A 72,089-nucleotide genomic window follows, 5' to 3' on the forward strand; every position below is an offset into this window, starting at 1 on the left:
ACAGCTGAATAAAACTCTTCTGGTGGTACTGAAGACTGCTAACAGGCTGCTCTTTATAACATGCATATTTAATTACTCAGACATGACAGGCAAGGTATCATGAAGACATGCTAAACAATAATGTCTTCAAAGAAGATGGAGTGATAACATTGTAACTTATTTCTACTAAATAACGAAACATTTATCACAGGAGTTAACAAGTGTATTGTATAATTAGGCTAATGTTTAGATAAATGAGTAGATTCAAAAGCTTGAGCTTGTCATTAACAAGCAACTGTTCAGAATACATCAGGTCTTGCACAACACTGTCATACTCTCACAGCGGGAAGGAAGGTTATATTGTACACCTGTTGTATTACTGCCCCCTACAGTCCTGGCAGACACCTTTGAGTGACCTGTTGTTACCATGCCTGCTAGACATGTGACCCATACTGTAAAAGCCCCCCACATCTTCAGGCATATAATTTGGTCTTGATTGGGGGGGTGGGGGGGTTGATCACTGTTGATCACTGCTAAACTGAAGAATAAAATATGAAAATTATTGCAACACTTTTGTTTTTTGAATTTATCTTGAATGCATTAAGATGTTCATGGAGCCAAAGTCAACAAAGTATTTTCTTTCTTTTTATTTTAGCAAGTTTGTAAGAAGGCATATTTCTAAGCATACCTTAACAAAAAGGCAGTTCTCTTAAAATAGAATCACCAACAAAACCAATTCACATTCACCTTCAATGCATCGGCTCAAAATAATTAAAAAATTAGCATGTTCACACACACAGTATATAATACATTTAACAACAGTTGTAACTTGATTCTTGTCCTGCCCTTCACCCAGAGCACTGAGGAGTTGGTCTCCATAAGATACATACTTGTACAGATGGCACTTCTTAATTTGGCTGCTTGACACGACTGGCGTCTTGAGACGAGCTCCTGTGCAACATGGCAACGTCCCCATGTATGACAACAATGGATGTGATAATAAAACCACAACAATGCGCTTTTTAAATGACTTCAATAACATTCAGAAATGCAAACATCTTAATGAAACTAGAATCCAGTAGCAACATATACACTAATCCAGCAGAACATTTTCAGACAAATCCTGATGGTTTTGACTCATTTGAAAAGGAAATCACAAGTATGCTTTAGGCAAAACGAAAACAAAACCTGTAAAAGGTAAAGTCATGTATGTTACATATGTATTGTACCTGTTTTCACAGAATGATAGTAAGATCCATGACTTTTCAGCAAGTAGATCAAATGGCGACATTTTTCATTCTTTTGTGGGGAACCCAAAATAATATGAGTGTCACATCAGAATCACCTGAGTGACATTTCATAGATAAACTAAATGCTTTAGGAACAGAAACTGAAATTTGGCAAAATTATCTTGTCATACCAAAGCAATAACTTTATTTGACATATCACCATTTTCAGCAAACTAAACTCATTGTTAATGCTGGAACAGTGTTTAATAATGCAACACTCAAGTATACTTAGTTACAATGCAAATAGTGCTTATGCTGAAATATCACTCACAGTGGCTATGGTTTAGTTAACAGGCAACATCATTCACATAAGCCCGTATCTGAATGATCCTGATTTTAATCGAAACAAACAGAAATGCTTTGCCAAATTTTGTGGTGTTGCAGGGAAACACAAAGACAACACACTTTCTGGGGGGTGGGGGATACATGGAAATATGGAAATCAATGTACTGCAAGATTTTCTTCAAGCATGGGGAGGAGAGCAGGAGGACTGAAGCTGGATCACACATCTGCTCATGCATTTAGTGTGACCTGCTGTGCGTTGTGAGCTCAGGCCTGGAAGCGCGGGGGTGACATATACATGAAGAGACCCGGGCCTTTAATGCCAGGGCTCAAACACTGTGACGAGCATCGCAGAAATGGCCGCCAGCATAACTGATATAATACATTACTGTCTAAGCATGAATGCACCACCTCTTCAACACTCAAGCAGGCAGTCCGTCTGTTCAGTCCTCTGAGAGCACAGCGAAGCATATTGAGAGAGAGAGAATATGACATTCCCTTTTCATTACGTCATTACACCAGCAAATCACCAAAAGAAGCATCCAGCTTATAAAAGGCCAGGTAGCATTGGAGTGAAATGCATGGCCATTTCACATTTTTAGCAATAGTACATTTTTACAAAGAAACAAAAAGGATCTTCATGATAGTTATTTCACTGAAAGCGCATACAAGCTTGAAACACAGTAATACACCAAAGGAACACCTAGAATATCAGTGAAGTATCATCCATAGGTAACGTGAGTTAAATTATGCAGGTCACCTGCTCTCTCTCTGGAAGGTCTTGCATCAAAATGAACATGTTCACAGTGAAGAGATGCGTATTACCTATAACCCAATCTCATACTGAACGTCATATTGAATTATTCCAACTGAAAGTTTAAATCATTTAACCCACAATTTTGTGACTCCTCACAGTCGAATAGTGTGGGAAGACAGAACAACATCACCAGGCCTTGAGCAGACTGGTATTAAAAATGTCAGAAAACAAAAAACCCTTTAATTTAGGACAGTTTGACCTTGTTGGAAACGTCCATTCGATGCCAGGGGACTGAAAAAAGCAATCATTCTCTGCTCTTTGATGTACGTGTGTAGATATTGCAATAGGATCATACCAATTTATTGCAATGGCAAATTTGGCAGATATTTGCATTGAAACTAAAACTTTTTAACTGCACATATTAAATAAATCACAAGCACAGAGGACTTGAGAATGAACAGCTGGTAAGTGTGAAGATAAAGTCACAGTTCTAGTCTGAGGGGTCTTCAGTTCGTCATGTGATCCTCCTTCTGGAGCCCTATGCTGGTGCCCTGTCTCAGGTCGTTGCCACGGAGACCATTTTGGGCTTCCATTCTGTGGGGCCCTAAAAGGATTGTCTCACTCCACCGTTGTATCCCAGGGAGTCCTGTCAAAGGAACTCCTTGGATTTGGGTCTGTGAAAAGGGAAAAAAAAGAATTCAGAGCAGGCAGTACTTCTGTGATGTTTGTTAAAGATCACTTTTTAGCGTTAAGGAATGTTGGTTCTGTTTATTTACATTTTCGGATTAGATAACCTCTCACTCAACTCTAACTGTTAAAGAAATTTATTCAAATATTAAGTAACCTACATTTAATTAGTTAAAATTTTAATTTAGTTTAAAGGGGATTAAAATGACACATTTGCAAAGAAGAAACGCCTCCAGAATTTAGTGTTTCCAGGGCTGTGTGATTTTTACCCACAGTGAAGTAGGTTAGACAGCTTCCCCAGTGAAATCTCAGAGAATGAAAAGCACAAACAAAGTGTTCAAGTCCATGTGGGACCGTTTGGTGCCATATAACCAGCTGATCAAAGGCAGATCAGATTAGCCTGTGCAAAATTCTGGCCTTTTCACACATCGTGCTCTGAGAAATAGTCTTAAATGCTGATACTCTAAATCCTGGCCTGTCAAACTTGTGTACACGTAAGCCTTACTTCAGATGCTTCCTTTAATGATGCTTACATATCATGAAAACCACGAGATACGTGTCTGACCATTAAAGGAGCCAAGATGAATGTGACATTTCTGACCCTCCGCCCACTGATGGGCATAACAGTTCATTAGAGGGCAGACAGGCCCAGAAGGATCAATTACTGTGCATATTCACAGTCTTGGAACAAGCTCAGAAAGACCACGCTTGTGCTGAACACAGAACCCTGATATTTTAACTTCACCTGAAACCCTGAATGACATCGACGCATCAACGGGCTGCTTTGCTTCCTGAATAAAATCGATGACATGAATTAAAGATCACAGTAGGAGCTGCCGTGTGGGTATATGCACACAAATCAACTGCGAAAGGATTCCACAGTGCCAATCTGCCAGGAAACCTGTGCTCTCTGCCTTTGTTAATTCCCTGTTTTTTATTGCCATGCTTATTCTTTCAAACTGTACAAGATCAATCACATATGTAGTTCAATTCTTGGTTCATATGTTCAGTTCTTGTTTACTGTCCAGTATGGACAAAAACTGTAGAAAATTAAAACATCAAACTAGGTGACTGATACTGGAAATGTACCGACTGCTCATGACATATTTTTTTATCATTAATTAGGCACTTGAGGCACTGTATTCGTTAACGATACTTGTCTGCAGGTTTTGTAATGTTGCAGCAAGAGAGTGATGACTGTTTTCTGTTTGACTTGATGGGAGTAAACATACTCAGTCCCCTGAAGAAGCATAATAAACGAGATAATTATGACAAACAAAACATGAATGTCAGGTAACCACGAGAGAAAATATGCGGTCTATCATTTTAGCATGACTGGAACTTTCAGTCTATAATTATCTTGGTCACTAAATGCGGATTGCCAAGTGTAGCATATTTCCAAAGAATGAAATTCCTCAAAAACCATTTTAGTAAAAAAAATTAAGTAAACAGCTCATGTGTTTCTTGTCGTTCACATCTCTATGCATAAGTGTCAGAGTGAATAGCTGCCCTGAATGTGACATTCGCATGGCCTGGACTTGGCCTGTGATGTGTCTAGATTACACCCACAATGCAGCTGGAGGCAGTGCTGGAGCAGGTGCTGCGTGAAGGGGTCGGGGTGAGGTGGGTGCAGAGGAATCCCCAGGGAACGTCAGTCACTTGGAGCAGACAGCATGAACGGACAGGTCGTCACTCTAGCGGCAGTCACAGCTGCACCCTGTGACACTAAAGTTACACCCTCCATGATACAGCTGTCTGAAGCCCGCAGAACTGCACGGTGCATGAACGTCCATGGCAATGCTCATGTTCTTCAGATGACACCAAAATGAGGAGAGGCAATGGTCATATTAAGGAAATGATTAAAGGTATAAGAAGCTGGCAAGAAGTGTGGGAGTGATGGTTAGACTACTTAGTCCTGTCATTTATCCACCCACCACTCCCAGTACAGGGTTGCAAGTTGAATATACATTCCAATCATATGTATAGATATCTCAGTATTAATTAAAAACTAAATTAGCCAAAAGAAGGAAATAGGTGACAGAACGTGGGAAAAAGTCTTTGCTAAATTTTGCTCAAAACCACCAGGTTTAACTAGAAAAGGCAAGATTTTTCGAGCAATCAAATTAATAAACACAAAAACAATTATTTAAAAAATCCTACTTAATTTGAATATGTGCAACATTTAAATAAACTTTTCCATGGTGGTAATAAATATTCACATAACCATTTGCAGTTTTCCTTTGTAGAAAACCAAATTATTATTATTATTATTATTATTATTATTATTATTATTATATAGGTCAACAAACATGAAAGCCATGAGATAATTATTGTTGAAAGATTCCCTGTAAGTTGCATGCAGGGTTGATGCTTCCAGGCATCATGCTTGTCACTGATTCAAATAATAGATTATGTATATAAAGCTATTCCAGGTAAGGTTTTCTTTGCTGAACGGAGAAATTCATACCCAGGTATGAACCACCATTTTCTACACAGTCTAAAACTACAAGATGCTTTCCAGGAGACAGAATAAAAATGCTGGTGTTCTGGAAATATTGCACTGTTTACAAGTTTGTTTGCACTCATTGCTATTCCTTGTGGTGTTGTCATCATTCCACTAATGAATTTCTTCCATTTGGGAAATCATTTTTTGTTAGGGGAAAATCATCAGCAGGCACCATGACCACACTGCAGCTTCACACTGTCACTTTCCAGAATGTTTATCTAACTTAAAAAAAAAACACTATTACGGGATCAGATATTTTGCTGGATGTTAAAAATAAGTAATAAACTAGATGCTGTGAACAACAACAATGTATTCCCCAGACAGCCCTGTCACCCCACCCTCCATCTAACCCCCAGCCTCTAGTCTCCATACACACTTTCCCCATCTCTTCAAAAAAATCTTTATTAAAAACTCAACTTTGTGTGACTCACCGTAATCAGGATCACTGGATCTGTGGGTGTCCTGTTCCACCACTATGTTGTGCTGCTTCAGTTTTGGTGTAGCTCAAAATGACCATCAACTATTCAATGTTTTCGGGAAGTTTGAAAAAAATCCATCTAATACTTTTCCAGTTATCATGCTAACAGTATCAAGTGTCTGAGGCTGCCCTTCTCTTTGCTTTTACTATATTGTGTTGCTTCAATCTTAATGTGTTTTATCGCAAACATTTGACAGCTTCAGATCTTTACCCATACAATGTGTCTTGAAAATGATCCATGAAATACTTTTTGAATCATCATGCTAAAGAGATCAGTGTCCTCGGTAGTAGACTGGCCTAAAACCATATGTAACACATTCCCCATCTGAGAAACACAAAAAACCCATGCATAAATGGAAGACAGCTATGATTTCTGATTTTACATGTGTGTTCAGATAGTTATAATGCAAACGTAAAGATCCAAATCACAGGGACATGATGCCAGGTCTTAACTGGTTTGGGTTCCTCTCTGTTTCAGCATGGCCAAGCACTTTAAGCTTTCTGTCTATATGCCAATTGTGATTGTTTCCCTAACTGCTGTCACTTCAGCCAGACGTACTCCTTCAAATCCCATCACTTGGGATGCAGAGACTTTTAAAGCTGATGGAAATTGCTCCGTTTAGTGGAGGAACAACTTAGTTCAGACACTTCTCTATTCCAATTAATCTGAACATTTCATTTTTAAAACAAACTTTTAATACTGAAACTGAATTTGCTACTCCTTTGTAGGAAAAATGAGAGCCAATTCTTTTCAATTTCCATAGACTCTTGAAATAAAGGCACACAGCAAATGGATCAGCAAACCTGATCCCAGTGCCTGAGATTTCACCCTGTTTTAAATGGACACTGCATCATCACATGACATAAGACATGTGCCAGCCCACTGCCCTTACAGCTGTCAGGAGGAAAGGTAGCATCACCTGATTTACTGTTAATGAATCTGATAGGCAGCATGTTCATGTCTGCATGTCTGGCTTTTGCCTGTTACTGCCATTAAAAAACAGGTATTTCTATGTAAACATAAATTTATGGTGCATGCCTGGGGGCTGCATGTGACTCGATGGATTATGGCTCTGTGTCTGTAATCAGAATTTTGTTGGTTTGAATCCCTGCCCCCATAAATACTCATGATACTCCAACAATACTGGTAGGGACGTGACCCTGCTGTCCATACCCAAATCTATGCCCTTGGCTAGCATAACACATGCATTTGTTGGCACTGTGAAGTATTTCTGCACACATGCACTCAATCACCTTTTGCCTGTGTGCACACAGCAGCACACGTGTTCAGGAGCGCTTGTGCGAGGCTGCCACCACAGTGTGGAGTGGCTGGTGACGCTGCTCACGGCGGAGGCGCGGCCGTGGGTCTGCCTCCCAGGTGCGCCTGCCTTCTGCTAACAGGTGTCATCCCAAATGCTGCATCGCAGCGTCCCTGCAGAACTTCACAGAGCCGTGTCATTAGCGCAGATTAACAGAGGAGACGCTGCCCTCTGGGCCGCGGCTTCGCGCTCAGAGCTTGTCACCATGTCGTGCTTTGCCGCCCCCTTCAGCTGGGAAGGTGGTTATTAAAACTGAAGTGCCATTCGTACTCTGTAACAGTTATATGCAGCCAAATGAGAAATGTGTCAGTAACACATCCACCTCCTATCAGCAGTAGTAATTAACACTAAATGTACATGCACACCGTCCACAGTCCCATCTGCTGTCACTCACTGGTGTCTTACATATATGCAACCTTTGTTTGAAGTCGAATATTAAAACACACATGACATTTTTGTAGTGCAATCTTATGGAAAATGAGCCTGACCCTCAAAAATAATCTCTTTCTTTCATTCCTGCTCTATTTTAGGAGAAGTACCGGTAAGAACTTAAACGATGCATTCATATGACATCAAATCACACGCTGAGTAACTTTGAATGAAAGGATTCAAATGCAGACACTGTTGATTGGCATGATTTAAATAAAATACCCCGAGGACATTGATGAAATAAAGCTCCATTCACATCATCAAACTTCAATCATATAATCATTTGCAGATGACACTATGGTGGTTAGAAATGACCTTATGGAAATCAGCTAATAGGAAGGAGATGGAGCAGCTGGCAGTATGGTGCAAAAACCAAAACCTGGCCCTCACTGTGGGAGACTCCCCAGATGATCACAAAATTCAGGAATGTCCACCTAGGATATACCTCACTATACATCAGCAGATCCACAGTGGAGGTCATCAAGAACACCAGGCTCCTTAGAGTGCACGTTACCAAAGACCTCAAAGGAACTTAAACATCACCTCAACTTACATGGACTTAAACATCACCTGCCTGGCAAAAACAAGAACATGAGCACCTCCACTTTCTCTATCGTCTGAGAATAGCAAGCCTTTCTCCAATAGTCTTCATGAGATTCTACAGGGGGGAAGCATTATAATGCAGTACCATGCAGAAGTACTGAGGATAGCCAAGAACCTCAATGGGACCACTCTACCATCCTTCCAAGACATCTTTAATAAGCAAGTGCCACATCCATACTCAGTGACCCTTACACGGCCTCTTTAACGCCCTCCCATCTGGAAGGAGATCCCCGAGCATTCAGACCAACTGCATTAGTTTCTGCAATGGCGTCTTTCCTCATACCATCACACTTCTAACTTAGCACTCCTGTTTGGAATTCCACTGGGGTAGTGAGTGGCTCAGCAGACTAAGGGCTCTATTTTCCACCTGCAAAAAGCCTGACGCAAGTGGTTTTACTTGTTTTGTACTAGCGCATTGCTCATTTTCATGCCCTGCGTGTGCATGGTCAAAATAGTAAATGATTTTGCGCCCGCTTTCCTCGGGTGGTAGCAGTGTTTTTTAAAAGAGGCGTGGGGCAGCGCGATGCCATTGCGCTTTTGACAAACAAAAACCATGTCTATAGTTAGTGGCGCATTATTAAAAGGTATTTATTAAAATGAGTTTCAGATATTTAGATAAGTCAGGTGGAACATTACAATGCAGCCCTCAGAAGGGCATGGCATTCTTTGTGGCATGTTGTATGTTGCGTAACATTGCCATGCGTGACTGATGTCTGTTTGACATAAATGAGGTCACATACTGTACATACAGAGTTTCCCCGTCTGCTGACATCATTATACCACTATCGGCACTGCACGGGTGATCTAATGATGCCAGAAAACGAGAACATATACCTGCTGCTTTTCTGCCATAAAAATAGCTAAATGGATTTGGACACGCCCATACTGTAACTGTTCGTTCCACTTTGCGTTTTGATTGTCGGTGCATGTTACTGGAAGATCACTGGTTCAAGTCCCGGCTTCAGCTGAAAAGTCACATGTCCATGGGTGCATGTGTGAGGCCCTCAACCCTCAACTCCAGCGTTACTGCACATCGTCTGACCCTGCCCTGTGACACCCCCACAAGCAGTGGAGAACAAGCTGGGGTAGGTGAAGAGAAGAATTTCACTGCACTTGTGCAAGTGGCAAATAGAGGATTATGTTATACAATTCATAACTGACTATCAACCAACTGTCACTTTGCATCAGCTGCACATTCCAATGGAAGAACTGCCTTACACTGTGTACTTTATACATTAACTACTTTTTTTATTTCTGTGTAGAATACATGTGATGTGCAATCAAACCTACTGCATAGCCTTTATCAATGTAGAAAGATGCACTGGTTATCTTGTTAGCCACCCACCACAGTACATACAGCATATTTATTAATTTATCCTTTCATTGTTGTATTGTTTGTTTACTTCATATTGCAGTGCCGGCGGTGGTCTGCATATCCCAGCATGCTCGCGGGCAATGTAAATAGCTCCTGTCTGTAACCGTAAAAAGGCCTTGTATTGTTGTTGTTGTTATGGTTATACTGTACTTGCTTGACCGATCGTGACGTGTTTGTTTACCCGTGTCTTGTGTGTAACCCGTCCGATCCTTGCGTGTTCTTAGCTTGTAGAACAATCCCACCGTGTACGCAACTTACAGTTTGGTGTCTAACCACCTTGTGTTTCCGCTGTGTGTAGTTGGGTTCTGTGTTCGTTGGCTGCTTGTTACAGTCCTGTTCAGGATTGTGATTAAAGAGCGTGTTCTGTCCAAGCAAGTCTCCTAGTCCTTTGCTCCGCTCGCAATACCTCGGTCCGTACGGTGCTACAATATTTTGTGCAAAGACATTTTAAGGTTTTGGATAAACGCTGTTTTGTTTCACTATATGCCTATTTTCAGATGACAATAAACTTTGACTTGACTAGACTTGACCAGTGAGAATAACTCCAAAATCCAATGCAAAAACACTCCCTCCCTCCATTGCAACAAGAGTACTGGTAGAAGCAAGGTAGTAGGCTACATCCTCAATGAACTTTCAAGCAAGCATTAACTTCCATCAGAATGCAGGGAAATGGTTTGCTTATTTGTAAAGTCATGCAGAAAAAATGAAAACGCTTTATCAGTCTAATGAAAGAACCTTGTGTACTTATAATCAAAATGCAAAATGCTCATAGCTCAAAGCTATCCTGTAATTCCTTTCTCTCAAAAATGAACATGATGCCTGCTGAGTCAATGATGTGTCAGTTGAACTCATAATTGGCTTGAAGGACACCCCCTGAGATGGAACTCAGTCATTAAACCCGCGGGTGGTTTCAGAGCCAACAAATAGGTCATAGACGTGATACGATGCGTGTTTGTCAGCGTTATCACCTCTGTTAATTTACATTATAAGTATGGAGGTAGTATGGTCTCTCACCATCCCCACAATTTTAAAATGAATAAAGACCCTCATTAGTGTATGCAAACTTGGCCATTGATGAACCGTATTAAAAGAATCATATTCCTGGCCAGACATAATTAACAAGACACTGGCATTATTCATCATTTTTCAAAGCAAATTATAGGATACTGGGATTTTGTTATGATCGCTGGTCGGCGAACAAGCAGGAAGCGGGGAAGGACGAGGCAGGCAGTCGAGGATGCAGGAAAGCGGGGTTTTATTAGGGGATTGACAGGGCAGACGGCGACGAACATTAATGACGGATCTCCTCTCCGTTCACTGCACCAGCCGCTGGAGATTTTCGTGCACCTCGGCTATGAGGTGCGCGTTCCCGGTCGGTGACAGTTCTTGAAGGAGAGTCCCCCTCCGACTGGCTAACTCCAACGCCACGGGGTCCTCCCGGACCTCGGGCTGGTTGAGCCAGTATATCACCTCTTGCAGCAGACCGATGCGCTGGATCTCGGTCTGCTGCGGTGTCTTCTCGGAGACCCGTTATTCTGGGGGAAACGGTCTCAGACGCGGACTAAATACACAAGACAAGCCGAAATAGCAGGAAACAGGTGATCACAATCGGGGTAGTACGCGTAGGTAATGAGGGCGCGTGGCACACATGAGGATCGGACGAGCAGGTCATGACAGATTTCAGTAGATTTAACTAATAATGCATTAAAGTTTTTGATAATTTGTGAAACACATCAAAAAGCAGGGAAATATTTTCAAAATATGTGTAATTTCCCCATGACCCTGTGAAGGATAAGTGGCTGGAAGCTATATAATGGAGGGATATCATATAGTCTTAACGAAATTGTCCTCTGAATGTTCAGAATGTTCAATAATAATAATAATATTTATTTATTTAGCATATTTCATATATGAAATGCAGCTCAAAGTGCTTTACATATACATAAAAATCAAGAATGGAAGAAAAGAATTTATAAGCAATTAGAGATATGGATGATATTAAAAAGTAAAATAATAATATAATAAAAGGAGAAAACAGTTATACAAGATAAACTATACTGACTATAAATCGAATTTGTAGGTATGTTGGAAAAAATACAGTGGTACCTCAGAACTCGAACTTAATCCGTTTAGAACTCTGGATCGAATCCTAAAAAGTTAGACTTCTGATCGAATTTTCCCCATAAGAAATAATGGAAAACCAATTAATTGGTTCCAGGCCCCCCAAAAATTACACCTAAATATGTTTTTTTTAGCATTTAAACACAAAATGAACAGGATAAAACAAGAAGAGCATGTACTGTACTAAACACATCTAGACACATTTATCAAAACAGTAATTTGTAAAGAAAGAAAATAAATGTATCTAAACAATGTGTAAAGTTAAAAAAAAAAAACAATGTGTCCTGCCACCGATAGTCCGCTCCTTCCGTGAGCCACGCCCCCTCGTTAATCTCGTGTGGAATCCCCATATTCTGCTTGTTGTCATTAGTCCTCTGTATTTCGTCCGCGTTTCAGTTTTTCCCCAGTCCAGTCATTGCATTGTTCGTCTGCGTTTTGCCTGCCTTACCTGTATTTAAACCCTGTATTCAGTGGCGTGCACAGACATTTTGGGGGGCAAGTGCTCCAGGGGGAAAAAAGGGCACTTTTTGCATATGTGGAAAACCTTTTCTTTTTATAATAAAAAAAACGCACAGGTTAAATGCAATTTGACTTTTATTTCAAAACATTCTCTAAAAATAGACCAAAATGTATGAGAACGAATAAGACTGACTGTGGTCATTACAAGAACAGGGCAGAATGGTCGTTTTCACAGGCAATTGGGAACTGCCTATTTTTCCTTTAGCAAATTAATGTGTTAATGTTGCCAATATGTTACACCAAAAAAAATTAACATGTCTAACCAGTGCTTCTCAAAACTTTTAACATGCACCCCCAACACCGTACCCTTCAAACTACCAATAACAACGTCACTGTTCTGTCACAATCAGGTCACAACACAGTGCGTAAATGTCTGCGAGCATCGCTGAGTCAGTAACAACCAGTTAGGCTAAAGACTGCATCTTTAGACAGTTGGACGGTGTTCTAACTTTCTCACAGGAGACACCTACTAAAGACAGTCAAAGACATTAATTTCAATCTTACCAAAGTAGGACAGTAGTTGACGTTAGTTATGGAAAGGCTAATCCACAAAAACGGAGAAACGTCCATAATTCTATTATTCATAATCATGTCAAGGTTTTAGGTTTTTCTGCAGTTCCATCTCTAAAAAGTGTGATGTCTTCCCGTCACTGACTTCAGTTTGAAAACTTTGTATTTATTCACAGATTTCCGTGAGATCATCCTAAAATTTGTAACGAAAAATGGGCTCAAAAGAGCCCTCTGCCTAACGGCATGTAGCCTATTGCATAACGTGATATTTTCAATAGTGTATGCAAAAAGGTCGGAATTGATGGAGAGTGGGGTTGCCTAAATGGTTTAGGTTACATTTTAAATGTGTCGTTTTTTTGTTTATCCATATGGATGGATGGAGGGGGCAAGCTGGCAAAGTTTGTCATGTGCAGTTTCTGACAGGCTACTTCACAACAAAACAATTGCAGGTTGGTCTTAGAGGGCAAACAGAATAATTTCACTCGATTCATGGGTTACCTGACTGGTTGGGAAGGGAAAGAGCTGCCGTGTTGTCCGCCGTGGCTCCCAGTCGCTATAGTTAGCCTACTATGCCTACTCCAAGTAGTCCTATGTCATGCCGCTGCTACACGCCTCACAACAAATGAACTGCAAGCGTGTTCACGTGACACGGTGACAGTGAAAAAGCGACAGGGTTCGGGTGTCTTTGAAGAAGGGGCACAAATCAAGCCATTATTTTCACACCTTTTTAAATCGCGCAGCTTTAAAAAAAAAAAAAAAATCACGTCTTTCAAAAGGGCACTTTTTTGGACTGAGGGCAAAAGGGCAAGTGCTTCAGCACCACCTCGTCTCTATCTGTGCACGCCAGTGCCTGTATTCCACGATACCCTGACGTCTGTGCCTTTGTCTCCGTTCCATCCCCGTTCAGCAGGACAATATTATTATAATTAAATGTATTAATGATTCAGAGCATGTGAGCGGAGCGTGAGCGAGGAGCGGAGCGGGCGGAATTTGGTCAGAGCGCGGAGCGGGTTTTCTAATTAAGGCTGGAGCGGTCGCTTTGTCTCGCTCCAATTTCGCTCCGATACCGCTCACACTACAATTCTGAGGCGTGCCCAAATGTACCCAGAATTCATCTGTACAATTATCAAGACTGTTACACAAATTGGCCGAGATGGAATTCGCAAAGTATTTCACAAAGGAAACTGATAAATCATACAAGTGTAGGCTACTATTCTTATCAAACGTATAGATGACAAGAATGTACAGCAAGAACAACAATGTGGTGAAACTGTTTCAGTGAGTAAAGATTCACTTTGGAATCACTTTTCTCAGAAACATGAGTGTGCTACGCGAACAAGCGGAAGCCAGAGCAAAACGCGTGCAAGTTTTATATGGTTGTAGCATATCAAGTCTATAAAGTAAATTAAAGTATAAAAGCCTATAAAGTAAATATTGGTAATCAAATAAATTCGTTTTGTCATTCAAAGTAGGTCTAATAAGATTTTTTTTTTATTTCACGTAACGTAAAATTTTATTTTAGAGACGTGCTGCATCAACAGAAAAAAATTGAGGAATTTAAAACGTGTCTGTATATTCTTTAGGCTATTAAACCCACTGATTCCTTTATTTTTAAGCCTATTTTTGTGTGGAATGCCATTTCCAAACCTGTCCGTTGTTGCCGATAGGTTGCTTAAAAATAAATATTTTCTGTTCTGACTGGCAATGTTGCCGTTGCTCATATTTTTTTATGACATAAGGCTTCGGTTTAAGGTGACATTTGTTAGGCATGCAGATTATTTGTTCCTCTTTTAAATTGGAGCGAGCGTGGAGCGATTTGACTGGAGCGGGAGGACATTTTAGTGGAGCGAGGAGCGGTGTTGAGCGGAGCGGCTTAGTGCGAATTAGAGCGGAGGAGCGGGCGGAGCCAACAGCCTCGTGAGCGAGGAGCGGAAATTCTCACCGCTCCGCTCCGCTCACATGCTCTGTAATGATTTATTATTAATATTAAAATAATGAATAAGAAATCTTTATTTTGAAATGTATTTTATTATATAATAATAATTACTGTTATTGTCTATCATTGTCTAAATGTATTTTTACTGTCTAAATACATATGTATTCAGTTAGTGTAAACATGCACGGTGCTATCGCAGCGAATGCGAGGCTGAGACTGAAGCATTACCCTTTGTTTCCACTGAGAGACATGCAGCGTGACTCATTTCCCCACCCGTACAAGTTATCTTAGGTGGGCGTTCACGGTTTGACGTCTAAGATTCAGATCGAGCTCTAGGTAATTTTTTTTTTTGAACTGGTTGTTTCGACTTTTAAGAAATTCGAGTTCTAATGAGTTCGAGAACTGAGGTACCACTGTAATAACGTACATAACAATAATTATTGAATAATAATAAAAGTAACTGCATACTGTGCTGTAATGCACCTACAAGCACAGGAAGTGTTCAGTTTTAAAGTAATTTGTATGATCCAAAGTAGCTGTAAGTGTCCTCCCTGACATGGATTATCTGGTCTCCCTAATTTAACTTTTAAATTTTTTATGTAATAGGCGTTATGGCAGTCCGTTCATATGTATGAACTGTATGTATGTCGGATGTGCTTAACTTGGGGACTGCCTATATACTGTGAAAAAGTGAAAAAGCCACCCAGAGCTATATATAAAATTTTCTAAAATATACACTAATGGCCAGAATTGAGGAAACATAGCATTTCTGGCATTATGCTTTAAAAATGACCACACAACAGGGAGTTTCTAGCTATTGAAAAGATTAGGGGGTAAAACTCAAGTTTGCCTGGGAGGCTGGGGCTTGTTTTTCTTTTTTGAAGGAAGTTTGGCTTTGGGGCTAAAATAGGATCGGACCTAACGACACCCATGCTACACAAATATTGGGGGTAACGTTTATAAACAGAATGTTACAAATATCATATATTGAATAATTAAATAAGTTACTGGAGCAACAATTCTGCAATCTCTGAAAACTGGAAGTGTTTCCACAATTTTGGCCATTTGTGTACTAAAAACTTAAGACTGCTGTTAACAAACTGCATTTTTTGACATATCTTTATATCTGTAATGGCTGGATATACCCCATGTTAAAAGCAATTATCATGCATGTTACTGTGTTACAGCAAACAATCATCAACAACACATCAAAAGGGTTGTTGCTTTTCTGTGCCAGATATCACCACACTTCATCCTGTGCTTGAAACCTGTAGGATTTTGGCTATAACTCCTATTCCTTAACCACTGAGCACTTGCACCCCTCAGTTTAAGTTCAGACAGACAATTTTTCACAGTATTAGGTTTGCAATCAGGTAGAATGACTGAGGTTGTTGGAAATCAGTGACAGTGTCCAACATTTGTTGGGAAAACAAAATGTCTTGCATGTTTAGTTTGAGTGTTGGTTTGTTAACTTTGACACTGAGTCAGCTATAGAAATTGCATCAAGCTGCTGGAAGAATACAGCCATCAATATTTCATAAATTGGGAATAAAGGTAGAGCTGGAAAATGGTTTGTGGGGGCTGCTCTGTATACTTTTGAAATAAACCTGTTTGGCTGCAAGATGATGACCAAAAACTTAACTTACAGACGTGAATCAATAAGAACCTCGCCTAAGCATTTAATAACATATTCGATCCATCATCTATTCCCTGAAGTTGTATATCAGATTTTTTGTCCATGAGTATTGCTTAGCTGTCAGTATAGTGGATCTGGGTTCAGTGTAGTCAATAGTGCTGTAAACATAATATATGGTTAGTAATTAAGCTTTTCATAGTAAACAAAACACATAATTTAACTGCAAATTCTGTGGCCTCCTCTCTACACTTACTGAGATCTCTCATCTCTTACTTACTGTTTTAGGTCACCCAGGCTCCTATCTACAAGGTGAAGGGGACATATTTGCGTTAAACTGTATTTGGTATGAGTGGATCCTTAAAGCTGTGAAATCTTTAGCCCCAGACATTTGTGATGGGATTGTCTCAAAAGCTATTTTGGAGAGTCTAATAAGTCCAAAGCAGCTGTGTTTGCCTGTTAATCTCATTTGGCAGAAGAATGCAGCTGGCAGGGCTAAACAGGATGGCCTATTTTGCAATGTGATAACAATTCCTCCTTCGCTAAGGTGTCAAATGATGACAACTTGTCATTTGATTTCAGACATATAAAATCATTTTGCCAATGTTTTGCATAATATTTTGTCTGATGTTCTGATTTTTGATATCTTGCGTGCATGTGTTTTTTTTTTTTTTAAACTTGTGTTAGCACCGTAAGAATGAGAGCACTTTATTTATAATTTACTGGCACAATATGTCAGACACTCCTGGTTGAAAGACATTTTCATGGCTTGATTTGAAATTCTAAGCGATGAAAAAGACTATTACTGTCCACTAAGGTAAGATCAAGTCCTAGATATCTACATCCAGTCTGTCCCACACAGCACTTAAATGTCCAGAAGAAGTATAATGCTGATTTCATGTCGAGGCTAATGTACTAACTAGCCCTGAGTGTCAACATCTTCCATTCATATAAATAGACTGTATATCATTCTGTCACTCTGCTTCAAATGCTCATTTAAATAATTATTAATTTATTCAAATGATTCAAATGCTGATTCAAATAATTTGCCCTACTTGCGTTAAATGCTCGTGGGAGTTTAACTTGCACAAAAATGGTCTGAGGGTAGAAGGAGAAATAATTGGTTCAGGGAGATAACCAATCAGATTTAGAGGAGGTGGGTCTAAGCACCTAGAGGAAGCTGGACCAAGACATTTTAATGGTTGGTCCCATCTCCCCTCGAATATGATTGGCTATCTTCCTGAACCAATCATTTTTCTTTCTGCCCTCAGACCATTTTTGCGCAAGTAAAACTCCCATGAGCGCGTTAAATGTTTGAAGTTGGAATGTTCCCTTTACACAATGTAAGAGTAACTGCGCAATTAAATAGCCAAAGTTCTTTTCATGCTTAGAACCTAAACACTCTTTTAAATATAACATATTACTTGGCCTTTCCTTGTTGTTTATTATGCTCCAAGTCAAAACTAACTCCACTTACTACTTATTGTGTTAAAATAAGTGTTCACAACCCTTCTGCCTGCAGACTAATGCATATGCAGGTTACCCAATAGAACTAATTATTCTTGGTTGTATGTGTCATAAGGAGTGTTAGAAATGAACTTGGAACCCATTGCTGCAGGATGAAGGATGTATTGTGTTTGAGGTCCTGTGAACATCATGAAGTTCTGGCATTCAGTCATAGTGAATCATAGAGAAACAACTCTTACTGAAATCAACTTTGCAGAAATGGCCTAAGGTGGTCATGCATCAGTCAGAGTGCTTCTGCTGCTTCGTCTGTCAGCAGAATAAAATGGAGGAAAATCGAGTGCAGCTAACCGGGGTCAGAAGCACATTACGTACATTGTAGGGATGCATACTGGGCTGAATGGTAAGATGTTCATGTTTCCTTGCTTGTTGTGTTTTTATTACTGCTTCTGATTTCCTTTCAGGGAAAATGGGGGGGTCACTGACATTACTGTTAGAGCAGTGACAAACATGCACGACAGACTGGCAAGCAAAGGTAGCTGAAGACGAGACATTCTAACAAAGAACACAGAGGTGTGCAGCATTTAGAGCTGATGGCACACTGCAGACACGGCAATAAACTGCTGAGGGGGTGATATGCACAATGGATAGGCTGGTTTCGGGTGATTAAAGGGACTTATTCAGAGTGAAGTCCCACCGGGGCTAAGCAAAGAAACAGTGCTCCCTCAAATTACCCCGCTACGTCCAGAGGCACCTGGACCTTGTCGTCAGAAAAGCCTGGAACTCCAGGAGTGTCCTTCATAGCTAGAAGTTATGATCCAGCCATATACAATAATGTGAAGAGCAGCAAGTCATGCAGAACTTTGTGGAGAAGGGTTGGACCAGATTAGAGAAGTGGAAAACAATACCTGAGGTACAGTGTGCTCATGGTATCCCTTTGAGGAGGCATTTAGGCAGGATGATGGTCTGATTGATGTTAAGAGTCCTGGACTGGAAGTATTGCAAGAATTGCTTAGTCTGCCAAAAATGTAAGCCATTTAGGGTTTCCAACTCTCGTGCATCATGGCAGTCACACTTTCAGACTCTCATGGTCCAACGAAAAAATCTTACGGCAAATCTATAGTATTCCATTATAAACCTTAACTTAGCTGCATCAAATGTGTTGGGGTAGTTTGCAAACCCTACGGATTATATACAAGGTAATAAAACTGTTACATATATGTAAATGTGTGTGTAGACTTGTCTCAAATTGAAAACCTCACACCAGCCAGCTGACAGAAGTTGGTATCCCTGCCACCGATATAAAAACTGTCAGAATACCTTTAACGTCCAGTCATCATGCTGAAAATACACGTTAAGGCATCTTTTCCTAAAAGTCACAAGAAAAAAGACGACCTGCTCATAGTGGATTACTGTGACCAGTGAGTGGAAATGTTCCTATTGATAGTGGATAAGTCACTACAGATTGCAAGCATTCTCATCAAAATATTCACACTGTGGGGGACACTATCCTGTCTGGTAGGAAACTGAGGGAGGAACCCAATTTACTGCATACCTCCTGCATACCATGTCAACAGTGACACCAGACACCTGCCTACCATCCCAAGCTGACAGCTGACACCTGCTTATCATCCCAAGACCAACCCCGCTGGACTCTGAAGGTGATGATTGTCTCCTGTATGGGAAAGAAGCACTAGTTTGAGACCAGTGGCTGGCACGGTTTCATTTATTATTTAGTATGGCAGGACAGCACTGAGTTTACAACTACAGAAAGAGCTCTGGGAGGAAACAGTAAAGCCCCTTGGAGCTCCACATTCACCAGTAACTATGGGTGATCAAGACACTCATGAGGTACAAAGGCAGTAGCAGCCATTAATCCAGGATCTCAGAGAAAATTTGCAAGGAGCGCAATAGGAACATAGTTGGTATTAATTCTGTAAATATTACTGTAACTTGCCCTCATTGTTGGGTTGCAAAGTGTGATCAGATATATCCTTTTAGCCAGTTAGCAGTTAGCGCACAGCTCACAAATCCCCTTGCAGCTGCACTCCAGGCGTTCAGTTCAGTGCTGGGTGTTACAATATATGAATCATATAGACATAATGTTTTTTTTTGTTTTAATATTCATCTACCCACATGTTTATGCTTGACAAGGGTGTTATTGTACCCTGACGCACAGCTCCAACCTCCAGTACAGAGGAACATCTAGCTTTCATGTACTGTGTAATTATAAAGGTCTTGTGGATTTCTGGTATGGTGTAATAGAAGATACACTGACACTGTGCCACATAAGAAGATGCAAACCCTCATCTGTACAATAAAAATGAGGATGGGCCATCCCCAGCTTTTAGGAAGAAAATCAGACCTCCAGATTTCACTCATGTCTCATGTCTGCAGCAACACCACTGCATGTGAGAATGTATTACATTTCTTTCTGAAGGGTCGGAAAGAAAATCCTCACATGCATATGGACAGTGAAAATTGTGTGGTCCCTGGGTTTGCCCAGAGCAACAGACCTAAGATCTTTACCGTCCTCGGCCTCCAATACATGGACAAAGCACAGAGAAGACATATTTTACTTTGGTTACCAAGGCACCCATCTTCATGATGTCATTCGTCAGGGTTCAGATTAAACTAGATCCCCCTTAAATAGTACAAAACCTAAGCAGCAAAAAGTGTCAGATTCCTCCAGCACTGGAATCACACATACTTCCAAGGTTTTATGCCAACATTTGCTAAATATGACACTGCATTTCAAAAGTGCTGGGTTTTAGCATTGCTTAGTAGTTGCTCATTTGGGTCTGAACATTAGCAACAAAGGTCAAAGTACACATCCATTAGACTGCGCAGATTGAGGCTCGGGCCAGTGAAAGAAAGATAACGCTGAACCCTGACCTTCAGGAAGTGTCTGGAATTTATTAGCAGATAAGAAAAGGACAAACTGGACTATGAAAGTAGGAGAAGGCGTAATGGTGGAGGTTATCTGCATTCACTCACAAATGCTATGTGTAGCTAGCGCTTACAGTACTCATCATCTGTTAGGGCCCAGTGGTTCTCAAGATGACATCATACAAAAGAAGCCTTGGCATCGCATGGGTTCAGATGTCAAGGACACACATGGATTGTTCTTGAATGATCAGATAGAATGACTTTTATGGCTGGAATCTGTGTGACGCAAACAAGATCCATAAACTGCAAAGAAGACAGCAGGCAGGATTTCCAGGAGGTGCTGATTGTGGAGACGTTAAATATACAAAATGCATTAATTAAAAACAAATCCATTTTCATATAATTGCTTTAAGTACAGTAGGCTCAAAGTATGTTTCTTTGTTAATTGGAGTATAATAAATCAAAGCACTCACATACATATAAAGAGATGAACATCTTCTAGTGATACAGTCCCCTTAATCATTAGAGAATGCTATTCCATCAGCCCAAGATGGTTTAATTAACATGCACACTTTCCAGTAAATAGCATCTTGATCGAAAGCTATGTCCGCTTAACATCTTGGACCTGAAATTAAGCTATAAGGCTGTAGGGAATTCTACCATAAAAATTGTGAAAATATGTTCTTTCTTCACACTGACAAATCAATCACAGAACCAACTCTGTATAACGTGTAATAGTCAGTGAGCATTGTGGCCCGACTGATTCATTATTGCAAGTGGTATGACCTCCCCTTTAAATACTAAGCTCTGTTAACACATCCCCTTTAAATACTAAATACATTGGGGCATTAAGTTCTTCAGTGGAGCAAAACTGGTGCTCATTTACATTTACTTATTTAGCAGGTGCTTTCGTCCAAAGAAAGCAGGGCCAGCCAGTCCCTAGAGCAAGTGAGCTTAAGGGCCTCGCTCAAGGGCGCAATGGTGGCATCACTCTGGTGGCCACGGCGTCCTTCCGATCAGGGGCACAGAGTCCTAACCCACAGTGTCACACACCTCCAGCCCCACTTATGAAGTCTTCTTAAAGTTGACATTATCACATTTTGCACATTTATAAAAACAGATGATGCGGATTCTTTTTCCTTAAGGTCTTCTTGACCATTTCAGGTAGTTGACAAGGTGGTTTCTAGTGGATAAGAACAGGTCTGTTAAGGCTCCAACTGCAGTATCTTTCTTAAAGCCTCTTATCTGAAATTGCTTCACTAAATACTGCACTGGACAACACCTGTAAGCTAGTTTGGATAAAACCATCATTTAAGAAAATAACTGTAAATACCTGGAACAATTTGTTTATTTCAGTGGAAGAAATCTCACAAGGAAAGCCTGCAATCTATGGATGAAAACATATCATTTGCTTCAAAATAAATGTGCCTTGAGGAATTAACTTTCCTCCCGAATCGCTCATGCTCTTGAGAGAAATGGCAGGCGTTCAGTGAGCTAACAAGGCTGTTTAATCCTCCTGCCATGGGGAAAGATTCATGTTTGCTAGAAGAATATATATAAATCGAGAGCGAATCAACCAGGCAGCAAATCTTCCGATGGACTCAGTGACAAGATTTGTCTCCTGCTACAGCACTGAGGCTGGGGTGGCTGGGCATGCAAATGAAAGACACACCATGCAAGATCATATCTGTGACTTTCAGCTGCACCCTAGTTGTTCGGACGCCAGCTTGATTTCACATGGATGACTGACCCAGTCGCTGTAGCCTTTTCAATGTCTATCTTTTCAGTCTTTTCATCCCCCATATTATTATCAGGTCCCTGTCTGTTTAAGGGTATCTCCCTCCCTCACGACTGGGATCTTTCTCTTCAAAACTCACCTCACGGTTATCTGTCCCCAGAACCATATACTATTTCAGCTGCGAAACAGGAAATAACCTCTTGTGGATTTAAACCGATTTATGGCCTTTCGAGCAGAAAACAGACCTTTCCGCTCTCTGGGTTTATCATAAGGATGAAAGTGCCACCAGGGTTCCGTGAGAGCTCTGACGTAATGTTTAATTCATCTGAGCAACTCCTACTGCCATTTCAAAGCGTACATATTTCATATAAAAACAGGCACGTAAAGATGAGACTTAATCAATGAAACATGAAATATTTGTTCCACAGAGACCTCGGAAAGATAAAACACAATAAATGTAATTTCTGTTCTAGAAACCTGAAAAAGGGTGACATTATGTTTCATATTTTCCTGCAGTCAGTTTATTAGCAGAACTAATAATTATGTTAACAGTGGTAATTAAGGTTTTCTGGGATTGATGGGAATTTAATGCAGTTTAATTAGACACAACTGGCAGTCAAATATTATCCTAATTACATTGCCTTACCATTTTTCTATAATTGGCTAATTTATAGCTGTGCTTCCATAAGAATTCTATGTGGTTTTGCCCTAGTTGCAATAATTCAGTTCACTTACAGTATAGCTAATCACTACAGGTGGTATGATTATATTTTTCACTATGGAATACATGTGCATGTTTAAGATCACAGACGGATGGGAGTATGAAAGTCTCATCCTCTGAGGATAGTTTTGCCTGCGAGTGTTTGTTATGCATGGGATTCGGGAATGAGAAATATGCCAAGAGAAGAACAAGGGAAACCCGGACCGACAGCCCCTCCCCCCCTCAAAAAAAAAAAAAAAAAAACACGGTGAGAGACAATATAAACAAGTTGTAAGCCATCTCCGAGCAGGCAGTGCTTAATACAGTATTTTCATAGACACATGTTGTATTACTTGAACATTAAGAAGATTAAAGGCCTCTGTTTAAAATCAAATAACACCAGTTTAATGTTACAATTGTACTGCTGCCTTATTATCCTAGTCCAGCATCAGCCATCTGCATTACAACGTCATCAATGTAGCAAATGGAGAGTTCTGGCAATACTGGGTGGGCCCAGAACAGCTCTGTTGTCACATGTGATGATCAATTAAATCCACCCTTTTCCATGACTGCTTATCTGTTGTGGGATCTCAGTGAGCCTGGAGCCTATCTGAGGAAACAGGAGGGGTTTTGTTAGAGAAGCCGATTCACCTTTTCAGTCTCAGTGTTTGGACTGTGAGAGGAAAGTGAAAGAAGTCTTGGGGGACACATGGAGATCATGTACGCTATACACTGAAAGCCAGAAGACACAGGAATCCACTCTATCATTACTAGTTTTACTAGTATTATTTTGATTATTCTTCTCTTGTTGTTGCCAATGGGCTTGAAACATTACGTAAACGTTTGTCCTTTAAGGTGTATGCAGAAAGGTTAGTTGAAACATTGTATTTAATGCCGCAAAGTAACAGAAGAGAATGATTCAACACGTTATGGAACAGTCCACTTATTTGTGGTGGAGAGCCGCTGGCATTCTGCTGCACAGATGCTATAAACTTTACTGGCAAAATGAAAGCTGAAGGATGACAACGCCAGTAGGGAACATGCCCGAGGGAAGAGGCGCCTGTTCCCTTGTTTACAAAGCGAATTCTTTGACATTCCAGTTTGGTATATCCCAGCACTTTGTCCTCATTCAATCACTCACTGTGATATCCGCGGATGAATCCGATGTCACATGATGTGACGGAGCACCAGCCCTGTTTCCACAGCTCAAGTTAGGTAACAGCTGACTGACATTCAAACAGCATCTTGTCAGTGATAGGTGGGTAGATATCCTATGTTTTGTTGATTCAGACAGACACCTTTGAATAAGTATCATTGTATCCTGTTGTTCAGTTCTATTAGGCTGTTTGTGTTAACTAGGGTGACCAGATAATCCATGTCAGGGAGGACACTTTGAGCTACTTCGGGTTTTACAAACTACTTCCAAATTAAAAGGCTCCTGTGCTCGGCTAAAGAGTTCAGCTCTTCTTGTGCTTTGACTGGTTTGTTTCCTTGACTGAAAGACTCATCCAGCTGTTTTACATTAGCATTAGTGACATATGCATGCTTATAGGAGACTGACCAATCAACACACAGCAAGAACTCGGTGCTCAAGTGAAATCCAAGTCCGTTTAATTGAAATGGTAATTTACAATTCCTGTCCTAGCTCAGAGTGTCCTCCCTGACATGGATTATCTGGTCACCCTAGTGTTAACAAGTAGGTATACCCACCAAACTTCTAGAGCAGGGATGGGCAGTCTTATCCGCAAAGGGCCGGTGTGTATGCGGGTTTTCGCTGCAACTGCCTAATTAGATTACTAATTAGAAGTCTGATTGGCTGAAGAGTCCTCACACTGGGGTTTGAACAGCTGACCTACAGGTTATCCCAAAAACCTGCATACACGCCGGCAATTCGCGGATAAGATTGCCCACCCCTGTTCTAGAGTCATACAGGTAAGTTTGACCTTCAGCTATTGGTGTTTTTGGTGTTCAACCTGATAATTCAGCACCTCCAGTAAGATGCCCGTGCTCCTTGTTGACCTACTCCTTCCGTAACAGCCTGTTAGGAGATCATACCATGCAGGATTGACATGGATCGAGGAGTCGAAGGGCAGTAGCCAAGCAGTGCCTCAGTGTAATGCAAATGAACTCCTTTCACACCGAATCCTCCATGCAGCCCAAATGCTTGTCCTAAGCTGATGTTTAATGCCTGCTTTCGTGTGTAATGGGAATATACAATGAGAATGCCCTGACATCACAACAATGCTTTCATTTTATCATCCTTTTTTAATCTCCTTGACTATTTTGCTTCACAGTATAATTTCCCCAGAACATTTATCAGATGCTGATAGTAACAAAGCATACCAGATCTCTTAAATACAATAACAGGAAGAGGTGCATGAGAAAAGTTGCCGTAACGGTTATTTTATCGCTTCTTTGAAAAGAGCTTTTCACAGATGCAGAATGGTAACAGAGAGCATGTTTTTAACAGCGACAATCAGCGGCTGATCCCTGTGGGTTTGTCCAGCACCAATGTCATGAATTCTAATGAGGTTTTCACTCAGCCTGCAATCATTGGCTGACACTTGGCTTGGGCCTGTTCAGTTCTTTATTATTTAATCATAATGTTTATTTTTATAAGGCCTTTTAACATGCTGGTTATCATGTAAGCCTGGAGTGGCTGGAATGGCTGTCACCAAAGCTGTGGATTCACGAAGGCTGTGATAATGGACCCAGAGAATCACGCAGGCTTATTCCCACCAGGCCGGCAGATCAGCAGCTGCATGGAGTGGCTCATAATGAACATGTAAGCAATTGTCCTGCCTTGGATGGAAGACAAACAGAAAGGGAATCTCCAGTGTAGGATCCTAGATATCTGTCTATCAAGGAGGATCAGGGAGCAGAACTGTGAATTACAGAATTCCAAGGAATTGAAGGTAAATATCAATCTGTACTTCATAGGGAAACAAGGAGAGATCTGGTGGAAAAAATCAGAATTTTGTTCATTCAACATTCCCTCCACTAACAATGACAGATTTTCACAATAGAGTGTGAATTGAATACTAATACTAAATATCCAGCTGGGGGTGGGGGGAGCCTGGGAAATTACCCTCTCCCTCACTGTCATTTGTCTGGATGTCCTTCAAGGCTGCCAGACCCTCCTTCTCAAAGATTGCACACTGGTGAGGTGGCTGGACATTACAGAAACTCATCCTCATCATTTATCTTCAATCATCACCTCAAGGGAGTCATCCATATTCCCCACAGAGTGAAAAAGGGTTTTGATATATTATATAAATAAATGTAACTGAACTGTGTCTAGCTGAAACGAGATTTTTAGGCTAATGAGTCTGATTCTAAATGCATTTATATTAGAGCAATATAAATTCTAGTTGATTTGATTTTATTTTATTTTATTTTTTCGCCAATTAACCGTATGTAACAATAAAAATTCTATGACCACATACAAGTACCGGAACACACCTCTTAATCACTTAATTCAGGTCAGAGTCCTGCATGGGTCCACTTTTGGAGACCTGCACCCGCCCGCACCCGCACAGTACAGCACCACACCCGCCCGTGCACCCGTGATTATTTCAAAGTTAAATCCGCACCCGCCCAGGCCCGTTAACATTCCGCCCGTTACCCGCCCGTACCCCTGATAAATTACACACAATTATTTTTTCTATGCACCTCTCAACGTGACAAGCGCTAGACCTACATGAATTTTGAATTGAAACGAAAAAGTTTGTTTAACACAAAATCAAATCAGATAGATCTAAGCTATCCCTACTGTGATGAGCGTGAAAGAGAGAACATGACAACACACTTCAGCAAGGATTCAGACGTGTATGTGAATGTTTGTCGAGGCGGTTATCTAATGGTGCGTTCGTTTTTCTCTCGGAACTTGAAAATTCCGAGTTGAGTGACATCACGTCCGACAATCTCCCATACGAGCTACCACATCTCGGAACAAACATGGCTGCCTCCATGAACACGCTGCTGTGTGTTGTTGCTTTATATTTTAGCAGATTTAGAGTGAGATTGTTTTTTCTGAGAGACAAACAAACAAGAAACACGAACTAGTCAAACCACATTAAAAGCTTTATAAAATATTTTAGCACATTCATAGCAATATTCTTTTTTCGAGAGGCAAACAAACTACAAACAAACCAAAGACACTAACAAGTCTGGTAAAAATCTGATATTGCATGATAGGATACTGTTTACGGTCATGATATGGTATTTTCTAAATCAAACACGTGCAGTTACCAATCAGGCACCTGATTATCAGCACCTGGGGTACCAGAACCTCAAAACAAGAGTCAATAGCAGAATCAGCTGTTCGGCATTGGCAGAGATGATTTAGCAAGTTTTTCATGGCGCAACCCACATACTCAACTTTGCCGCTCAGCCCACAAATCCTTTTTCCTTACACATGTGGCACCATTTAAAAGGGAAATCAACAGGCTTTCCAAGAGTGTAACATTTACTGCCAAGAAGCATTGTCTCAACAAATAAATAATCGGCCAGATACAAATTTTCTTACTTTTTGTGCTAAGCTTATAATGGAGATAGAGAACCAGACCTTCACGACCAACATACAACTGTTCTTCTACATTGTATTACATCAGCTGCATCAAAACAAGTGCTCCTACTTTTCCCCAGAGAAGTCTCAAGTGTCCCATAATTTTGCTTTCTCTTTAAAGGGCACTTTTCCACAGCACCAGTTACCTCACTTTTGGTACTTCAAGAAACTACCAAAAGTTTCCACTGGTGTAAAAACTGGTACCAGCGCCGAATGACATCACAATGCGATGCGGGGTATTTTGTACTGTATTTGAATTTGAAAAATGACTGTTGTATATTATAGGGCTGGATGATGTGTGATATTAATACCAACATCGCATGATGTGCACATGCAATTCTTACTTTGCCAATCGGCTAGATTAAGATCAGGCTGTTTCTTACCTTCAATTTGGTACAGACATTATAGCGCAGGGAGTTTAGGTTTTGCTAAAATATTTTTACTCTGTAATAAGAAAAAAATTATTATTTCTTTTCAAGATTATCTAGTATATGTTTAAAAATCAGTTGAAAGTTTACCTCCGCTGCTTTTGTATGATTCCTGCATTCTCTGAGACAATCATAATCATTTTCATCCTTGCTGTTTAAATCACTCCTAGACGGGTTTCTGAGAAATTCCTCCTTTTTTGTTTTATAAATACCCCAATATTTATTACAACAAAATCACACTGGAATACTTAGAAATTTTCCAGTACGTGCTGTCCTAGTATATTATACAAAATACTTTATTTCTTCTTATGCTATCCTGATCTCTGATTTAGATCGCAGTTAAAGCTTGGGTCACTTCATTTATCCGCACATCCATTATTATCATTTTTATTATTATTTTTTTTACCTTGTTCATCGTTTTCTGAGTCCGTAACTGCTTTTAAGACGTCTGTTGAATTGCATTTCAGAGGCAGGCTATTTGCATAACTGATCGACAAAGAAAGCGTTTCAAGTTCCTCCCCAAAGTACCGAAGTACCAAAAAAGTACCCTGATATAGGTTTGATGATTTTTTTCAAAACAACTGAGACAACAGAGAGTCAGTTTCGTCTGATGAGAAGAGCATCCCAGCTGAACTGAAAGCAGTGGATTAACCGTACACTTTTAGCTACGTGAAAGAAAGTGAACCCCGTTCTGGTTTCCCGCTTTCTGGTGCATGCTCCTTTTCCGACATTCAACAACATTGTACATATTGCAACATTTATCTAGATGCTTCATAGACATCTCGCAATCTTATATTGCATTCCTTTGGCAGTTGTTTCTATGGCAACACTTCCATTTTGTTTCAAAGGAAAAAAAAGGGAAAAACAAAATTACCTAATGGTGTTACCCTGATTCCCCTAGCACTGTGCCAGAATCTAGCCCCTTATTCGCTGTTGATGAAAAACACACCAGCCCTCCTGTCCTGTTATTGCCACCTCGCTTACTCCATTAGAGCTTTGCTGAACAAAACTGATTTGCTTTGTTTATTGAGAGACAAATGCCTCCTCTATAGTAAAGCTGACTCATGACCACTGGAATGTGGAAGTAAGTCATAGGACATTCTTCTCCAACGGCCTTGTCCGCAGGATGCTTGGTAAACTGGTTTACAAGTAGGCTACTTTCTAAATTTTCCATTGAGGCAATGTCCATTGCTTCTGTAAGACATACCGCCTTCCATATGCTTGATAACCCTCCTTCAAGGTATTTACAAGCATCCACAGTATAACACAACACAGCAAAATGGATAAAAACCAAGGAATAGAACATGTCTGGTTGGCTTCCAATGAAAATTGTTCAAATTTGAGGTGTAATGGAATAAAGATCTAGGCGTTTATGCTTTTAATGCAGACTATTCCATTCATGCTAGAATATGTTTATGTTATAGCATTACCTTTAAATGTTGTAATCTAACATTTTATGGTTACTTCTCATTTCAGACTCTATTAGCCGTACCTGACAAGCACTGGGCCTCTAGATAAATTGTGCTGAACAAAAACGGGCAACTGAAGATCTGTCCATGCATGTGGTCGCCTCCATGTTGTCAAAGTGTCGGAATTGTTCACTGTGAATATTAAGAGAGGATAATGGGTCTTATGAGGCACTGATGAATCTCTGACCATTGAGGGTAATAAACCTGCTATTACACAGCGGGGAGAGCAAATGAGTGGGAGATAAAACCAGGGCAAAGTTACAATTATAAAAATGAGATGTAGCGAGCTGGTGAAGCAGCAGTGAATGGCTCATCATCCCCTAACCCTAAAGAGAGGAGACAGGTGGCAGATTCAACCACGGACACTGTCACTAACAGTACAAGACAAAAGTCAAGAGGTGACACTAAACGACAGTCACCAGTATTACGTATAGGCTCATGTATCTCTGAGACTTCCAATATGCCTGACAATGTATTTGTTAAAATCAAGATGCTTTTTACATCTCCCAGTGCATCTCTGTCTGAAATCTGAGGGTGAACAGAAACTACACTGAAATCTAAGTATATAAATCCCTGATATGATTACTGTAATTAATAGCTAATATAATACAGCAGACACATGATATTTTTTTCTAGGGATTTTCACTAAAAATCAATAGGACCGAATCTGTCACAGACTCATAAAATAAACTGTAATGGATAATATGCCAGAATGACAATGTTTTTGCAATGTATTATAGCCTAAGAGAACATGGGTTGTAGTGAATTTTCCATACTGCACATTCATGAGCTCATTGCCTCTAAGCACCATCTAAACAAGCAAAGCTGTTCTCCTCCTACCACCAGGGCTCATAAGTAGACCCATCACTACTGTGTCCTCCTGCTCACTTCCAGGCTAGATGCATTTCCAGGGGCTCAGAGTACCCCAGGGCCCCTCGGGGCCCCTTGTTCTACAAAAGTGCCAGTCTATGTCATGCACTGCAATGCAGAATCGTGTCCAGGAGGGGAAACAGACCAATCAGCTGGTTAGCCCAGTAGTAGCCATGATTGCTGTTGGGGATGCTGCTGATACTGCGGGCAAAGATTCTAATTATCGCATTAAAATGCAGTGCAGCTCATATGCGTTCTCTCTAGTCACACAAGATCATTTAACCATGTAAGATTATTGTACAGTAACTTGTTTAGCCTTAAGGCACTATATGAAAAAGACCCTGCGGGGCACAATAATAACGTGTCAACTTTGCTCCTCCAGTCAGCCCATGTCCTTCCCAGTCTAGCCTTCTCCTCTTGACCCTCATGATCTCGCTTTGTTTCCTGGCTCCTGTTTGGTTGAATAAAGCCCCTTTTTTTGCGAACGACTGCTGTCAATTTCTACGCCCCACACGCTGTGACAGAAAGACTGGATTCCCAAAAAACCCTGGCACCCTGCCCCTCTGCTCCGGCTTCGACACTTCGCAGCATCCAGGATGCAGGGAAAGTGCTAGCGAGACGCAGCCGGATGCGAATCCCCGGGAGCTAGAGAAGGTTCGGTGTTTGTTGGCTGACGTGAGGAGAATAGGTGAGCACTCAGCCTGCCACCTCTCTGCCGCATGAAGCTGCTTAGCCCGCTGCCTCTCCCCTGCGTGATGAAGCTCCGCCCGCCATCTCCAGCCACGGGAGGAAAAAGTAGAGGAAACTGGCTGTGCCTCTGGCTGCTGCCTCGCCTCATCTAGTGCCTCCAGAGCTCTGTCCAGGGGAGGCTGCTGCTGCCCCAAAGTCTTCAGAGTTCTGCCTGGAAAGGGCTGCTTATTGTCCTGAGCCTCGAGAATCTGCCCCAAAGGGGCCCACTCTACCTGTCTTTGCTTCTGCTGTGTCCCCACTCCATGGTCCCACACCTCTGCCCAAAGTCCTAAGTCCCATGGTTGTCACACAGCTCCCCTGGGTCTGGAAGACTTTCCTGGATGTGCCCTGTATCCTCCAGCCACACCTTGGTCCCTGTCCTGCTACCCTGTCCTGCCTCCATTTTGCCCTGGCCTTAATCCCCTATTGATCCCTCCAGTGTGTCTCTGTTGTTCCCCTTCTTGTGTACCCTGTTCTGGTGTGGCATTGTCTGTCTGTCTCTGTTTCTTCTGCTCCCTGTTGATGTCTGGTGTTTGTCCCTCTGCTCCGGGATCTGTTGTCCCTGGTGCCTGGCCCTGTCCCATGTTTAGTCTGTTTCTTCTGCATGGTTTTGTTCGTTGGTCTCTTCTGTTGTCATTTTGGTCCCTGGTCCAGCCCCTGCCTGCTCCGTGCTTATTGTTGTGCCATGTGTCCTGTCCTGTTAAGTACATGTTTGTCTCGTCATCCCCAGTCCGGTCATTAATGTCACTCCTCATGTCAGCCAGTGTCCTTCCCCATATTAGCCTTCTTGTTTTGACCCCTCAGGTTTTCACTTTGTTTCCTGGCTCCTGTTTGGTTGAATAAAGCCCTTTTAATTTGCCAAACGACTGCTGTTGAGTACCTCCTCCCGCATGTTGTGACAGAGATAATCTTACGAAAGAATAAGACACTTATGCTTTATATCTGTCCACCGAAGAAAAGAAGTACAGAAGGAAATTTAAGTAACTCTAAAAAGCCTGCTACACTAGCCACAACTTATACAGATGTATTATATAGATGCATTATTTCCTGTCCCAAGCTGTCCTCTTCATGTATTACCTTATTTTTCCTATAATTATGGACAAACAAGTAATATCACTTTTAACAACCAGAGTGTGAAAATAGCAAACTGTTGGTGTAATTAACAGGACACTTATTATCTCAATACATTGCACATCTAGTATTTTAACAATACCTTTATTCTGATGGGGTCTAGGCTCATTTAAATAGATTAATTACAGTCAAACTGTAATATAGCACTTTAGGGAAATGATCACCTTCTGTAAAATGACAAGGCAATATTTACACTGACAGTGTAAACAGATGATGGGAGGGGCAATGGGATTTTTACATGCCTCTAAGTGACATGTGCATTTTCTCAGTAGGTGATATGCTTTGTGAAATCACGCACGTGTGCATTTCCTTAATGGAAAGAACAGCATGCAGCCACAGGATGGTGAGAGCATGCCCAGACACACAGCTGTGCAGCGGAGATGGAAGGTTCTTTTAAAGCCAGGCCTCAGGGGCCCAAGTGGAAAGAGATTATTGGATGTCGTTTCACACGCTGAACATGGCCCTGCATGTGGCAGTGATGGCCTGAAAATGATGTGTTGAAGTCCTACCGTAACACACCCGTTTTTAAAAATTTACTTATTACTTCTTTGCAAAGGGTTTTCATCAATTCAATGCTATTCAGCTACAAATCAACACCCAATGCCCAGTGGTAACTGATTGACTCATTAATATCTGCTCAGCCCTATCATTCTGTGGGTCAGAGAATGTGGGAACAGATGAGTGCAACTGAACAGAAGTTTGAGCAGTCCCTGAGGGTAGTAACCCTGTGAACCAGCACCGAAACTTCATAAATGGGGGCTGTCACCCAGTGAAGATCTCACGAGCTGGTGTGAGACATACATATTCCAATCAGTTAGTTTTCTTTATTCCTCTTCAGCATTCAATGTCTAATTTCAGCCCTTTTGACAGAATGGCATATCCTACATTACTATCCCTGTTGTGCAACTAGTCATTAACTGTTTCAAGTAGAATTCACTGTGAAATGGAGGAAAGAGAGAAATTATTTTTTAAGGGAACATGTTTTGAGGTGAGACATGGCTTTGCTTATGCAATGTGCTGTTGAACAGTAGTATTGTGCCATGAGTTTGCATTGGACTTCCAACTGAAAAAAGACACAACCAGTTTTCCTAATAATCAAGTCTGAGGGTAGCCTACAGATTGCATTGAATGTCAAAAAAAAAATCAATACTATGACTATAGAGAAATCTTGACTGACAAGTGATTGCTGGCCAAGAATGGTAAGCCACAATGATAGACATTCACAATCCTCAATTTCTTAATATTTTCAGTATGACAGTAATTTAGTGACACAACAGCTGTTATCTTGTTATTAATCTATCAGCTCTTTCAGTTGAATCTTAAATTATATGTATAATATTTCACAGTAAAAATGTGGATAACATTTCAACCCCCGCCTGTTGCTCTCTACGTTTCCTCCACCATTCTAGAAATATGCGATTAGAAGAACTGTGCTCTAATTTAGCCATGGTTTGTAAGTGTGTGTCTTGCGGTTGACTGGCATCCCATCCTGGGTGTCCCCTGCCTAGAACCCTGAGGCTACAGTCTCACTGTATCGTGTAAATGGTTATAGAAGATCAATGAATGGATGTTTTCATTAACTGGACTCATATTGGAATGAGCACTTAAATGGTCCGAAATTACTGAAAACTATTATTACAACATCTCAAACCAAATTGTTAAAGGGGTATGGCTGAGAATATCACTAAGGGCACAGGTTTATGAGGTTAACTCACATCAAGACAAATCAGTTGCCTGGGGCACATTTCACAAGCATAATGCCTTGAAGTGCATAGTAGTAAATTAGCCTTTCTTGGTGTAATGAGTACGTTCATATCTGCACTTACAGAGTAGGGTAACCTTTTTCTTATCAGTCGTGAAAAAATTATAGTCTGCTGGTGATGGGAAACCAGTCTGAATGCAGAAGAAGCATGGAAGCCTAGTTAGGGCTGTTGGTTGGTTGATCCTGGGTTTCACTAAGGTCTTCTCCTCCACAGACCTCCACTATAATATACTGGCTGTTCACATCCCTGGGTTCCCTCGCCATGGGCGGATCTCCCTTAGACTGCTTCTAGCTGTCTTCAAAGCGCATAACAGGCTTGGGGGTATGACGGTATTATGGTATACCCCAGCATTCAGAAATCCCAAAGGTATTCTTTTTAATACCATAAAAAAGACAGACGCTCCTCCTTCTATGAAACTGATATGTAAATGCTGTATTTAGGCGATGCATTATAGTGCACAGCGCTAAGAAAATCTGGAGCCTCACTTAAGTTAAAAAAAATCTAAGAAAAAGTCAAAGAATAACATGCATGTATTGGTTAATGCCTCAAAAACAAAATGCGCCATGAATGTACTGTAAATTCTTACAGCATCCTTCGCATATTTGAAACCTGGTTCGCATGCGGCTGCAGATCAGGTAGTAACAGTGGTGTCAATAAACAAAGGGTGATCTTTTTAACTCTTCAACAAGGAGTCGTCTCCTCATTTCCCTACTGCTACACTGATGCGTCCATTTAGGCTCTCTCTGATTCCCGAGTTCACAGTAGCCTACATGACTTATGTGTTTTCTTTGTTTAAATACTGTCAAATACCATACTGTAGTGTCTAGAAGGTATGACAGTATGAAAAACTAGGTACCGACCAACCCTAGCACATAACCTCCATTCATCACTGCATGGCACAAATGGACGTGATTATCCAGCTGGCTCTTATTTTTCTTTTGACTGTAATCTATCGATGGAGGTCTCCAGCAAAGAGCGTAGACAGCAGATAGTTATTGTTCACAGTGCGACCCACAGAGCCATCACAACTTTTAGATAAAAGCAGACTCCCTAAAACCTCTCCAAGTTACATAAACAGCTAAAAGCTACCCTATAAAATAAAACTTCAAAATGGCAGATGACTCATCTAGTTGCACGGCCCTCCCCTTCCCTCTAAGTCAAATTGCATTTGGATACCGGAGCTGCCACACTTCAACATTTCCATAAGGGAAAATAAAGACCTCGGATGACAGAGACGATCAATATTGAATGATGATGGGTTAAAGTAACCCTTCAAACACCTCATATAAGTGCATAATTTGTATTGTTAGTCATTGTATTGCATTTTTGGTTATATTTGGTATCATGCCATGGCAAAGAAAAGGCCCATTATTACGATGTATGATGTAATACGTATACAGCACCATCTGCTGACCTTAATAAAACTTTCAAAGAAAGTTACCATCCTAGAGAGAATATTGTTTTTTTCTCATTAATTACTATTAAACTTCTACTCAAAGCAAACTAAATCTTGTAAATTTGCCCACATCCTACAAATACCATTTTACCTGTGGATCTGAGTCAACAGCTCCTCTGTCACAGGATCCGGTCCATCCTATGGTCTAGTTTGCACAGTGTAAAACATACATAAACCATTGATGTACATAACTAATTACCCTTTCTTGCTCAAAACATGTGTGGGGTAGCATAATTTCAAATATAAAATGGAAATTCAAATTTCACATTATATAATATATAATATAATGAATTGATTTTCCAAAATCTTATCCAGTACCTGGCTGTATGGGGGACCTGGAACCTAGCCCAGCTTACTGGAAGGAGCCCCCCAGGATAGATTTCCAGTCCATTACAGGGCAAACCTAGTCTTTGGAACATGGGTGGAAACCCATGTAAGAGGTGGAGAACGTGCCCCACACAGAGGGGGTGCAGGGCTCACACCCCCAGCCCATGAGGTTACAGTGCTGCCCCAACTATATGCATATAATGTGCATAGTAAATATAACTAACAGTAAATTAAAACTGAACGGAATATCATTTATTTCTGCAGGTTCCCGAAATGCAACTGCAATCAGTGTGTGGTGCAACAAAGTCTCCTGCAATATTTTTAGAAAATATTGAGTTAAGTAATTAGAAAAGTATACCTTGTGATGAGTATTAAGGTGAATCACAACATAAACATGATAGATGTCACAAAAAATTCAGTACTAATAACCAGATAATTCAAAGCAGGGCATATCGTAATATTTAAGTTATAATTATACCCTCTTCACCCATACTGTGACTTATTTATGACTAAATTTATCTCCTACGTTGACAACTGTGTTGAATTTATAATGTTGCAAAAACATCCTGTTTTAAGTCTGTCTGGAGGTCTGGTGCATCGCTAAGGTCACCTTCCAATACACACACACGCACACGCACACACACACACACACACACAGAGGCTTGTAATTATATCTTTGTGGGGACTCTCCTTTCATTTCTATGGTGAAAACTTTCCCATGATGACCGTAACCGCTACCCAGCCCTAACCTTAACCATAAGTAACCAAACAAAACACAAGATTTTTAGTTTTATGATCGCATTTACAGATCTTTGCGGGGACCTGAAAAATGGTCCCCACAACATCAAAATAACAGGTTTTTATTACATTGTGGGGAACATAATCCACAAACACACACACACACACACACACACACACACAGAGAGAGAGAGAGAGAGAGAGAAGCCTCTGTATCTGAGATATGAGATCTGTACTCATATCTTTGTGGGGACTGTCCATTCATTTCTATGGCCAAAACCCTAATCCCAACAATGATAACCTTAACCCCTACCCAGCCCCAACCATAACCATAAGTAACCAAACAAACAACGAGACTTCAGGCATTTTAAGGTTTTTGATTGCAGTCACACATTTTTCTAAAATTGTGTTTCTCCTTGTGGAGACTGAAAGGGTGGTCCCCACAATGTGAAATTGACAGGTTATTTTCACATTGTGAGAACATTTGGTCCCCACAAAGTAATATATACATTAACACCCACACGCAGACAAGCGCGCATACACATAGATTGGCTCACTTCAGGATAATGTTATCTGAATGCAGATTATGACACTATGCTGTATGGCAGGAATATAACAATCAAAGCACAAGTTCAGATGCTGTCATAAAAAATATTCACCTATAGTTTTAGTTTATCTTTTGAAAGGAAATGATATATTTGTTTTATCAATAAGAAATGATCAGATATAAATGGAAGTGAAGTAACATTACTATAAGGTGAAGAAAATGCCCTTCATTTGTCCTTTAAATCTTACAGCTGACAATTTGGTTTATCGTGGACCCTTTACTATGAGTGAGGTGTATTTCTCTGGAAGCACATTTTGGTGTTCCATAGATTTTGTAGCATTGCAGCTTAGCTGAAGTGAGTATGTATTTAGATATTCGACATGAGTATTTGATTGCTCTTGGGTATGGGGACGATGATACAGAGGATTTGAAATTCATTCCACGTAGTTATCCAAACGGCAAAAGAAGGTCGGGCGTTGGTTACAAGATATTTTTATACACAAGCAGTACATTCTAACAAAGCAAAGCCAAAGGTGGAGCAAATATTGACAATATTTAATATTAACAATACATTTTATTATTTCATATTTAATTTATTTACATTATAGCATATGTATTTAGTCACCGTGTAGCCTATACTCCTGAGTGAAGCTTATATATAGTTTTTACACGTAACTCTTTCTTGAGAAGATCCTTGTGGCATGATAGATTAAGAGAAGTATGGAAAACGAGGTCATACAAGAAACTATATTAACGTTTAAAGACGGCAGGGACGGGGGGCGATTGAACGCGACTGTAAGCAAGGATCCCAAGCGCTCCTGGTCACCATGTAGTTCTGCAAGCTCCTCCTTCAACTTTTTAGTTTCTCTGCACAATGTTCAAAATACGGCAGCACACACACATTAAACAAACCTAGCTATCGCACACTTGTTTTTCTCTCCTTCGTTGCGGATGACGACGTGGATTTGGAAGTTTACACTGCATATAGATATTGCAACTTATTCTACTTGAGAAACACTTTACGCACTGGCGTGTTGCTCCTCTCAGTTCCACCAACAATGCTTTAAATTGTTTAGCTGCATTCTTAAGAAAATCAATTAACTCCAGTGGCCATTTTCACAATAATGACATGTCCCTTCAGTCATTGTTCTAGTCGTGTGGTCACAGTAAACGATTTAGATATAGTGTTTGGTATAAAAATGCAAATACTAAAACGATATTTTTCTCATAAAACTGGGAATTTAGATCGGTGTGTATGTAACTATACTCGTATTTTATTAAATGAATTCGTGCTGAATACTTTCACGTTACAGGTGAACAAGGCGCAGCGTAAACCGTCGCACACAGATAGAGGTCCAGCTGTCATCGATTATTTCAAAATATGTAACTGATTACAGATATTTTCTTCACGAACGACTGTCGAGCTCCGCTCATATAGATCAGATCCCGCAGAAGCGACAGACTTACCAGGGTCACCCTGACTCCTCCGTGATATCCAATGTCAGGGTAAACGACGTTTGTATCCTCTGATCTGTGTCTAGTTTCCAAAATCAGATTCCGTGATCACAATCCACGTCCCGGCATATGTACCATAAAATTACATAAAGGATTAGTAAGATGGCAAAAATGAACAAAGCCACCAAAATAGCCTTGGTCACTGGAGATATGAGAGACTGCATGTCACCAGCGAGCTACGGGAGAAGGGACACTATTTGCAAGAACACTTATGAGCACAGTGATGGACACGGTGCGTTTCCCAGACCAAAGGACCAGACGGCGGATATCTGCGTTGCTTCGTAGCAGTTGACGAGTTAAGGTTCTTCGGCATCTCTCTTAATGGGATATTCTGCTGATCCCCGTTAGTCCATGAGTAAAACACAGAAAAATGCAATTACATGCCATATTTAAACTCTTCTACCAAAAATCCAATCTCTGCATGAGCTACACTTTGCGGAAATGTTTAGGAGACATTGGCTGGAGTGGCGTGAAGTATGAAATATACAACTGGAAGTGAAATGTATGGCAAAGTTTCTGGCACGGTTGCTAAACTGGCTTAGGCTAAGCCGCGTTTTTTCGGTGAGAAAGCTTGATTGGTATTCTGCACTTCTCTGTCGCGATTGTCAACTTCAAAGTCGGACTCACTCGGTCACACCTGCCAGCTACGAAGCCCCGACGCCTCTAGGTCTCCGGAGGCATCGCACTTCTGTGCCACATGTTGCAGCCTAGATGCGGCGACGTTGCAGTGCAACGGTTTACTTGATTTTTCATTTTTTTTTTTACTCACTGTTGTTCCACTTTCGCATGGTATTAATTCCTTTGCATGAAGGGAAATTAAATGCAAAGGCTTAAGTTTAAGAGAAAATCGAATGTGTTACAGAGAAAATGTGTATAGCTAGCCGACTTTAAAGCTGTTGCATATCTTCAGATAGAAAATAAATATACAAAACAGCATTTATTGGTTTCAAATAATGACTCACATAATGAAATCACGCGTTTATTATTATTATTATTATTATTATTATTACTACTATTAATAACAATAATAATAATAATAATACTAATGATAATAATACTAATAATAATAATAATAATAATAATTATTATTATTATTATTATTATATTGTTGTCATTGGTATTGCTTAATCCATGTATTGTGAGCGCTGAAAGTAATATCCTTACAGTCAAACGCGGGGTCTGTAATGCTACTGAATTTCACTAGAGGGCACATAAAACCCCATCCATACTTCTTAGATAGTCAACCTATGAAAAGTTTTTTGAATAGTAGAATACCTAATCCATTTCTTTCTGACATGGGGCATGAAATAGTAAATGGCATATATTGGTGGAAACAGAACTTGTTGAAAGACCAGATGTAGAGTGTGCTCCTTATATTTCTATGTGGTAAAACAAGTGGGTGTCGCTAAATGGTTTCACATATATTGGGGCTTAAAGATATTTCAATCAAACTTACACAGCAATGTGTAAACCAGAGAACCGTCATGGTATATATACAAGGTGCTGTTCTGAACTAGATTCCAATAAGTACAAACTGTCCTTACACCCATTTGTGCAGGTATTACCAAGAAAAGATGAATTCGAGGAAATGGCCTATATATAAAATTAGACTTTTAGAGTGCAAACTGACTAACAGAAGTCTACAATGAAGACCAGGGATTCTGAAAATTTGCACTAGACTGTACATGGACAGAAGATTGTTTAAATTGACTGGAATTATGGGGTGGCTAGATTTAATATTTATTATGCAAAATCATTATTGCTGTGAAGAGTTTCTTGATTAGCTGATATTTTTATTTAAAGGAAGATTTTTAAATAAAGTTTTATGCTTCAAAATTTGCTTTATTATAAATTATGCTCAAGCATTCAATTTGTATGGTCATTCTGGGCCTTCTATTTGCATTTTTAATGTGTGATTGTTAGGAGGGCAAGGCATGGCGCAGGCAGGGAAAAAGGAAGGTGACGATCCACTTGCGGCTCCACAAGACAACAGGGGTTTCATTACGGAAAGTGAAAACACTGAAAACACAAAATGGAACAACAAAATGAACCACGAGGGGTGGAAACTAAAAAGGGATGTGATGTAAACTAATAGAACCAAAAAGACCTACAAGGGGGAAACTGGTAACACAGTAAACAGGCAGGGAAACAAACACAGACCACAACAAATCCAAATACTCAACAGTAGGGAATCATGAAAACACAGACAATGACTCCACAAGGAACAGAGCAGGATCAGGTACTTAAATACAGAGGGCTAACAAGATAACGCAGGACAGGTGAGAACAATCAAGAGGCTCAGAGGATCAACACACAGTGAATCTAATAAACTAAATCACTGAACCCAGATACAGACAGAAAATCTAGGGAACAGAATCTAGGAAAACAAAGAGGACAGGTAAAACACAATGCAAACACCAAAACTGAATGTAATCACAAACTGGGGGACATAAAAAACTAATACAAAGGAAACACTAGGGAACACAATCTACTAAACACAAAAGCAGAGATGATTGGATTCAAACACATGATTGACAGGTTAGTAGCTGCACGCTCAGCCCATAGCGCCATGCAGCAATTAGGGGCACTGGGGAAACACACTAAGGACTTGGAAAACAGGGAGGACAGGATGGCCAATGACACCTGCTGGCCAAATGGGGAGGTGGGGACACGAAAGGTTGAGGAGGACGGGTGCTGACCCTGACAGTGATGTGATATAAATAAAAATTTACAGGAATGCACGTTGAACACCAATAAAACCCAGATTTTCTGGTACTGCCAGTGTAGTTAAAAACAAAAACACACATTTTCGTTCACCTTTGTGTTCCTTAATTCAACAGCCTGAAGGCAATCTACATCCCCAAAGATATATTATATAAAAAATGTATTCTTCAGGAGTCATTCAAGTTTCTGAGGAATGTCAAGAACACAATTTTGTAGTTCACATTTAAGAAACAATCATAGACAGACAACATGGATACTGGACATACTTTAAGTATCTATGGAATAAAGGGAGAATTTCTTAGAAAAGACAGTTGTGTCAATAAGATAAATGTAGTAAGTCAAAGGTAACGCTAAAGATAACGCTAAAGATAATGGTAAAGATAATGGTAAAGACACTACCAACAGGAACTCAGATCAAGGCTCTGCACTTACTTCTGAGCTTTTTAAGCATTTCACCACCTTAAAATAACTTGGAATGGTTCTGTTGTTTAGTCTCAAGGGGCTGAAGGTGCAGGAAGCAGAGCTCTGTTCTTCTTTTCTCCAAGGCTTGTTTTATTCACTTCCACATTCCTGTTACTGTGTTTGTCAGTTTCAGAGGCACTACCCCCCCCCCCCCACATGCGCACACATGCACACACACACACACACACACAGAGCACACGTGCTTGTTGTGAAGGACTGTTTAATTTCTCCCTCTTAGGCTAAAATCAGGCTAAATTTTCTGGGTTCTTTCCATGATTGTTTGCCTGCAGAATTGGGTCAGACATGAAGAGAGTTTAAATGTGAGTCCAACAGCTTGGACCTTTGCTAGAGACCGAATTAGACCCTAAATTTATCCCAGTATGTTTTCAGTTTAGAAGTAGTATGTAGAGGTGACCGTGCTAAACAGAGAGTGACTACCTTTAATGACCTAGGATCAGTCACCTACACTCTATGTTAGTTCCCAGTTGATGTGAGATCTCTTCTTGAGATATGTCAGTGTTTATATATATATAAACACACACATATACATATATATGTGTGTGTGTGTATATATATATATATATATATATATATACACTTTTTTCCACTGATAAAACAAATATACTGATAAAACTTCAGCTTGGTGATTTGTCAAATAGGATAGTTATTTTCATTTTATATATGCACTTGTTTAAAGACAACTGCCATTTGTGTGCACTTGTAACTAAACATTTAAGAATTATTTGGTTTTCTTTGAATCAAGAAGTACAGATGTGACAGGAAACACAGTTCTTGCTTAAATACTGTGGTTTACGTTTTCAGAGGAAAACAATTACAGTTGCATTGATTTTATCCATACATATCAGACAGTGGTTACAATGTTAGACGAAACCACCTGTAAAATATTTTTTGAGAATGGTGTCAGTGATTGAGAGTGCTTATAAGCCGACTATATTTTGGTCTACTGTAATTTATTGTGGTCTGTGGGAAATATGTTAAGAGAAATGAAAGAAAACAGTTGTTTACTGCCACCTTCTGGAAGAGATTTGTCCAAATGGGTTTGTTATTGTACAGTGAGTTTTGTAAATACTTCATAATTCATGCACACTAACACTTCACTAGACTGACCCCAAAAACTATCCCAAAACAATCACATTAGTAAATAAATAGCATAATACATGTATACATATTCCAGGGCCTAGTTCATTTACAACAAATTTGGTGGTTTTAAAAATAAAATAAATGCTTGAGTTCAGTGAGCTTTGCACCATCGCTGCTGTGATACACTGAGATTATAGGGCTTATGTGTGCTGATTTTGCCTTGTGTGAAAGACAAATAAAAAGTGGAGCCCCTAAGCATCCATCATTCATCAATAGTATAAGTGGGCTCAGCAAGCCACAGTGATGCAGCGGAATGGAGGGCTGCGGAGCAGAGTGGCCAGGCTACTGCTTATAGGCAGCCAGCCTGCTCTCCTGTCATGGCAGAAATAGGTCCACGTCACCAGCTGTGGGCTGGTGGCATTTCAGAGTGGGATGGGCTGCCAAAATAGGACAGAGAAAATCTTCTGGCATCCAGCAGTGTGTTTATTGCAGGGCTTTCTCAAATTTAAAGTTTAACTGTTGCTTATCCTCCCAGAAGATTGTGGAGTTGGAGAACCATGACGAGAAGCTTTCCTTTCTTGGACAAACACTGATGTAATGGTTCTTCTGTGTAGGCCTCATAAGGGACCGAGACAAACTCCGAGGAGGGGAAGGGTGGGAGACCATTACTAAATCGATGTTTGTAGCCGTCTGGTAGGAGTATTTAAATGGGCCAACATGAAGAATAATATTCTGATGAATGATAAAATGTGCATTTGTGTATGTGTGTGTGTGTGTACGCGCGCACAGGGATTCTGTGCATGTTTGGAAATGCCAACAAGCAGGAACTCAATCTGTGTATGTTAGAAAAAATATCCAGGTAATCATGTACCGCATGGGTGGAAATGTGATCTTCCAGGCAAGATGCAAGTATAAGCATATCTTTACATTGCAATCATGAGTTTTGTCCCACAACAAATTATGAATAAAATACCAAGCAGAATTTGCAATCACATTTCCTTGTTTAGTTTGCAAACTATGTTAGAAAATTGAAAAGGTCACTTGCAATTTCTGTCCCACCACGCTTTATTATGAATCAGTGAGTAAAATCTGCTTCACCATGCTTGTCGGGGTGTGATTACACACTTCACAGAACACAGGCTTCAATCTTCCAATGGTGGGGGGTGGCGTATGGGTACCCTGGCAGATCCAGGTTCCCCAGCACTGTAATGGGGCCCCAAAGTCTACCCTGAGTTCCCCCCCCACCCCAAATCTACTGAGGTTGACGCAATGTGATATTTTGTCAGGGGCCCAGAATTTCTAGCTATGCTCCCTGACTGTAAAATGTTTTGGTTGTACACATTATTATATGTCATTTCTGCATTTTCAAGATCCGTTTCATAAACATCACATGTACTTTAATTTTATTTTTAAATCAATAGGTCTACCTGTAAGATGGCCCAGAATTGCAGGGAATATTATGTTCAGAGAAAATGCAGTACAGTGGATTCCAAATACAGCACTTTTACTCCAAATATTTGCATAACATTAACAGGTTGAACATGTTTTTTTTTTCTATTTTAAATATGTACATGAGTGACAAAGCATGTGCAATATAAGTAAGTACAAGGAAATGCCACAAACATTCAGTATCAACAAGAAAACGGAACATGCTTGAGGAAGGAACAGGAGGAAAAAAAGGAGCTTTCCACCAGGTCAAACTCACACAAGGTTTTTATGGCTTCTGAATGTTGTTACAAGATACCAACATATTTATATATGACACAAAGTAGGCCTTAAAAGCTGTAAAGTTTTGTTTTTATGTAGTAAATTTACAGGTATGTATATGGAATTTTGAAAAAAAACAATAAGCAGATTGACAACGTAACTTTGCTTTGGGGTCAGGCTACTGTTTTTTGGGGATTCCGAAAATATATCTTCAGTTTTCAATTTGAAATTAGTCTACAGTTCTATTTATGACGTTGGAGGTTTACCCAAAACAAGCAAGAGTATTTGTATTCCCATAATGAATGAGATAATGTTTCTTCACAGTTTGATCCAAAAAAAAAACCCCCGTAAAATATTGATATCTTTCTTACATTCGATAATATTACAATTAACAGGGTAACAACGATGGAGAATCTTTGATGTCACCTCAGGTATCTTATTTGTAATGAAAGCTTTTATTGTTAAAAGCCATGTAGTTTCCCAATCAATATTGCTAAATAGATTGTTCCAGAAAACAACTGAGACTGGTTTACATACAAAGTGTCTTTGAACAATGATCCTGATAGACTTGTTTGCAGCATGTCTACTTAGAAGAGGGCACTGGTTACCAACAAAGAACTCCTCTGGAACAAGCTTAGGGGATGTAAATTCTTACCCTTTAATGCTGACGCTAAAAGCAGTAGAGCACCTGCACATGGGTTATTCTATATAATTATATCTAGTGTAGGGGAACCATCCACTGGCCCAATGGCAGAATCCAGTTGAACAGCCGAAGGTTTGGAATGCGTGTGGGTTCGGTTTTACCCTTTTAGGTAAAACCGAATTATATCTAACTCCAATTTAATTAAAGATGTTCATGGCAATTTTAGTCGTGACATTTCTGTTATTTAGATTACTCCTGGGCTGTGCCTTCTATTGCTGAACTCCCACTAATCCCGGACGGTGGGGTACACCAGATTCAGCCAATAGGGCAATCCGCGGATCTGCTATGTAGGACACGGTTTAGAAGTTGGGTAATCACTACAATGTAATACAGTGCCAGCCTAGATACCTGTCAGGACCTGGCGACCCATAACACCTCAGAGGCTCAGCTGACACTTGCCGATTCTGAGCTAGTGTTGGCCACAGAGGTTAAGCCGGTGTTTGCCGTAACCCAGCGTGTGCGCGCCTCAGAGGCTGGGCCGGCCTTTGCCGTAACCCAGCGTGTGCGCGCCTCAGAGGCTGGGCCGGCCTTTGCCGTAACCCAGCGTGTGCGCGCCTCAGAGGCTGGGCCGGACTTTGCCGTAACCCAGCGTGTGCGCGCCTCAGAGGCTGGGCCGGTATTCACCGTAACTCAACTTGGGCAGTCGCAACAAGTCTCGGAGAAATGCGGTCGAGTCAGAGGCTGCAAGAGAGTGTTAGAATAACCCCAGTCTCTGAGAAACATGCAGAGGTTAACAAAGTCAGACAGCCAAGAAGTAATCAAAAACACAGTTTATTCACAATTAATATATATCACATGAATTTAACAAAATATAACATTAAAGTAATTTTAACATGTGGCTACAAGTCCTAAACTATATAATCCAATCAAAAGTATAGAACAATTCCATACCTCAGCTGAGTGGACACATAGTAACTGCAGAAAATATCTGATTACAGATGTAGATCCATACAGCGCTATGTGGGAGCTCTGATTACAGAGTGTCTCCCCTTGCTACTCCGGTGCTCTTTCTTAAGTATTTCAAACCAAGTGACAGACTGCACCAAATATTGTGATTGATTATTTTAGGGCCTGCTTTGATCTTGTGTGTGTGTCCTGGAGAACTGCTGATCTTATCAATGCTCAGGCCCTCAGCCAATCGAATTGCTTTAGGAGGAATGTGACAATTCCTTTGTTCTACCAGGTGATAAGATCCTCCACTTTGGTGGGTTTAGTCTTACATTCTATATTTCTCTTATGGGAAAACATACTGCTTTAAGGTTGAGAGTATTGTGCCTGTCGTACTGTGACCATTCAAACGAGACCAAACATGGGTGTATGTGTCCCTAATGTTAGTTTGTGGTAATACCTCCTGTGTTGGTGTGAATTAGCGAGTGCAGGATGTATCTTTGTCTTGACACAGCCAGGTCTTGTCACTGGAATTTGGCTGCAGAGTTCTGGCCGCCCAGTGGGGGTGAGGTGTCCCTTTTGATGTGGTGATCGGGTGATTTGGGTCCAGCCAGTGGACCTTTGCTTTAGGACACTGGATGGAATATTAAAGGCTTGCCAGAGCTCAGACCGATGTGCCCTGCAAGGCCTGCGGCCTTATACTAGTTATTAAAGAGTACACGTTCATGGTCCTTAAGGGATTGCTTGTAATACCCTAAACTTTAGGAATACCGACGACATCGTAGGGTAAACATAGTTTCGTACTTGAATAAGGACAAGCGAATGTAGAAAATAGATAGATAAAGCTTAGGTCTGTATCGGTCAAAAAAAAAAAACTCACCTGCTGTCTTTTATTGTAGTATTACACTACATACAGTATGCGCTCATATTGGTAGGATTACGGTACTGAGCTAAACGTCATATAAAAGCTGTTCACACTCTCATAGTGACTTCTTCCTGCGATGTTGCTGGAGAGGTAAGTGCTTTACCTGTAAAAAATGAATAACCTATTTTATATCACATATTATGGATATTTCGCTTCTGAACATAAGTTACTTTTTCTGACGTCAGCCTTTTTTTACGTTGACAGCCACTAAATGTATATGTCTTTATAAATATGAGATGTAGATAAACTTATTTATAAGTGTACGTGCAATATGCTTTGCAAAACTAAACTAACTAACTAATGAATACATTAAAAAAACAAGTTAGATTAACTGAGAGCTTTTGCCGTTGTTTCATTATAGAATTTAAAACTGTACATATAAACTCCGGAACATACGTGCTGTGATAGCCTAACCCTACTCAAGGTTTATGTAACTTGTAATTATCTGCATTATTTTCTCGTTAAAGAACCGGTCTACGTGGTCTAGTAACAGGATTTGGAAATGTATTTTGATATATATCTAATTTGCTTAATTCAAGTGAAGGTATATTTATTTGCATAATAATATCAACAGACACGAATAATCATACAGTGAAAAGATTAAATCGTGCATAATATTTGTAAGTAAAGCAAATATTCGTTGTAAATCGTACTTACTAGTCTATCAAGATATTAACACATGTACTTTCATCCCTGATCTGCAAACTTTTTACAGCAACCATGCAGTGAGGTTTATCATCCGATAATAACGTTTTCTCTCTCTCTCCCCCCCCCCCCGTTTTTATTTTATTTTTGTTTTATGTATTTGTGTATTTTTGTCCTAACAGTTTTTAAAATTGTATACTCATTTCCCCAATGCTTGAAATGGGGAAAGACAAGGCTCTGCTTGTTATTTAGTGCCAGCAGATATTGAGAGGCCGGTACTCTGAAGAGAAAAACAAAGAGTTGCCGGTACTGCATACCGGTGGGTACCCCACCAGCTGAAACTTTTACTGCTCAAGTCTTGTACTGTACATCTAGGGTGCATGACAATACATGGACATATTTTGCTGTTTTCAGTAGTATAATTATGTTATGGTCTAACATCTTATAAGTGGTTCATTTTTCAGTATCTTTTAATACTAATTTGATTCGCAAATTCTGATGTTTTGCTTTTTTTCCCAGAAGGTTACTTAAGGGACTGGTGTTATGGAGTGTTTGCAGAACCAAAAGTATCGGTTAGTTTTATTCTTATGATAAAATGTCACATATAAGCCATATATAGGCAAAGACACAGTTAAAGTGTCATTAGGAGAAACTGATCATGGCGAAAACTTCACAGTGCAGTGTTAGGATGAAGTGCTTTTCACAGAACTCATATAAGAGGGTCAGTAACCTGCCCATAAATAACACATACCTCTGATTACATAACCTCAGTCTCTGGTCTTAGTGACTACACCAAGACTTTATTACATTAACTGTGAAGTAAGCATGTTGTAATCAAAGTGCGTTAGTCTCTGCTGCCCTACAAAGGCAAACTACGCTGACACTGAAACTGAGAAACAGGGCCCAAGGTCCCAAACAGTTTTACCTTGATTTCGAACTATATCTTATAATATAGATATTTTGTCATGAGATAAAACAAAACTTAAAAGACCTGGTTTTGAGCATAACTTCGTTTTGGTAAATTATGCAGTGATGGTGCTTTGCCTTTGTTGGACAGTATTTCTGCAGCCTAAGCATAGGTACATTAGCACCTTAAAGCCAAGGAAGAACATTAAAGCCACAAGAATTATGGATGGTCACTGGCCCCTTTTGTCTTTCGATGGGCTGACTTCCCCCATTTTGTGTGTATTTCCAGGTGTTGTGTGTTGGTGCTTGTACTCTTCGCAATAAGGTGGACCAGTGGAGCCAAAGATGATGACAAGCCTAACTTTGTCCTTATAATGGTTGATGATTTGGGCATAGGGGACGTTGGATGCTATGGGAATGACACCATCAGGTACCTGGGCCCAGCTGTCATCATGATCATGAGTGGATCTTTGTGTGTTCTGTGTACTGGTGTGCCTGATTCTGTGTGCCTGCTTTCAGGACCCCTAACATTGACCGGCTGGCTCAGGAGGGGGTGAAGCTGACTCAGCACATTGCTGCCGCTCCCCTCTGCACCCCCAGCAGAACAGCCTTCCTGACAGGACGATACGCTCTGCGGTCAGGTATGTACCCCCTGTGTTACCCCTTTGTGAAACCCAAGGCCTTAGCCATGGAGACAGCGTTGGGGGGACGAAGACCGTAATTATAATATATTTTGGGGGGGGGAAACATCAGCACATCTGAATATTGAGGGGGACATGTGTCCCCAAATATATAATTACGGCCTTGGTGAAACCCAATGCAATCCTGTGGGGTTAGGGTTCAGAAAACAGTACATTGGCTCCCATGCCGGTGTCTGTCCTGTGAGAACCCTGTGTGCTCTTCTCCAGGCCTGGGCAGTACTGGACGTGTGCAGGTCATTATGTTCCTGGGTGGAGCAGGGGGTCTTCCTTCCAACGAGACCACGTTCGCCAAGATCCTACAGAAACAGGGTTACACTACAGGGATTGTAGGTATGCTGTGCATGAATATTTACACATATGTATTTAGCAGATCTGCTTGTGTCCACAACAAAGTACAGGTGAGCATCAGAGCGCAGTTCCAGGCAGTGTACCTGGACCAGTTGGGGTTAAGGGTCTTGCTCATGGGTCCAGTGGTGCCTTGGAATTTGAACCGGCCACCTTCTGATCACAATGCTGCTTATCCAGCAAGGGCTACAGACATCCATATCTTATCACAGTAACTTTAACCCTCAAATTTGTTAATTACTAAGCCTTTCTGTGCACAGTCAGTAATGAGTAATCTGCTGTCGATGTGCTGTGGACCATTTCAGGAAAATGGCACCTTGGTGTGAACTGTGAGAGCAGGAATGACCACTGCCACCACCCTAACAACCATGGATTTGACTACTACTACGGCCTTCCCTTTACAAATTTTAATGACTGCAAACCGGGTGAGGGCACAGTTCTGTTGGCCGACCTGCAGGTGGTGCTGTGGAATGTATCAATGTTGCTGGGTCTGGCCATCCTCACTCTGGAAGGAGTGTGGCTCCTTGGCCTCCTGGAGGTCAACCAGAAGCTGGTCGTCATGCTCATGCTCATCTGCTTCCTGGCACTGGCGGTCTGGTACGTGCCCTTTAAACATCTGCAGACCTGGAACTGCATCATCATGAGGAACGAGCTGGTGGTTGAGCAGCCAATCATCCTAGACACTCTGACACACCGCATTGTGAATGAGGCTGAGCAGTTTCTGGAAAGGTATCACACCAGGTGCCGCTGCCCTAACTCTATGTTTTACCATTAAGAATCAGTTATGAATGTCGTCTGTATTTTTGCCATAAATAAAACTACCAAGTTTTTAGGGGTGTAAGAACATATCAGTACACTCGAGTATTGCAATATGTTTTGTGATAGTGTATTGATTCTCAAAAACACGATATTGATTTTTAATTAATGGTTTACATGCAAAGATTAGTGGCCAACACTGGTTCATTTTGTGTTTTGTTTAAACCCTCAAACGCTATTTAGCAGTGTTGTTATGCTGGAGTGGAACAGTCAAATGGCAAAAAAAGACAACAACGTAAACTGAGACAGGACGCAATGTAACAGTGCGCTGCTAATGTGAGAATTAGCAAACTAGCTGGCTAGTGATATTACCACCAATGGCTGAATCCACAAGCATTATGCTGGCTCCCGTGACATACTGTACTGAGCTGAAGTTTGGGCTCATTTTGCCTTCCGCAATAAAGAAGGCACTAAGAAAACGACAAGAACCACGCCGCTGCAGATCCCACTGTTCTGGTTGCATGAAAAAGTAAACTTTTTAAACTCAGATTTTATGGATATGGTGGTCTGTTCTTTATACTATCAGTTTTCCTAAAATTAGATTTCAGAAAATGCAATATATCACAATATATTGAATTGCAGCCCTTGTATTATGATTCATATAGTATTGCCAGATTCTTACCAATTCACAGACCTGCAAGTTTTGTATCCATATTCTGTTGAAACAAACATTGTTTCTTCTATGCAGCAAATGTCACTTGGTTTTGTACTTATTTCTCCTCACAGAAACCAGCAGAACCCCTTTCTTCTGTTCCTGTCTCTGGTGCACGTTCACACGCCACTGTTTATGTCCGAAAGCTTTGTGGGGAAGAGCAAACATGGACTTTATGGTGACAATGTGGAAGAAGCCGATTGGATGATAGGTAATCTTTGCCTTTGACAACTCAATGTTTCCTCATAAGCAATTCTGCCCCCAAGCTTTCCCCTGATTTTCCTTACATATATACTGACAGGAGCACTGGCTACAAGCTCAGAATCCAAATTGTACTTGATTTGTGATTTTCCTGTCCTGCCCCCTCTTCCTAGGTTGATATCAGTGGATGTGCCAACAGAAGGTGGTGGCTGGATTTGGTGGTGCCTCAATTAGCCTTATGATGTAGGACTCCTTCCTTGTCACATGCTCAGTATCTCCTTTGTGTGCCCTTGCTCCCTGTCCAGGTAGAATTGTGGAAACTGTTGAGAAACTTAACCTCTCCAGGAAGACGCTAATATATTTCACCTCTGACCATGGAGGACATATAGAGGTCTCAGATCGCCGTGGCCAAAGTGGAGGCTGGAATGGCATTTACAAAGGTAAACAAAAGCAGGTTTAAGCAAAATGTGGAATGTTGTTCAACTGTCCAGCAAAGGAAGTCATTATTCTCACTGATCCGTTGTATTGGGGAAAGGAGGGCATTTTTTTTTGCAAAAATCTGACCAATTTCTGGAACACTGTCTCCCTTTTGGAAGCTCAGGTTCTTTGATGAGATGTGTTGTCTGTTATGGAAACGCAGATGACCAGCAAAGCATTGCGGTAGCCGTCAGGCCTTGGTCTCCAAGGCTGTTCCAGCTACTTAGGTTCTGCTGAGGCTGACCTACTTAATGACTGACCATGGACTGGCTCTCAGTCAGCAGCTGCCTGAAATATTTCCCAGTTTGTCTCCAAATGACAAACATGAAGCATGAAACGGACCTCAGAGAAGCCTCGGCTGAGTGGCTTGGAGGGCGGGTGCGCGTAATGAAGGCTGCGCTTTGCCCTCGAGCCGGGCCGCCCCGTGGGGCGAATGACCCACAAAGCACGCTGTGTCTCACCTCCGGCTCCAGGATATTTTAAAAAGGGGGCCTCAGCCTCTCCTAGTTTCCTGCACCTCTTGTACTAATTAGCCTGCCAGCCACTCGGTGCTGCCGTCTTAGTCTGTTCTATTTATTTTACGAATGTTCATAAATGGCTCTTTCAGAGAGAGCTTCTGCTAGCTTGCAGTGGCAAAGCTACACGTAACACAGGCTGGGCAGAGGGCCAGATGGCATCCGGCTGCTTTGTGAAAAGGGAAAAATAGCTTGAATCTCAGGGATACATGACTGTCTGACAGGAGTTATTTAAAAGGCAGTCTGTCTGGAACGGTAACAGAGCCGAGCTGTGGCCACTTGTTGTTCAGATGGCACTGGTTTCCTGTCTGTCCCGGCAGGAGGCAAAGCTATGGGCGGCTGGGAAGGCGGGATCCGCGTGCCGGGCCTCTTCCGCTGGCCGGGCCGGTTGCCTGCCGGAGGGGTGATCGATGAGCCTACCAGCCTCATGGACGTCTTTCCTACTGTGGTCGGCCTGGCAGGGGGGGAGCTACCAAGAGACAGGTGAGAGGGGGTGGAGGGGGAATTGCTTCCAGTGGACCAGCCTCCCCTATTCCATGAGCAGCTGCATTGCTTTGGCTCTGAGAATCCGGCGCATCACCAGCAGTGTGACCACTTCCAACTCTCAGCTGCATTAGGTCTTAGGTCACACATCGCTGATGCCACCTTGCACTCACCCCTCCATTTGGTTTCTTTCCTGATGGCAGTAAACTGTAGGCCGTGTCTTTTGATCTCAGAATTTTTACCAGTGCTGCAATGGATTAAACATTAACCGTCTTGTTATGAGTTTGCACTCCTTCTTGGGTTATTCACTGCCTGGTGCCCGTAGCTTCTGGGATAGGCTCTGTACCCCCATAGCCCTGTGTAGGACAAGTGGGTATAGAAGACGGATGGATGGATCTTGTATTATTTTTATTTTCCTTGTGTGTAAGCCATTTTTACGGTATTCCCTGCTTTCAGAGTCCTGGACGGCCACGACCTGATGCCCCTGATGGAAGGGCAAGCCCGGAGATCCAAGCACGAGTTCATGTTCCACTACTGCGGCGTATATCTGAACGCCGTGCGCTGGCACCCCCCAGACAGTGAGCCCTACTCGCCCTTCACTCTAATGAAAACCATGTGGTTCAGTCGATGTGCTGCAGATATTAAATGCCCAGACTGCTATTGTTGATATATTTCTACAGTCAGTGTGATTACTGAGCTGCTTTCATGTGTCTGACCCCCTTAAACACCACATGTCCTGTCTGCCTCCCCGCTTGGCGGCTGTGATGCCACAGCAGTGTGGAGGATCCTCACCCCTGCCATGTTTCTCTCAGGTGATGCGGTTTTCAAAGTTCACTTCTTCACGCCCAACTTTTGGCCCTCGGGGGCTGGAGGCTGCTACGACACCAAGCTCTGCTTATGTCACGAGGGCTTTGTCACCCAGCACACCCCCCCACTGCTGTTCGACTTGGCCCAGGACCCATCTGAGAGCAGGCCCCTGACGCCGGACCTGGAGCCCCGCTACGCAGAGGTGCTGGAGAGGGTCCGGTTGGCGGTAGAGGAACACGGCCGAACACTCAGTCCGGTCCCCAACCAGCTGACCTGGCGCAACGTGCTGTGGAGGCCCTGGCTGCAGCCCTGTTGTGGAACCTTCCCGTTCTGCTCTTGCTCGGAGCCCAATGTCACCATGACACGAGGCTCCTGAGGAACCCAACTGGCACGGGGATCTTCACGAACCCAGCATCACTGTGCTATGGGGCTTCTGAGGAACCAAACATCATCCCAGTGGAGGGCTCCTAAGGAACCCAGTGTCACCACAGCACAGGGCTTCTGAGGATCCCAGGGTCAGTGTGGCGCAGGGCTCCAGGAACCCAACAGCCACGGTGCTCTTGAGAAACCCGGCGTCACTGCTACACTGGCCTCCTAAGGAACCCAATGGAACCGCGGTGACACAAAGCTGGGGATGCTGGGGATGGGATGATTCCCCAAAATGAGAATGCATTTTCAAAACTGTTAGCTCAGACATGCCTAGACGGTACAAGACGGGTTCTTGGTGTCAGCAGGCTGTTAATGGTAAGCAAATCTGCTTCAACAGAAAAAAGGATCACAGTACAAATTAAACAAGAATAAGAAGTACGCTAGTTCAGAATTAAAATATGGCTGCTTTTGACAATTGTTACATTTTTGCTGTCAGTGTTTTTGTGAGATTCTTCACAGAGATGTTGAAATCATATTCTTTGCCTAGTTATTCAGTCTTTCTCCAGAAACGGTAGAAACTACTGTAAGCCCTACATTCCACATGGTGGCACTATTTACCCATAAAAATGCACATTTATTTTGTCTGCTTAGTATTCATTTGTGGTTTTAAAGACGATGATGCACACCTTTTCTCAAGGACAAGCTGAGCTTGTATTATAGCTAATGTCTGTTGAATATTTTGTGCATATTCTTAATTTAGTCAATTACTCACTGTTCTCTTTAGTGTGCTTGAATGGTCTACTTATATTTAATGTATTTACATAGCAAGGTCTCATAAGTGGTGGATTTTGGGGTCGTACATGAAAATTCAGATTGGTAATAACCTTTAAAATATAGCTTGGTGAAGTCTGCACTCCTAGCTAAGCTTAAGCCGGGAACCATAGAGAGGACAGTTAATGTAGCACAACTGTTTCTGTCCATTTTTAAGCTCCAGTCTGATTGCAGAATCTAGAAGCTTGTCTGTTGTTGGTTATTAACGAACATGTTTGCAAGAATAATAAATTGACAAGGAGTCACCCAGCCGCCATGAGGGAGGTGACAGCAACTGGAGATGTTTTAAAGTCTGCTCCTGTTCTAGCTAATGGAGTTCTGATCTATTTTTACCCAACGTAGTACTAATATTTTTTTACCTGTAAATGTACACTGATGCTACAGATCCATACTTGAACGAATTGCCATAAAACCTATTATATAAAAAATTTGGGTTAAGTATGATGGTCCTTACTAATGAACGCACACACTTTATGACGCTTGTGAAAACATTGCATGGCTTCCTTGGTTTGTTAGCTCAAAGTACAGTATAGTATGTACAGTAGTTACGTTTATTATTACTCTGGCATTATTATTGTTGTTAATAATATAATAATAATAATAATTATTATTATTATTATTATTTGTTATTTAGTGTATTATTACTGTTATGACTTGCCTATAAAGTGAACTTAAAGATTAAGGGAAGGCTTAGGGAACGGATGTCGTTCGTAACTTGGGGACTGCCTGCCTTTTACTACCTTGTCGACATGTGTTACAGTGGTGTGCAGTGACATTTCCTTATGAGCCCAGAGTTTCGGGTTCAAGTCAGTACCCCCTCAGTCTCTGAGGAGCTTCCCTGCTGTTTACGTGGTTTTTCCTCCTTCAAACTGAAACATCCCATTGAAGTTAATTGCTGGCCATAAATCACCTTTGCCGTAACCTACCGTAAAACATCCCCAGGAGCAAGACATAAAGTTGTTTTGGAAGTAGGAAATAAGCTTAGATCAACATCCTTGTTTCTGTAGGCCACTTGTCATGCTAATGTGTCCACCATCAGAAAGACATGGAGCAACAAAAATGGATAAACAGAATCATATTAGAATAATAAGCAGGAAACCATTGCTCGAGACAGCTGAACAATTAGGATAATACACCTGTACATCATAGGTAAAAATGGAGGAAATTACAGAGAGTGCATATTATTGAAATGTAATGCTGCAATACACTATATTAGCAGCTGCATGTCCTGGCCATACAGTACACCTTACATACAGTAAACCTTACAAAAACAGCAGACTGTAAGTTTGAGAATGTTCATGTTATGCTAATTCTTAGCTAGATCCCGTTGTGGCTGTAGCCAGTTAAATGATCCAAAGTATATGCAGAGTATAAAACCCAGAAGGACAAGATTGGCCTTTGCTATCAAAGAGATTATGTGAAGATAATCTTTTACATGAGGGACATGAATTTCATTTGAAAAACAAAACTTTGTTTTTGGAAGATTCATTCTAAACAGACCGAGAGCAGCAGCTCCCGTGCTGATGACAAAAAGGACTGTGACCAGGGTTTTATCGATTTTGCAGGTGGTGATAGGGCATCCGATTAAGGGATAGTGTCGAGCCTCCAGGAGAGGCCTGTGGAGGAATGGGGCTCATCAGGCAGCCTGGAATTAAATTAGAACTTTGATCCAGTGAGGAGCAGCCACTGGCCTGCCACATACTCCCTGCTAGCACTGCGCCTGTAGATATTACATGCTGAACGATTCCTGGCTTTACTTAATCTTGCCAATTGACCGGGAGTGTTGGCTGACACATGAAGGACTACAGTTGTGACAGAGAACAATAACAGGTCTCTTAGTTTCCTGGGAAATAATCCAAGAACCATAAGTCCTGAATTTAATTTTCCATTTATTCACTTCGTAGTCCTCAGTATTACAGTCATTTCAAGTAATATTAAAGGTAAGGAAATCTAAATTTAACAAAACCTCAGCCATTCCTTGTCATGCTCAGAATGCTCAGGCTTCAAAGTCCCACAGCAATTGGGGCCTTCACTTTATGGGACTTGAAATGTCACTGAGAGAATCACCACCCCCCTGCCCGCCCTTGTCTTGGCACCCGCCCATAGCACATCAGCTTGCAGAGTGCATCTGCCCTGAAGCCTCCCATTTTCATGTGGTCAGGAGTGATGTGGGCCTCATTAATGTGGAATAACTGAGACTTCCTGGCTGGCATTGTTGCCTTGGCCGTGCCAGTAATGCCTGGGAGACGTTGGCAAGTGAGATGCTGGGCAGTGCACTACAACACTGCTACTTCAAGAGCTAAATGTAATTTTGATGCTTCGCACTTCAGCCATCAATAATTATTCTTTGGCTTGGCTTTCTTCCACTGTAACTTCTTGTTAGTTGCACTTTGTTACAGAGCTGGGTGTTTTAACCAAACTGTTCAGGTTAAGTATTAAGCTCAGTTATTAACAATTAGGTTAGTCCATGTCTGTGATCAGCTACACAGGAACAGCAGTACAGCTGATGATCAGTCTAGTATTTACCCTGGATTCTGTGGATGAACTTCCAAAATATTCCAGCCCTACAGTATATCAGGATGGGTGTCATGGTGGTGCACTCGTTATCACTGTAACCATACACTTGCATTTTAGGTATGGAAAATCTGATGGACTGGCATCCCATCCAGGGTGCCCCCAGCTGTGACCTGTGCTTCCTGGTCATGGGCTCTAGGCCTAGCAGAAACCTTCGCCTGGATTATTCATGGGAAGCCAGGACTCATTTTCATACATTCCACATCCGGTGTATCTCTACAATGATAATCACATCCATTTAAACTAAAATAAATAGAAATGGCTATGAAAAACAACATGTAAGATGAAAGGTTACTAGCCTTTTCCTACTTTGAAAAATGTCATTTTCAGTTAGAATATGTGTAATATTACCCAAATTTTATAGACGGGACATTGCTTTCATACATTTTGAATAGGAAACAATTCAAATTGGTTTGTGCAGAATTTAAGACCTTTTGTTGAAGTTTGCTACCTCATGCACAGAAACTAATTCACTGCATTATGCAAATACATGAAAGTTCAGTAGGAAAACGGCAGTAGGGTCTTCTAATTTCCCATTAAGTCTCACAAGGAGCTATCAAAGCTTGATGAACAAATAATGCGTCATTAACTTGCATTCCATCCACCTCTTTGATATTTTTGAAAAAATCTGGTGTATGTCTGTTAAAAATGTAAATATAACTATTCAGAAAAAGTAACAAATATTTAAAATATTGAAATCTGCATAAATTACTTTATTTATGACATCTGGCATATTCATGTACTAAAGGCGTGATCAAGGCTATTGATAATGCTGCTATTATGAATGCCAACCGTTAACATTACGGAAAACATATATAACTATTTTTAAGTATTCTGGATTTCAGTGGGAGGCCCCACTTTTTCCTGCCTTTATATTGTTATCACACGTCCTCTTCTCCTCCAGCTTCTGATCTTATTGCAATCTGACTCAACCCCAAACGAGCCCACCACCAACATCATCCTCTATTCTACATTTTCCGTTGATAGGTACCTCAAAGATACCAATACTGCTAATCATGCCAGTGTCCTGTGAACTTAAGGGTATCTGAGTTGGACTGGGGTCTGCGAGATCACATGAAGGCATCAGAGACCTTTGGAGACTTGCTTTGATCCCACCATTCCCATACTATTTGGAGCAGGAATAGCTGCAGAGGGCTGTAACTATTTGCGGCCATAGCTTCCAGGATAGGCTCTGGACAGCCGTGACCCTGCATAGGAGAAGCAAGAAAAGGAAATTGATAAATGGATGGACTCTAATCACAATTACTGACTGCTGTACTGAGCTACAATGAAACACCAAGGATATTGATATATTCAGAAAACAATTTTCTGCCATTTTCAAGCATGATTACTCTGTTTTTATCGACAGAATTATGACTGGGCTCCATTACATCAGACAGGTTTTATGTCAAAATGCACATATGCCAGAACAGGATTACACACACACACACACACACACACACACACAATGTAGGGTAAACATATCCTTATGGGGACCGCTCATTCATTTCAATGGGAAAAATGCTAACGCTAACTATGACATTTTAACACCTACCCTGCCCTAACCATAACCATAAGTAACCAAACAAAATAAAATAGAGTTTTTGCATTTTTAGTTTTTTCATAGCAGTCACCAATTTTTATAAAATAGAGTTTTCCCTTATGGGGACCAGGAAACCGGTCCCCATAAGGGAAAAAAACTGATATTTATCACGTTATGGGGACATTGTGTCCCCATAAGGATAGGTAAACCCGCTCACACACACACACACACATATATATTTCTCTAAACAGGACAAATGTGTTGAATACCATCACCTTTTTATACCTTATATTTTTATATTTTACTTTTTTCATTCAGACAGTGTTTATAATTAAAATCTTTATGGAGTTTCTCAATACCCCAAATTAACTTAAGAGATACTCTGGAAAATTAGAAGCAGATTTGCCACCCTTGACAGATTAACTCCAGCTGGTCAGTGTCTTTAAAATTTAGAATGAAATCGGTAAAATATTGTCATCACCGTAGCGGCTCTATAGCCAAACTACGGAGCACTGAGGTTAGCGCTTGTGTTTATGAGTCTGTACTGAAACTCTCTTTCGCACGAGAGGCAAATGAGGTCACATTTTAAATTAGGAATTGGAGAGTACTCAGAGTCTTGGACAAGATCTAAGACTCTTAGCCATGCAAACCCATTTCAATATGTTATGAGTGGTTATAAGAGAGAGTACCTGCTATTCCTTGGTTATTTTCAGGTAGTCCTGGGAGAATTTCATGCATATTCTCATCACGTTTGAGTTTCTGAAGCCTATGACTGATTAATCAGAAGATTGAGGAATGGGGGACACAGGCTTGATGCTTTAGAAATTCCCCATATGGCATGAACACATCTCAGGCTGTGGAAGTCATGCATATTAAAATGAAAGACAGAACTGGGGCTGTTGAGAAACTCTTGGAGCATCATTGATTATTCACTGAGTACTGTGATTGGAAACCTACCAATCAGCTGTATTTTTAGACTGTATATTTAATGCTATGTCGTTGGCAGCATCAGCCAAATCTCAACATGCATCGTGAGCCAAAAGTATTGTGAAGTGAGCAGGCTTCAGCAATCTAGAGGTGGCAGAAGGCTGTATCTCAGTTTTCAAAAGCAAACAGCCAAGTGGACATGACTTTATAGACAGAAACTTTATTAACCCCTAGAGAGAAATTCATTATAAAATTCATTATTAAACATTATCCCCTCACCACCCCATTCATATAGGGATTCCTCCAGCCCTGGCTCACAGATTTGTGTGTCTGTGGTGTGTGTGTGTCAGTGTGTTCACAGACCTGTTTTCTTTCCATGCCCTGGGGGGACGCTCTCTGTAAGAGGCCCTGTGTTTAAATCTGTTCCAGCTGCATGGTCCTAATTGATGAACCTCTCAACACTTACTGTGGCCTGTTAAGGAGACCGACAGGGATCCAGCCACATCTACTTTTCGCCTTCTTCAGCTCGCCGTTGGGTATGCAAAAGTGCCAAATAAAAGCTCACTGCATAAGCAAGCTCCCCTTCAGCATGACGGTGGTTACACACATTAAGCATCATTACCCCTTGCAGGCTGCACACTCCCCCCATACCCCCCAAAGCAGTCTCCATGTGCTCAGGAGTAGACAGTCTGTTCACACACATGATAACCACACCAATCCTCTACGCTACAGGAACTTTACGAGTGGAGAGCAAATGCGGCCCAGGCCACTGGTCTGCTCCGCTGTGAGACGCTCCTGTCAGCACAGTCCAGCGTTGTCGTTTTTAACTCCATAACCCAACACAGATGAGGTGTCTTGCAGAGATACATTGGTTTGCAAAGTTCAGACCATCAGCTGAAAGTCAAAACTTTTTAGAGCCAAAACTGCTGTATAAGGCATAAGCTCAGTCATACCCTCAATAACAGTCCCATTTAATAACTATTTACTGTCTATTTACAATGGTAGCTAGAAGGCACACCTGCATGATTGTGGGATTGAATCCCTACTCCACTTTGTTCATGGGATTGCTCTGGGTGCCCCAACTTCCTCCGCCAGCCCAAATACCATATTGTCAGGTAAACTGCCTCCCAATTGATTGTGATGTGGTGGTGTCCTGCATGGACTAGCACCCCATCTATGGTGACCTCTGCCTAGCACTTCTTGGGACGGGGTGCAGGCTCAGCGCCAATCCTTACTTTATAAAACAGTGCTTATCACCTGAATCAATAATCAGGTATGAACCTAAAACAAGAAGAACACCAAATATCTGGTACAGGTGTGTTGCTAGCTGGGATGAGGGGTTAAAACTGTTCAGTTTTATACTAACATTACATTATTTTAAATCAAATATATTAAATGACTATATAAACCACAGGGAGATATGTGGCTGTTACACTAGGCTGGTAAATAAACATATATGTCTACATCCAACTATTGATTTCTATTTGGAATCCCATGCAGGGTGTACCTCAGCCTTATGCCCTGTGCTGCCTGGGATATGCTCCAGGCCCCTCTGTGACCCTGACCAAGCAGTTAGAATATGGTTACAGTGCACACTCAAATAACTATACAGTATATAACAATATACAGTGGTACCTCGGTTCTCAAACTTAATCCGTTCCGGACTCCGGATCGAATCGTAAAAAGTTCGAGTTTTGATCGAATTTTTCCCATAAGAAATAATGGAAAAACCAATTAATTGGTTCCCGGTCCCCCAAAATTACACCTAAATATGTTTTTTTTTTTTTTTAGCATTTAAACACAAAATGAACAAGAAGAGCATTTTTTTCTTAATGGCGTCCAAAACGATAAAGATCTTATCCCAACATTACCCCTGTCCTGGCCAGATTGTCCGCTCCTTCCGTGTGCCACGCCCCCTCGTTAACCTCGTGTGGGATCCCCATGTGATCAGCTGTTTCTGGTTGTTGTCATTAGTCCTCTGTATTAATGGTGCGTTCGTTTTTCTCTCGGAACTCGGAAATTCCGAGTTGAGTGACATCACGTCCGACAATCTTGCGTTCGAGCTACCCACATCTCGGAACAAACATGGCTGCCTCCATGAACACGTTGCTGTGTGTTGTTGCTTTATATTTTAGCAGATTTGGAATTTTCCAAATGGAGAAAATGGAGAAATTGAGATTTTTCCGAGAGACAAACAAGAAACACGAACTAGTCAAACCACATTAAAAGCTTTATAAAATATTTTTGTACATTCATATCGATATTCTTTTTTCGACCGGTAAACAAACTACAAACAAACCAAGTCGCCATGTTGAAATTACGTCACAGGGGCAACTCAGACAACAAAATCTTGTCCGACTTCAACGTCATAAAAGAGGCGTGTTTCCGACGGGAAGTGATGTTTTTCGTGATGTTTCGTGACGTTTTCATCCGAGTTCCGACTTGGAGAGAAATAATCGAACGCACCATAAGTCCGTGTTTCAGTTTGTTTCCCCAGTCCGGTCATTGGGTCCGTTCAACTTGCTTACAGCGCTGGCTTAAAGCAATGCATTCTGATCCTGACGCAATGCATTATGGTTAGATGCATTGCGACCTCTCACCCGGCTGCACAAACTGGAACCGCCTCCGTGACGACACACCTTTGCCTTTATTGGCTGAAGAGTTTAGTTACTCAATGATGTTTGTATCCCAGGCAGTTCTGATGTGTAATATGCTATTTCTCCCGAATATCACATAAAGCAGTGAGAACTGGTTTTCAGTTAATTTACCTGGTAAAATTAAGTTTAAATAAATGACATAAATGCTCTAATAGTACACATAAGTTAGTGGTTTAATTATTGTTAGTTACTGTAATGTTCTGCTTTTTTTTTTTTGGTTAATCGTCCAGTCTGTGAGAAGGCATTCAAGTAAGAATTGCATTGTAGTATGACTCATTTCCTGGTGCGTACAATTTATATTAGGTTAGCGTTCACGGTTCGACTTCTGATATTCAGATCGAGTCCTAGGTCAAACTGGTCTGTTCGACTTTCAAGAAATTCGAGTTCTAGTGAGTTCAAGAACCGAGGTACCACTTTACTGTTTTTATTCAAATGGTAAGCAAGATAAAAGACAACAGATATATCTGAGAAAAATTAAGCATGGTCATTGCTCCCATTTGAAAAGGTCCTGAAAGCAGGATTTTCTATGACTGGCAGCTTAAAAACAAACTGATCTGAAATGAAACTTTAAGCATGGGTGCAGGTACATCAGAATGCTTTTATTCACTTATCCTATCTTGATCTCAGTCAGACCTTCATCCAGCACCCCTGGAGCATTTTTTGTGGGGTTAGGGGCCTCATTCTGGAGCCCAGCAGAGATGTGGTGATATTGTAAAACACAGGATTTGAACCAGTAACCTTCAAATCACAAGCACCAAGGCTGAACCCCCTAAACCATTCATTGGTAATAGCAAGCCCAGGTGTTGGAGTTTTTATTCTCCTAAGCATGGGCTTCTGTCTCTGAGCTGGATCACGGTATCTGTGAGCAATATTGACTGTTTTGGCAGGGCTGCCGGGGAGACGGGAACAGCATGACAGGCTGAGCTAGCATGACAGGCCTCATCACACACAGCTTCATCACGCTTATGACTTTAACAGTCTTCAGTAAGATCAAATTCCACTGACGCAAATGAGCTGATGGCAGATGAGCAGTGGTGTATCCCATATTACATACCCTTTATGATGGGTTAGGTTTAGGATTAAGCTAATGCTAATTTACCTTTAATTTTTTTACTAAAAATATTTTTTACATTGGAACCATGTTAACACACATCGCAGAAGCCATATAAAGTGATGTAACACAACATTTAATGAGATGTAGTGTTATGATTGCCCCTTGGTTGAGTGGCTTTCCCTAACTGTGTCATTGACATTTGGCATTAATGAATCTGGACGCTCCGAAATGGAAACCATGGGACCTTTGAAAGTTTAGCAATAAAATGTGATTCTTAAGCTGTAGGCAGACTGCAAATGGGCAAAACCTCAAGGTTGCACTGTTATCTTGCCTAAGAATAGTCATACTCGGTGATATTTTATACTTTTCTGTATTTTTTCCGACCGCCGCTGAAGTCAGGCTGGGACTTGACACAAAACACGTGCTGTCATCTTTGATACAGCAATGGTTTCATCACTGGCTGTGGAGGTGCTCTGATGCTGCCGATTATCTGGAGAGTCGTGGGTTTGATAGCTTCCACCTGCAGTCTGTTCCCAGTTCATTCCAACATGACCAGACTGTAATCATCCCCGCATGTCACTGCGATCCTCTTACTCAGCCCTGCAGATCAAAGCCCCATCACCGGAGCTGGAAATAGTGGCACCGCCCAGATGGACCCCTCATGCAGACACACGCGACTTTATTCAGCAAGACATCTTTGCTTCGAGTGAATCCTTTGTAGTTGCTCGCATTCAATTCAGCTTCAATCAACTGTAATTTTATCAAGGCCTATAGCAACAGAGCAAACAATGTCTCTTTCCTCATTAATCTGTTGGTCAAGCAACAGGAAACATCAGCTGCTTTTATACATTGCAGAAAATCAGCGCACAAATTCATGTCAAAGATGATGTACAACCTGACAATATAACAGAATGCTTTTAACTATTTGTTTTAATTAATCATAGTGCACTAGCTGCAAATTAACACTCAGTGCAAAGGAAAATGTTAGTAAAAAGAAAATAGTGGAAATATATGCTGTCATGCATTTATATGTTTTTTCAGTGAATCTGCCACAGTTAAGATCGTCTCTGACTTATTGTATTTCACACATTCAGCTCAGCTGCCTAACAGGTTAACAAGGATTGCAGTTTGTTTGTGGCTATTGACATTCCTGTTTTTAAAGATAAACAGAAGGTATGACATTGGTTCTATAATTTTTGAAGTACATGGATTGGCTACATGATATCTGCTGGTGTTTAAGAGTTTTGAAATATTATTGAATTTATGAGCATTTTGTTAGTTTGTCTTAAGGACAAGATGCAGATTTTGTGTGTTGAATTTTTTTCAGTCTATGTTTCATAATTAGATAAAAGTAGTTTGAATTTGGCTCACATAGTGTTTTTGATCATTTTTTACATCTAATATACCTTAATATTAGTTGATGGTGACATCTGACAACTCAGTGACCTTTTTGGTTAAGCTAGTTTTCACCTGGGGCGGCATGGTGGTGCAGTGGATAGCGCTATTGCCTCGCACCTCTGGGACATGGGTTCGAGTCTCCGCCTGGGTCACATGTGTGCAGAGTTTGCATGTTCTCCCTGTGTCGTCGTGGGGTTTCCCCCCACAGTCCAAAGACATGTTGAGGCTAATTGGCATTGCTAAATCACTCTTAGGTGTGAATGATGTGTGAGTGTGCCCTGTGATGGGCTGGTCCCCCATCCAGGGATGTTCCCTGCCTCGTGCCCGTTGCTTCTGGGATAGGCTCCAGACCCCCAGTAGGTTAAGTGGGTTGGACAATGCATGCATGCATGCATGCATGCATGCATGCATGGATGGATGGATGGATGTATAGTTTTGATCCTAAGAAGTGACTTGGGGCAATTTGGTTGCTGTTTATGAGCTTAGAGCTACAGGAAGGAGAGCCTCTTTCCAGTGCAGCACAATATTGCCAATCCGACAGTTAGTGGTTTGTCTTGTACGCTTCAGTAAAGGTAAACCTGAGTGTAAGCCAGGAGGGTGGCCATCCTGCAGTGGGGTGATGTCACATGATTCTAGGATTTTTTTTTAAGGTTGGAGACATAAGGCCATAATTCATATAGAAGGCCAACCTTCTCATTAGCCAATGATATGTCTTTAGTTCTGAGTGACAGGGGAAGGGGCACTCCCTGTGGCCCCACCCCTGTATATGCCTCTGCATACCAAGGTCATTCATTCACTTCAGATGTACTTTATATACATGGTGGAAGATTGAAGTACTTAGGCACTATCATTGATAATAAGCTTACATGGAGGGCAAACACTTTAGCAAGATACACAAAGGCACAACAAAGACCCTCAGTATACCCACCCACCCAGACTGTGATGCCTGAGCCTTCACTGATCCAACACCCATCCATACTGGCACATACTGTATAGGCAGAATCCCTCCTCTCATGCCCAAGTCATGTGGCTGTGGTCACTTTTGCAGCCAGATTGCATCTTACACCTGTCATCTAATGACTTTAATTAAATGCCTTGCTGCATTGTCCTCTCCTGTGCATGGTAACGGGTAACAACTGAATGGTAAGCAAAAACAAAAAGTACTGGAAATACTTTGGTCATGAAGACAGAGGAACCAGGTGTTCCTGCTATAGATTACCTACTAGATTACCTACTAGATGCAATTAGATTGTGGATTTTTTTGCACGTTCCCATGAAGCTCAATTTTGATACCTCATATTGTTGCAGCTGCATCTTTAATAGCTGCATGGAGAGCCAAGGTGGAGACTGGTTGGCTACTCCAGCTGAGAATCCATTTTAACTTTAGTGTCAAACAGCCTCGCCCTGTGGAGGTATTTTACAGAAATTGCTCAATTACAGCATTTAGGAATTGCTGCATTCCTAACTACTGAGTGCCAGATGACAGGCACCTTATCTGCATCGGCAGGCATGCTCTCGGAAGCAGAGAACCTATTTGTAGCGATGACTGGTATGCTCCCGAAGCCCTTTCTAATTTTGATTCAAGAATCCTGGAGAGTTGCTGCTGGTGCTGACACAGAACTGAAAAAATTGTCCTGGAGGCTGAATCAGAATTGGCTGCCTAACCAAAATGGACTAAGAAAATCAAATCCAGTTCTTAGCCCATTTAACAGTGAACAGAGCTGTTAATCAAACAGTAACTTTTAATCAAACAGAGATTTTTGAAATTCCACAGTATTGGTATAAAAGTCTTCACAGCACATACAGAGGCACGATGCTGGCACACATTGTGATTAAAACCACATCTGCTTTCCTGGAGGTCAGCTGATCTGTTATTCTGACTTTAAGCTAGCTCACCTATGACGGGTGACACATTAAAACCAAGGTGAGACCGGGGCATTTATTATTGGATTTTCATTGACGTAAATGAAGTTAACATGGATGGCTAGAATAAAATGAATATGTGTCTGATATGAATAGAAATAGAAGTTTTATTTTAAAGGGAAAAAAACGAAGAGTTTTTGCTCAGCAGTTCTTCCAGCTCTGCAGACGTTATTTGTATTTGCTCAGGATCTGTTTTAGCACTGATGTGCCTTTATAAACCCCATCATAACCCAGAAACAGATGCTCAAAAGAACCACAGCACATTCAATTTGTGGCTGATTTTCCCATAGTTGACAGCGTAACTTGCTAGAAGGAGAGACTCAGAAATGCAGAAAAATGTGTGAAGGTATTAACAGCACTTTGGGCAACACTGCTGGGCCATTGTCTAGATTTAGAACATCACCGAGCTGTTTCACATTTTCCAGGGGTTCATCCCCAGTGAGACTCAGAGCACGACCTTGGATTGGTCCCCAATGTGCCAGATCAGGGGCAAGGATGCCCATAAAAGGCAAAAGGGTGGCGCGGATGGCTGAGTTCCCAATGTGTGCCAGACTTCACCCATCTGTTTGGATGTAATACACTGAAGGAAACCTCTGTGAAGGGATTCCTTTTAGTATTTCAGCTTAACTAATCCTAGCTCCTCCTTTTAAAATTGCACAATTACTATTTCATTCCATTAACTCACCATCCCTTTGACCTGAACTTGTGTCAGTGGCAGATGTCCCAGCAGCTGAAGCTACAGTAGACCACACAGAGAAATCAGCACCCCAGAGCTACTTGGAGACACCTTCCCCCTTCTTCATATGTGCAAACAGTGTATGTCGTAAGCCCCTACAGGTGTTTACCCCTGTGGATACTTTGGGCAACAGTTTTCCTGGAATGGACAGATTTCCAAGCCCCGAGAAGATCTGCCAAAGATGTCAAGTCAGAAAGAGGTTGACTGGCCCCAGGATGCAACCCCCAGGGCGGGCAATTGGATTCTCAGATGTTGTCAGGACAAACTGCACTGTTTGGGAGTTTCCTAGTGTCCAATATTTATGGAAAGACGGACAGTATCCTGATAAAGTAATCCTTGGTGAAATCTTATGTGCTTTCAGAAAATATTATCAGCATCAAAACCCACAGAATGCTTTTCAGGATTCTTACAGCTAATTGTGATTGTTTAGATACTCCTCCTCATCATCATCATCATCATCAACCGTCAAGCATCAACATCATAATTTTCTGACCGTATGTATTTCTAGGGAAAAGAGTTTCCCTTAAGTAAATACACAGATGTGCTTTACATAAAACACTTGGCCCTTGATAGTCTATGTTTGTAATGTCCTATTTGCCTAACTTCTATTTCAGTTTCGACCAAAGTATTAGGTAAAGTAGGGGTTCCCAACCCCCCAGTCTGCGGTACCAGTCCAAAGCCAGTATTCCAGTTCCTTACCCAGGTGATGTTTTCTTTCCTGATTTTCTCCTAGTTTCACTGGCAGCGTTTCTACCCAAAATTCCGCTATCCAGAGAAAACCAGAATAAACAAAAGTGAAAGAAAACCCCCTTTACGTTGCAACACATTGCATTATAATGTACCATCTTTATCGTCTTTATCAAATACCTCTGCAACTTACCATCAACATACAGAAATCTTTATTTGAAATAATGCATTTGAAAAATCTTGTCATATAAAATTGGTGGGGGTTAATTCCCCATTTGAAACTAAGCAATTTTGGCCTGGCCTGTTCTTAGCGGCGTAGATGTGGCCAGTTGGGAAGCTCAACCTGTAGTCTGTGTGAATCCCAATGCAATGATGGGGACACTGTGTTGTAATAATGAGGTCCCGATTCTCTAAAGTCATAAAAGATCCGTGGGTATCTTTTGAAAGAGTAGGTATCATAATGTCCTGGCTAAAATTACCCGCTGTGGCCCTTTCAAATCAGACCTCCTAATCATCCCCTATATCTAATTTGTGAATTCTCTCCTGCCCCTTCACCACCTTACCTACTGTGTGGATAGCATACTGGTGCAGAATGGCTGCCATTGCATCATCTAGATGGGTGCTACACATTGCTGGTGGTTGAAGTGGCTCCCCATTGGCTTTATAAAGTGCTTTGGGTGTCATTCATTCATTCATTCATTCATTCATTCAATAGTACACTATGTGGTTAGATCACAAATCTGCTCATCTCTCCGGTAAATATTGGTAGCATGACAACTACTAGTTTGCTATTTTAAAACAACTTGAAAATGATTTTATATAGTAAAAATCCACCCCACAAAAACATTTAACATAAATGGAATGTATGTGATAAAATGTATGATCAATGTATATACTTATCAGATACATAACAAAGAAGGAAGGATGCCACTTCAGTGTCTGATGTGGTTGGAATCCTTACCGACATTCTGATTCAGTCATATAAAAACTCATTCTGGTTTCCATGGTTACAGCACAGAGGAAACTTGCTTGTGATGGGAGTATGATGAATCAGTACTTAACTTTATGAAGCAGATGGAAAGACACAACACAAAATGGATAGTTTTGTTATACTGTTCACAAAATGTATGCAATTTCACATGTGTTCATTAGAGCATTTTCCTTTGTTTATTACCAAACGGATTAGTTTTGGCAGAGGTTTGGTTTCTCACACACATGTCTCCTACAAGCAGGACAGTTGTGAATGTCACTGTTGTGTTCTGGATGTACCTAAATGGGAGCTGCAAGCTACCCGACATACAGTACTTCATTGTAGTATAATCGTTTTACAATTCCACTAAACCTTGTTTTGTTGATAGTCTTTATTGGACCATTTGGATATGGAAGCAAAGCCTTCATGTTCATTGTAGTACTGATGAAAGTATTTGAAGAGCATTTAGAAATAGCATATCTAGCACCCTGCCCAGGGTATACCCCTGTCTTGTGCCCTTTGATAACTGGGAAAAGCTCTGGGAAAAGCTCTGGGTCCTCTCCTTTTTTCCCCACAAAACTTTACTCTGATTAGTTACTGTAATTAGAGCCTTAACTGTTACTAGGCAATTTGCTAGGAGTGAAACATCGAATTTTCATTGGGTAAAACCAAGAAACATGTCATGTCCGTCACAGTGCACACCGGGTCTGAATGGATAAATGGTAAAAGGATTGTGAAATGGTGGTCAAAGGATGCTACTTAATGACTTGCACTTATTATATTAAGTATTACTCTCTAAGCATGTGGACAATTGCAACCATTTGCTTTGCTAACCTTAAACTGAATTAGAAAATGAATGAGGATATGCGCTAGCTATACCTTATCTTCATTAGTATTGGTGTGAACAAGTCCTCTGTCTTGATTAGCAGATGTTGGGATATATGACAGAAATACGTGCAATCTTTGCACTCATTTGCTCTTGTCTCAGCAAACAACTGGCTTGGCCACAAGTCTAATCAGTCTCCAGCTAGACATGAGCAGCTTGCTTTTCTGGACCACAGCGAGTTCCATAAAATTGGTTCCCTGGTTTTTTGTTGGAATAACTCAGGCCTGCTGGCAAGCTTACGCTCATTACTTTGTAGCTCATGCTATTATGATCTAGACATGGCTTGAAGCTGTACATCTTATTAGACTATTTTCTGTTTAATTTTACAATTCAATTCTGCGTTACTTTTAGCAAGGTTGCTGGTTCCAGCTGACCTGTTGTCTAGGAGATGTCAGGTCATGTCACATCATGACCTCTCACTGCTTTTAAAACACATTTTTAAATACAATATGCAAGCAGATGTAGCAACATAACATATTTAACACATTTTTTTGGCTGCACCAATTTGACTGAACAGTTTCACTTGTTAGCTCAGGGGAGGCAAGATGCCCTGTATATTTAAATGATAATTATAAGAAATTAGAAGAATAGAAGTCTTTTTTGACTTTCTGTGTCTTGGTCTGGGGGATTTAGGACAGAGGTTCATTACGATGTGGAATCATGAAAGACCAGCAGAGTCTGTTGTCCTTATCTATATAGAAATGAAGGGCCTCCCAGGATAACGTCAGTGGGAGACTTACAAGCGCTCTCATGTTTCACTTCAGGCAAGAGTTCCCTATAGCCTGTGATTTCTCCTTTATGACTCCTCTGCAAGTCAAACGCCACATCAGAGCTCATGGCAAACTGTAATATTTGTAACATTCCATATCATTTTTGGGAGTGGAGAATATAGAATATAGAAGTCGATATAATATATATGCAGTTTTATTATCAAATTTTAAAAAACACAAAAGCCAGTAGAATTAATAGCTCTCTAGAAATGTACGTAACCACTGGGCAGATGGATTATTCTGTTTTCTAGTTTTGAGAAATTTCATTATGTATTGTTTTCACATTACACATTGTTTTAAGAAACAAAGTAAAATGTTGATGCATTGTTATGGAATCATTGCCAGGCAATTTATAACTAACAGCTGTACACTCACTTGGCTAAAGAAGTGGCATTAATTTTCGTACATAATTTTCAATCTTTATAAAATATTTATATGTGTATGTGCATAAGGCTTCCCCAGGAAGTTAAGACTGCAATCTCCTATACAAGTGATGGAATATCTTGATACACTGCACTGAAATCAAAGTTCTGATACGTAGAATTATATTGTTCCTGTCAAGATATACTCATCTACCAAAGACACAAGGACACAAATGTTGGAGTATGCCTTGCAAAGTTATTGTCTTTGACAAACAAAGTGTATATATAATAACCATTAGATTTAATTTTAAAAGAATCCATGCAGTTATAAAACTGGGAATGATAACTTGTTCAGGTCTGACACACAACAGGGAATTCTTGGAAAACATTCAGTTTGGGGCAGCTATTAATCACTTATGTATGAATTTTCCATAAAACCTAACGGTCAGAAAAGCAGAAGTTGGGTGCAAAAAGAGTGACCTCCTTAACTTCAGGCTGGACCAGTGGACCAGCTCCAGCAATGACAACTGCTGTCCCTAATATACTGTATTTCACAAAGATTCCGGTGACCTAATGAGGGAACTCCTTCA

At 41.0% G+C, this 72,089-nt stretch overlaps 1 protein-coding gene and 1 long non-coding RNA gene across 3 annotated transcripts; one reads left to right on the top strand and one right to left on the bottom strand.

Moving 5' to 3' along the window:
* Positions 1–602: 602 nt before the first annotated feature.
* Positions 603–39,525, bottom strand: LOC111846832 (uncharacterized). The gene is made up of 2 exons (XR_002838962.2): positions 38,707–39,525; positions 603–2,981 (listed from the first exon to the last, which is right to left on the bottom strand). It is a non-coding gene; the product is annotated as an uncharacterized lncRNA (long non-coding RNA).
* Positions 39,526–47,289: 7,764 nt separating this feature from the next.
* On the top strand, positions 47,290–54,823 carry arsh (arylsulfatase H). 2 transcript variants are annotated; one of them, XM_023817457.2, is made up of 12 exons: positions 47,290–47,354; positions 48,092–48,228; positions 48,429–48,481; positions 49,105–49,245; positions 49,335–49,456; positions 49,724–49,846; positions 50,167–50,590; positions 51,404–51,540; positions 51,836–51,970; positions 52,843–53,005; positions 53,462–53,583; positions 53,818–54,823. In XM_023817457.2, exons 3-12 carry the CDS (start codon positions 48,453–48,455, stop codon positions 54,186–54,188), a joined length of 1,767 nt encoding a protein of 588 aa, XP_023673225.1. In that variant the 5' UTR covers positions 47,290–47,354; positions 48,092–48,228; positions 48,429–48,452; the 3' UTR covers positions 54,189–54,823. The 2 variants fall into 2 exon arrangements, with proteins under 2 accessions (XP_023673225.1, XP_072571756.1); XM_072715655.1 differs by having other exon boundaries at positions 48,432–48,481.
* Positions 54,824–72,089: the final 17,266 nt, after the last annotated feature.

This window comes from Paramormyrops kingsleyae, chromosome 1 (assembly GCF_048594095.1).
Source record: "Paramormyrops kingsleyae isolate MSU_618 chromosome 1, PKINGS_0.4, whole genome shotgun sequence".
NCBI lineage: Eukaryota > Metazoa > Chordata > Actinopteri > Osteoglossiformes > Mormyridae > Paramormyrops > Paramormyrops kingsleyae.

Bases quoted from the DNA above. Each gene is read 5' to 3' on its own strand.
- arsh (XM_023817457.2), top strand. From the start codon at position 48,453: ATGGAGTGTTTGCAGAACCAAAAGTATCG. The intron at 48,482-49,104 runs GTTAGTTTTATT...GTGTATTTCCAG, and splicing joins TTGCAGAACCAAAAGTATCG to GTGTTGTGTGTTGGTGCTTG. The intron at 51,971-52,842 runs GTAAACAAAAGC...CTGTCCCGGCAG, and splicing joins CTGGAATGGCATTTACAAAG to GAGGCAAAGCTATGGGCGGC.